This window comes from Girardinichthys multiradiatus, chromosome Y, assembly GCF_021462225.1.
Source record: "Girardinichthys multiradiatus isolate DD_20200921_A chromosome Y, DD_fGirMul_XY1, whole genome shotgun sequence".
Lineage (NCBI taxonomy): Eukaryota > Metazoa > Chordata > Actinopteri > Cyprinodontiformes > Goodeidae > Girardinichthys > Girardinichthys multiradiatus.
Genome location: NC_061818.1, coordinates 19896653 through 19950860, shown reverse-complemented (window position 1 = coordinate 19950860; position 54208 = coordinate 19896653). Strand labels below are relative to the sequence as shown.

General features: G+C 41.6%; 4 protein-coding genes across 14 annotated transcripts in view; 2 read left to right on the top strand and 2 right to left on the bottom strand.

The window, feature by feature from the left end:
- Positions 1–5081: 5081 nt before the first annotated feature.
- On the bottom strand, positions 5082–34019 carry LOC124864979 (MHC class II regulatory factor RFX1-like). 11 transcript variants are annotated; one of them, XM_047359947.1, is made up of 20 exons: positions 33865–34019; positions 20833–20928; positions 20548–20736; positions 19272–19381; positions 19074–19169; positions 18790–18915; positions 18479–18573; positions 17915–18359; positions 17139–17320; positions 13966–14085; positions 13743–13876; positions 13382–13500; positions 13139–13245; positions 12899–13050; positions 12683–12780; positions 12252–12401; positions 11114–11322; positions 7644–7797; positions 7231–7276; positions 5082–7137 (listed from the first exon to the last, which is right to left on the bottom strand). In XM_047359947.1, the coding sequence occupies exons 2-20, from the start codon at positions 20906–20908 to the stop codon at positions 6977–6979; spliced, it is 2769 nt and encodes a 922-aa protein (XP_047215903.1). In that variant the 5' UTR covers positions 20909–20928; positions 33865–34019; the 3' UTR covers positions 5082–6976. The 11 variants fall into 11 exon arrangements, with proteins under 11 accessions (XP_047215903.1, XP_047215904.1, XP_047215897.1 ...); XM_047359948.1 differs by lacking the exon at positions 33865–34019 and adding an exon at positions 33605–33735; XM_047359941.1 differs by having other exon boundaries at positions 20548–20928.
- On the bottom strand, positions 25379–28519 carry LOC124864950. The gene is made up of 2 exons (XM_047359891.1): positions 28093–28519; positions 25379–27932 (listed from the first exon to the last, which is right to left on the bottom strand). The coding sequence occupies exons 1-2, from the start codon at positions 28517–28519 to the stop codon at positions 25489–25491; spliced, it is 2871 nt and encodes a 956-aa protein (XP_047215847.1). The 3' UTR covers positions 25379–25488.
- A 3303-nt stretch (positions 34020–37322) lies between the features above and the next one.
- LOC124864958 (relaxin-3-like) lies at positions 37323–38261 on the top strand. The gene is made up of 2 exons (XM_047359899.1): positions 37323–37488; positions 37862–38261. The coding sequence occupies exons 1-2, from the start codon at positions 37323–37325 to the stop codon at positions 38143–38145; spliced, it is 450 nt and encodes a 149-aa protein (XP_047215855.1). The 3' UTR covers positions 38146–38261.
- A 9663-nt stretch (positions 38262–47924) lies between these two features.
- The window catches only part of LOC124864466 (interleukin-6 receptor subunit beta-like), a 15828-nt gene continuing 9544 nt past the window's right edge, over positions 47925–54208 (top strand). The window contains exons 1-6 of the mRNA XM_047359254.1: positions 47925–48037; positions 48288–48383; positions 52390–52534; positions 52642–52793; positions 52963–53105; positions 53194–53335. Of these exons, the coding sequence (XP_047215210.1) occupies positions 48308–48383; positions 52390–52534; positions 52642–52793; positions 52963–53105; positions 53194–53335 (658 nt within the window). The 5' untranslated portion in view covers positions 47925–48037; positions 48288–48307. The remainder of the gene's footprint in view (positions 48038–48287; positions 48384–52389; positions 52535–52641; positions 52794–52962; positions 53106–53193; positions 53336–54208) is intronic.

Sequence of the window (54208 nt, the reverse complement as noted above, 5' to 3'; positions counted from 1 at the left end):
TGTTTTAGGATTTCATTAGACAGAGCAAATTCTTCAATGAAGTTGATTTTCCTTTTGGATTTGACGCAATGTATAGCGTCAAATGTATTCTATTTTTGTTTTTGGTAAATCGATTTGTTCAGTGATTTGTTCATTACTAGTTTTATTGTGATATTGTTACTTTTAGTTGCCAAAGTAGACATGTAGTTATTGTAGTCATCCAGCAGAAGCGAGCTCTGAATATGTTTGACTTTACAAACCAACCATCATCCCCAACAACCTCTACACTATTTACTTTCCTTTAGGAACAGGTTTTGTTAGAAGTTAGAACAGACAACAAACAGAAAAGTTGACAAAGTCAAGCTAATGAGATGATACTTCCAACTGAGGAAAGAGATCATTTTATAAAACTCTCCCTCAAACTTCATCCCATCTTGGATCATGCTTTTGTAAACTGTTATTTTGCTGGCTGAATATGTTGGTAAAAGAGGTGTTCCAAAAAAATATTGATATGGTAAAACAAAACAAAGGACACTTCGCAACTAAACCCAAACAAAAGACATTTCAGAAATTCCATTGACAAGCAAACAGAGAAATGGAACAGGACGGAGGATGAGCTCATAGATGAAATCTTTAGTAATGGAACCAGAAGAACTAAGACAACATGACATGAAGATCACATTGCAGAAAGTAAATGTAATATGCTAAAGAATTAACTGCTAAGTTTCTACATACTGACGGCTACATGCACTGTTCTTCAGAATAAAAATATTGTTTCATTTTTGAATCATTACTATTCCTACTTCTTGATGCAAATATTTTATTTGGCAATTTGCCATTCGATCTAAATAGAAACAAGCCCTTATATTTGTGATTATTGCCAAACAAGATAATAAAAAATGCTTAAAAAGCTAACTTGAGAATTTTTGAGTTGGACAAAATTAATTCTAGAAGGAAAGCATTTAACATTAATACATTTTTGAAATATAATTATCATGTAGGTGCTGTATTTAACAGTGTGGTCTGATGAATTGAGTTGGGTTCGATCAGACCCCTGTATTAGTCATGCTTCATTTACCAATCATTTAGTGTTTTGGAGGTTTAATGAAAAATATGTAATTTATATGTTTTTATTCAATAATACAGAGATTTTATTACTCATGTCTGTATATGGTCACTTATGAGTTGTTAGCTTCAAAGCTCAAATGTTAAAGCCAGGACATTTCTGTTTTGACTAAGTTTTTTTGTCATCATGGCTACGTTTTAATGGTAAAAAAGGAGTGTAAACAGAATGTTTTCAAATCAACATCTTGGTTTAATTCCCAGTCCCAGTCCGGTATTGAGTTTATGGTTCATAGTTAACTGATCTAGCAAGCCTTCCATTAGATCTTGTTCCTAAACCTTTTGAAACCTGTTTGCTTCCCTTTTCACAGAAAGAGACAATGTTCCAAAATATATAATAAAAATATTACTATCTGTAGCCAGTGGGTTCCCTCAACGTACTTGGGAGATAATTTTACTCCGTAAACAGACCTGTTTTCATGTAGATCGTGCATTTTCACTTTTGATATAATTTATTAATTGGTGATTGAGGCCGCTGTGTTTTCATACAAAATCTTCTGTAAATTATTTTTCTTTTTTCTTTTTTCAATGCATAACTACAAACATTTTAAATTAACCGAATATTTAAAGTTCAACACATGCAACCTGATGCACAAACTTTGTATGCTCCCCTGCATCTGCATTATGTAATATTCTGATTATTCTTTTCTGTAAAATAAATGGAGGTTTGGTGTTAGTCACATAAATGTTATACCAAAGTTCTCTACAATAATTTTAATATGGATAAATAAGTGAACAATATAAAATATGCTGATGAGTCCAAAAAACTTGTAACTTATTTTAAATTGCAAAACCATAGATTTAGTTTTAGTACATTATCAGAAATTTCCAATTAAGATCTTAAATGAAACCTAAAAACTTAACTTCAGATCCTCTTCCTACTGAAACTCCATGTATCGCCATGCTAATTGCATACTACTTTCTCTTGTTACCAAAAATCATAACATTTTGTCTTATTCCAATTTAAAAACAAGAGCATTAAGCCACTTTAACATCTCACCAGTCATGTTTATTTACAACAATGACTTTTAAATTATTCTAAATACTCTAAAATGCTCTTTAATGATGCATCGATCGTTTTGGTTGTAAGAGAGAGCAACACAATCCAACATAGATAATACCGCCACTAGATGTCCCTGTTAGTCTGCAAATCAACCAAAATAATGTCGAATGTGGTCAGCGTGACTCTGCCTATTTAAAGTGTTTCGTTTTCATACCTTACAGATCGTGTTTCATTTTGACATTGTTGTGGTTAATTAAAGTTCTTTTATGCTTCTATGTATCATGTATGGTATAGGCTCTAATGGTTATATGTGATGCTGTGGGCCCATTTTGCTTCTCTGCCTTGTGTTGGAGTGGATGTGTTCATGAACTATTTGAAATACCTGAATTTCAGGTAATAATCTGATAATATGCATTGGGTCTCAGTAGGAAAAAGATCCAAAACATGTACAGGGGTTGGACAATGAAACTGAAACACCTGGTTTTAGACCACAATAATTTATTAGTATGGTGTAGGGCCTCCTTTTGCGGCCAATACAGCGTCAATTCGTCTTGGGAATGACATATACAAGTCCTGCACAGTGGTCAGAGGGATTTTAAGCCATTCTTCTTGCAGGATAGTGGCCAGGTCACTACGTGATACAGGTGGAGGAAAACGTTTCCTGACTCGCTCCTCCAAAACACCCCAAAGTGGCTCAATAATATTTAGATCTGGTGACTGTGCAGGCCATGGGAGATGTTCAACTTCACTTTCATGTTCATCAAACCAATCTTTCACCAGTCTTGCTGTGTGTATTGGTGCATTGTCATCCTGATACACGGCACCGCCTTCAGGATACAATGTTTGAACCATTGGATGCACATGGTCCTCAAGAATGGTTCGGTAGTCCTTGGCAGTGACGCACCCATCTAGCACAAGTATTGGGCCAAGGGAATGTCATGATATGGCAGCCCAAACCATCACTGATCCACCCCCATGCTTCACTCTGGGCATGCAACAGTCTGGGTGGTATGCTTCTTTGGGGCTTCTCCACACCGTAACTCTCCTGGATGTGGGGAAAACAGTAAAGGTGGACTCATCAGAGAACAATACATGTTTCACATTGTCCACAGCCCAAGATTTGCGCTCCTTGAACCATTGAAACCGACGTTTGGCATTGGCATGAGTGACCAAAGGTTTGGCTACAGCAGCCCGGCCGTGTATATTGACCCTGTGGAGCTCCTGACGGACAGTTCTGGTGGAAACAGGAGAGTTGAGGTGCACATTTAATTCTGCCATGATTTGGGCAGCCGTGGTTTTATGTTTTTTGGATACAATCCGGGTTAGCACCTGAACATCCCTTTCAGACAGCTTCCTCTTGCGTCCACAGTTAATCCTGTTGGATGTGGTTCGTCCTTCTTGGTGGTATGCTGACATCACCCTGGATGCCGTGGCTCTTGATACATCACAAAGACTTGCTGTCTTGGTCACAGATGCGCCAGCAAGATGTGCACCAACAATTTGTCCTCTTTTGAACTCTGGTATGTCACCCATAATGTTGTGTGCATTTCAATATTTTGAGCAAAACTATACTCTTACCCTGCTAATTGAACCTTCACACTCTGCTCTTACTAGTGCCAGTTATGTGCACAGATAGACACCAGGTGGTGCTACACCACCTACACCACCTGCCCTTTTCCCTCTGAACCAAAAAAGTGCCCTAATGATGATTTTTTTTTTCAACAGTGCAGCTTTAGTGTGTGGCCCAAGGTAGCAACACAGAAGCAAATGAAGCTGTCCGCATCCTGTGTGACTTCTATGAAGAAGATGAGGACCAGCTGAAGACGGAACTAAAAGTTTTCCACTCCAGCTTTCCTTCAAAAGACCTCAAAGAAATCTTTGCCATACTGAGGGAAAATAGGGGCCAGCTCATATTTTTTATTTCAAGTTTGTTTATAGTTTTGTATATTTGAAATGGTTAATTATTTTATAGACACTAATGTTTAATTATACTGTGTTCTGTTGTTACCAATTTTATTGTGAAACCAACCTGTAGAGTGTTCAACAATATTAAACACATTCATCAGACAGAATATGGCTATTAATTTTAAATAGGTATACATACATGATGTTTAAGCTGTGCCCGTAATAAATCTCACACTGCTAGGACAGCGAGCGGTGTTATGCGCCACACAAAGTGCCCCTTTTTTCTACTTGAGCACCTGCCCCCCAAAATGTCTGTGCACGCCGCTGACTGGTGCAATGTGCAATCAATGAAGACTGGCTACCAGGCTGGTCCAATTTAGCCATGAAACCTCCCACACTAAAATGACAGGTGTTTCAGTTTCATTGTCCAACCCCTGTATATATGGCCAAATAAAATTGCAAACAGTTCACCGGTCATCTCAGGCCCCAGACCTAAATCGTACACAAAACCTGCAGGGTGAGCTGCAGAGAAGAGAGTATAAGACAAGACACAGAACTGGTACTGCATACAATGCTAAAAAAAACTTTGTATTTGAGTCAGTATGTGACTTTTAAACAGGAACTTGCTGGGCTTTTACTCCCAGTGTTTTCTTTTGTTCTTTGCAGCAATAGCAGCTTCCTCAGTGTGTGTGTGTGTGTGTGTGTGTGTGTGTGTGTGTGTGCATATAACACAGGAAGTACCAGTGAGCAGCTGAATAATCTTTTTTAATAAGGTGACTGAATGAAAAAAATCTCACCAGTTCAGGTAATTTCTTTAAGCAGCAGGGAAAGGTTAAACAACTCTGTCCTTGTTTCACACTTATGAAAGGAAAATACAAATGTATTTCAGCTTGTTGTTGCAGCTTGATTATTTTGCATTAATTTGCTAGAGTTTATATAACTGTTGATGTACTAGGAGCATATAACTCAACATCTTGATTTCTCACCCACACTTAATATTTGCCACAAAGATTAGAAATGCCGACACAAAGAGGGACCATTGGGAAAAATAAATCTCCAAAAGAAGCAGGTGTAATTTTAAAAATTCCTTTAATTTTTATCTTTAAAATTAAAAACATCTGATTTGCATTCTACCACCTCCAAAGGCACAGTCATACTTATAGCAGACCAAATTCATAAAACACTGCCACTGAACATTTGTTTTTGTCCTTAAATTTGTTTTGTACACAAGAACCAACGCACTTTAAAAATGACTAAACAGTTTTACTGGTTAAACCACTCTAAATGGTGTAGCTCATTCACAGACTGCAGACTGGAGTGATATGGACTCAGCTGTAGTAGCATTAGACTCCATTTAATAGGCTAATGTGCTGGTTTAAAAGCTGCCAGTCCCTGTGCACTGCAGCCATTTAAACACATAGCACTGAAATATTCCAAAAAAACATGAGATGTTTACACCAACCAATCCTGATAACCAGTGTTTACGAATATGGAGGGTTGAAGCAAAACAAAGCCATTGGCAGGAGGGCTAAAATGCAGAGAGATGACAAACATTGGCGTGGGGCCGTGCAGGAAAAAAACAAAAACCTTTCAGATTTCTCACCTCCAACCAAATTCTCTGAACTGAGTAATATGAAATATTTACATGCAGTCTGACGCCTCCATCTCACCACTAAAAGTACAGTCAACATGTGCAAAGAGAGCCTGTCTGTGGTAAAGTCATCAGATATGATCAAGGGTTGATAACTCAACATACAATCATCACAAATCAATAAAGCACACAAAAAAAATGCTGCTTACAATGTGAGACAACACAGCACCACACACAGCACGAGAGGTTCACTTAGTGACAACAAAATTCAAAAATAGTGGATAAATATACAGTAGGATAACAGCTGTTCTTACTCAGGCACGGTCCTCCTTAAAGAAACGAAACAATAAATGAGAAACAGGGAAAAAAAAGCCACAAAGAAAACCAGGTTTGGCACAAGAATGAGGAAAATATTTAAACAAGGCAAGAAAGTAACATCTCAAAGGAAATGAGGCCAAAGAGGAACTTATTAGGCAGGATTAAAGCACTTTGAACATAAACGTCACGCATACAGTACATTTGCTGTGAAACCATAACAGGAGTCCCTATAAAACAGCTGTTGCTTTTGTCTTTACAAGTGTGTAGCAGGCGGAGGAGGCACCCAAAAAAAAAAAAAAGAATCACCAGTACGTTTTTTTCACAGGCCAGTTAACTCAAATCCTCCCAAATGTGTAAGAAAATACCTACAGAAACACTTTCCGTTACTCACAATCACACACAAGCAGGAAAAAAACACACTCAGTCGGCTTTCAAAAACAACGGCTTACTGGTGCAGAGAGAAAACCCACCCCACGAAACGCAGCCACCCCAAATTTAATCGCCCCACAGCTATCATTTCTTTTTTTTTTTTTTTACAGTTCTTACCATGTAGCGCTTCACAGATTAGTGAACACAACTAGATTTAGCGCCCACTGTTTGAACTCTGCTACGCACCCTCCTCTACAAACAAACATTGCAGCATTTCAAGACCACCTACATATGGCAGTGACGGTTGTGGGTCGGAGGGGAGCAGGGGTTTTTTAGCTAGGCAACAGGTTGTAATGATTAAAATTAAACATGCCTGGTTTTACCGTCTTTTTTTTTTTTACAGATTCATACAAATAAAAGTTACAACGCTCTGTGTTTCTCTGTGTATTAGGACTTTGGTTTATAAAGCCACACATCCTATTGCAACATCAGAGACAGTGTTGTTACTCAATAGGTGGTTTTGCCATCCAGGCAGCAGCAGTTAAAGAGACTTTGGATTGCATTGCACCCAATTAAAACAGTTTGCAGCGACAGTGTTTACACACATCAACAGGATCTGTATACGGCTATCAAATGTATAAATTAGTATTTTATTTGTACATCTTGTGCGTGTGATAAACAGGAGCTGGTTAGTCATCACCCGAGCCCGTGGTGAAGAGGACTCGCTGATCCATTCTGGCTAACTTGGCTGGAGGTTCCAGAGACTCCTCTCCAAGAACGGCCCCGTCAGCGGGAAGGGACAGCTCCTGGCCTTCTTCCTCACTCTCATCATCTTCTTCTTCCTCCTCTTCTGTGGATGACAAATGTTAACGGGACATAGTTATTTTCAATGCTTGGAAGATGATTGTTTTATTGGTGGTGATGAGGCAGATTCAATGCAGACCTTTGTCAGGATCCAGCTGGTTCAGACCACGACCTAGACTGGCAAACTGAGAGCAGGACAGCAATGAGTAAATATGGGATGTGCTGTTGTGTTAATTGTTTTTGTGAGAGTGTGTGTCAGGGTTCCCACACAATTTTATTTTGGCAAAATTACATTCTCTATAGCTGTTACTCCTTTTTAAGCCAAGTTTTACATTATAAATAAAACATTTCACTTTAAATTTATGGTATTTCTACAATGGTCCGGCTTTACATGTGGAACCTACAAAAACGGATGGACGGATGGATGGATGAACAGATTGATAATACTTTTATCACTCTTCTGTCCCATGCTTATCCAGACCTGGACTATTCTCAAATAATTATTCCAGACTTTTCCAGGCTGCATAGGAACCCTGGTGTGTGAATGAATACCTCTCCCATAACAGCAATGGGGGTTTCTCCTTTAGCCTGGGCCACTCTGTGCTCTATAAGGTAGTACATGTACTCATCATACAGCAGACGGATCAAGTGAAACGAACCAAAACTGGCTGCACTTCGCAGGGTCAGGTCTCTGATCACCATGGAACTGGAGAGCAGGAATAGCACACAAAAAAAAACACAATTACACACAATGCAAAACTGTGACCAAAAACAGGATGTAGTGCATCTCTCTCCCACTACTTTCCTAATTCCTTCTTTTCTATATCCTCAATTACTCTTCTCAATATTACTCATCACATTTCAGTCCTTACCTCAAGAACTGGACGAACACAATGAAACAAGTAGTAACAGAAGAGGAACTGGAGTGGCAACACTGTGACATCCTTTATTTGAACTGGTAAAAAAAACCAAAGCTCAATCTAAATGTACTATTATTACTGCCGATTAAGGTCTTTCTAAAAAATGTTTACTTTAAATTCAGTTAATAATTTAGGATATTATGTCCCCTTTAAATAGAACTGACATTGACTGGATAACACCCAAAATTAATCTCTGCATCAACATATTTTGTAAAGATTGACTTCTGGGCCACATCTAGGAGAACTGTATCAAGAAGCTACCAGGTGGCCCAAATTGGACAAAATTTGCTGTGGCAGACAAATTGGACAAATGCACAATCCAATTATATTTATAATAAATCTAGTCTCACATTGCTGGATCTATTGCGAAAAAACACCTTCTAGTGGCAGTAAATTACCTTGTTGCACAGCTTTAGTGCGCTAACAGGGAAAACCTAACATATTTAATAACATATTATTTAATTTCCCTTTGGGATTAATAAAGTATTTTTGAATTGAATTGAATTGAATATTTATGTTTTAATACTGATTAGGCACTTATTTTGGGGATGATAAGCTAACAGAGTAGTGAAAGTATGGTTTAAGCTTGGAGATTATGTAATAAGCAAGCAACCTTGCTTGCTTATTACATACACACAAGTTCAACTAAGAACATAGTCCACTCAGACTACAACTCACCACCAGGTGGTGATCAGTGGACAGCTCAGCCCCTCTCTTCACCCGAGTGTCCAAAACATGCAGCCGAGGATCTGACAACACGACAACAAAATCAATCATCGACCTCCTGCCTAGGGTGTCCTAGTGCACTGATGAACACCCTTATGCTTGAACATGGTGTTCATTATGGACAATCCGTGACTAGCACAGAAGTCCAATAATGAAACACCACTCGGATTCAGATCGGAGAGGCCATTCCTCCTGATCACACCTCTCCATGTGTCACTGTCGTTTCACATGTTGAAGACCCCAGGCAGAATAATGGAGTCCCCGGGAGGGGCACTATGCAGCACACTGACAGGGAGGCCCGGTACTCCGCACTACCACTCGGCCTGTAGGCCAAAACGACAGTCAGAGACCTGTCCCCAACCCGAAGGCGCAGGGATGCACCCTCTCATCCACTGGGATAATACCCAACATGAGATGGCTGAGCTAGGGGGCAACAAGGAAACCCACCCCAGCCCGCCTCCGCCGCTTCTCCCCATGGGCCACTCCAGAGTAGAAGAGAGTCCAGCCCCTCTCGGGAAGATGGGTTCCAGAGCCCACGCTGGGCGTGGAGGTGAGCCCGACTATTTCTAGTCGATATCTCTCGACCTCCCGCACCAGCTCATGCTCCTTCCTCCCCAGCAAGGTGACATTCCACGTCCCTAGAGCCAGCCTAAGCATCCGGAGATCTGGCCGCCGAGGTCTCCACCAGGTACTGTGAGGCCAAGTGTGCCGCGGCCCTGGCGGTGGCAGAGACAAAAACTCGGGCCTGGGAGGAATTTGTGAGGTCATGGAGAAGGACTACCTGTTGGCCTCGAAGCGATTCTGGCAAACCGTTCTGCGCCTCAGGATGGGGAAGCAGTGCTTCGCCAACACTGTTTACACTGTGGGGGTGGGGAGCTGCTGACCTCGACTGAGGACATTATTGGGCGGTGGAAGGAGTACTTTAAGGATCTCCTCAATCCTGCCATCTCGCATTGCCTGGTGGAAGCAGAGGCTGGGGACTCTTTCATCACCCAGGCTGAAAGCACCAAAGTGGTTAAAAAGCTCTGCAGTGGCAAGGCTTCGGGGGTGGATGAGATCCGCCCTGAGTACCTCAAGTCTCTGGATGTTGTAGGGCTGTCATGGTTGACACGACTCTTCAACATTGCGTGGCGTACAGGGACAGTGCCTCTGGACTGGCAGACTGGGGTGGTGGTCCCCCTTCATAAAAAGAGTGACCGGAGGGTGTGCTCCAACTACAGGGGGATCACACTCCTCAGACACCCTGGTAAGGCCTACACCAGGGTATTGGAAAGGAGTGTCCGGCTGATAGTTGAACCCCGGCTTCAGGAGGAGCAGTGTGGTTTTCATCCCGGCCGTGGGACACTGGACCAGCTCTATACCCTCTACCGGGTACTCGAGGGTTCTTGGGAGTTTGCCCAACCTATCCACATGTGTTTTGTGGACCTGGAGAAGACTGTGTCTCTTGTGGTGCCCTGTGGGGGGTGCTCTAGGAGTATGGAGTTGGGGGCCCTTTATTAGGGGCCATCCAGTCTCTGTACAAGCAGAGCAGGAGTTTGGTCCGCATTGCCGGCACTAAGTCGGACCTGTTCCCGGTGCATGTTGGACTCTGGCAGGGCTGCCCTTTGTCATCGGTCCTGTTCATGACATTTATGGACAGGATTTCTAGACGCAGCCAAGGGCCGGAGGGGGTCTGGTTTGGGGACCAGTGGATTTCGTCTCTTCTTTTTGCAGATGACGTGGTCCTGCTGGCCCCCTCTAGCCAAGACCTACAGCATGCACTGTGGCGGTTCACAGCCGAGTGTGAAGCGGCTGGGATGAGGATCAGCTCCTCCAGCTCCTGCCAACTGCCACAAACTGCTCTAATTAAAGCAAAGTTGTTTTAAAACTACACCAGACAAGCTATGAGGAGCCTGTCTGTTCAGCAGAAAAATAACCAGCTCTTACATGTGTTACTCTACAAGAAGCAGAACTGCAAAATGGTTCAATTTAGTGGGTATTTATTCAGTATTTTTGCAGAAGTCTAAGAATGAAAATCAGACTATGTTAGAGATAACATTGTTTTAACTAAAATAATCAATAAATCTAGTTATTTTACCACTAGAAAGAATAATTGTTGCTTTTGAGTTTTAAATACAAATAGTGACATCATGGTATTTGTTTTTTGATTTAAAATTTCTATTTAAACACTGTAAAATCTTCCAATATCATACCAGCGACAGCACCTATGTTGAACATTTATTTAACACAAGAACTCACTTCTTCACTGAAATGTGTCCCTTGTGAGAGCATCGAATGGGCTTTACTGTATTATGAAAGCTTTCAGCTCAAACCTTAAATCCCACATCAAGCGATTATCCAGCCCCACTCTCTGTTGCCTTGTCTTTGCTATCATACCTGTAAAACGACCACTTAAGTAAGAAGAGCTTGGCAGCATTTGGAAAGGCAGGGCTGTGCTGATAAGGTTTCAGGACCTGGGAGACCACCCCATCAAGCCATGCAGCCCACTGCTCTAAGGAGTTCTGCTGCTGCAAGGTCAGCTTGAAGTCCTGCTCCAGCCGCTGTACGACACGGTCTTCACATCTGCACACCCATGAAGCCTGCTCCTGCAGAGCGTTGAAGAGATTTTGAAATAAACTTGTGTTAAAAGGATTTAATATCTTGCTTACAGTTGTTAACTCTCTTTCTTGTGTAGAAATCCAGGCAAATTGGTCCTGGAGGCTAACGTTGATGGCTAGTCTGAATGGTACTGAGACTAAAAAATGGACATTAACTATCTTAAAAGAACTGGCAAAGCATCATAGCAGGTCTCAATTCAATGAACCTTTAAACTGCCCTCATGTTTGGATTGGGTGGATAGACACAAAGAAGCTGATGATTATTTACACAGGAAATGGAGGTAGGAGACGGTACATCACCTATGATCTTCCTGTGTGAAGCAATTACTCAGAACAAAACATGTGTGTTTCCTGACAGACTAATCTCTGATATAAAGGTAAAGCAGTTTAACTTCTTTAAAGTAGCATTTACTTCAAGTAAAGCTGTGTACTTATTTCTTGTACAAAGCTTTACTTTTATTTCAGATAGTTACTTTGATCTCCTACCTCTGTTTACTATGTAAATAATGACTAACTGTTAGGACCAACTAACCCATATTAAACACAAAATGAAGAAGCCAAGCCAGTTAATTACTACATGCAAGACATTAGCTCTTTATGACCTTCTAACACTTCAAAAATTCAGAACTATTCCTTTAGCAAAATAAAGGGAAATGTGAGCAAGAGGCACCTGAAACTGGTATGCAAACCTAAAGGTTGTAAAATCAGCCCCACTTTAGTGTCAACAAGCCACACGAAAGTTTTTGAGAAACAGAGAAGGGGCTTCCTGGGTTCAAATGTGATCAAAAATGGTTGCACATCACATCTAACTGAAACCACAAGCTACAGCAAAAACAAAGACTCAGGCCCTGACACACAAATTCAAGTGGTGCTACTCACATGTTCTCAGGGCACAAAATTTTAGAGCCTAAACCAACCTGGACGTTTGCAAAGTCGACTCGGTTGAGGTCAGAGAGCATCTGGTTTATCTGAGCTGTGTTTTGGAGGACAGCGCGGGCTGCCTGTGCCAGATGGTTCAGACTGGTGTAGCGACGCAGCGTCTGGGCAAAAGCATTGGCTGATGTCACCTGAGAGCAAGGAAGGGCCAGAAAAGACTGATTAGACACCAGTACTACAAGCAACCTCACCAGAACGATTAATCCTGGTCAAGCAGCTTTTTTAGGTGTTTTTCAAGTAAACTAAATAAAAGCTTTTGAACCATTTTCATAAGGAAAATCCAGTTATTTCCAGAACTTTCTGATAACAATTTATTTCAGAAAATGTTTTTTTTAAAACTTATATAGAATAATCCAGGCCTAAAAGTAGGTTGCTCTTTTGTTAAGTGTGAGGCAGTATTGGAGAGCTGTACCTTGATGCGGACCATTTCCTCAGGGATGTTCATCATGGCGTTGGTCAGCCAGTTCTCAAGGCTCTTGGCAAAGTTACGAATGGCTTGTGTTAAGGCACCTGCAGGCAGCAAACATGGGTGAACCAACCAAAGACTTGGTTGGTTATTACTTGGAAAGTAGATCTATTCTTACTGTCAGGAAATGTTAATGTTTTGTTATGTACTGTGGAGTCTTACTGGGGATGGGTCTGAGGACATCAGGGATGAGGATCTCCACCAGGCTCTGGTACAGGCTGTTGTCACAGTCATGGCACCAGCGCAGCACCGGCTCGTACTTGCACAGCAACACCAGGCAGGATTTTGGGAGGCGCTTCTCTGACTCATCGTGCCTGTGAAAATGGAGAGTTTGTATAAAAACAGTACTACTACTATAGCAGAAATGTTCATCTCTGCCAAAAGGAATAGAATAAAACATACACAGCCATTGGGGTATCTCCAGCTTGACTTTGGCTGAACCTCCAGAAGGTTTTCCACAGAGTCTCTACCAGCGTAAACTGCAGATTGACCATCACATCCAGTATGGCCTGAGAGAAAACAGCAGCAACATCACATAGAGCTGATGATGAATGACTATGTTCTGTCAGGACTTTTCATCAAAATTTCAAAAACAACATGGAAAAGCCATTCTCATAAATATTCGGCGTTGAAACTTTCTGCTACCTCACAGTGTTCTCTGTAAAGCAGCTGAAAGCTCTTTATATGGTCGAGCTCAATTCCCTCTGGGAAAGACTTCCCATGGAGGTCGATGTCTGGAAACTCTGGGAGAGCTTGGGAAGCATCTGGAGACAGGAAACAAGCACAGATTACCCAGAAACATATGACTTTAAATGCATTATATATAACATTAAATCAATTATAATGGTTTTGAAACGCTGAGATAATCATATTCATATTTTCTTCAAGTCTCTGGCTTATTTAAGCCTGGTAGTATCAACTCTGTAACCCAATAAAGGAATTTACTCTGGATTTACCTCTGGATCTGTGTTAGATTTACTGTAGCATAAACCATCACCAAACTCACCCAGGAACTGCTGGTACTGCTGGACCTGGGTACTGATGTCCACATGTCCCGATCCCTGTTGCTGTTGTTGCTGCTGGCCTGCTCCTGCTGCTGTCCCATTGGTCATACCTTCAACTTTATGCACAGGCTTCAACCTGCCAGGAACAAGGGCATACACTGGAATAAACCAATCATCGTTACATTAGTGTAATGATAAGCAGAATGTAAATATTTGTGCTCATACCTTTGTTTCTGAGAGAATGGCTGTTGTCTCATGGCCAGATGTTGTTGGTCTTCCATCAGGCGGAGAAGAGATGAGCCTGCCTTGATTCTCAGTCCATAATAGTGGTATTTAGAATTACCCCTAACAGGAGGAAAAATATCTATCACTCTCCTTTTTTATGAAATTCACTCACTAGCACTAATGCCGAGTTGATCTCTACAGAGAGAATGGCACAGTTGAGAGCTGGAAGGAAAATTATGGATAATTTTCAACAATTAAAAAACATTTAAATTTGATTTAAAACAGTGTTGTGGGGATTCGGATTCAGCCACTCTGACTCAATGCTTTGTAAAATCAACATCTAAAGCCTGATAATTTTGCCCGTCACTCTTTGTAAAATAGTTCTCGCCCAATCAGATTGTAAAAATTGATGTTCACAGATTTTCTGTGAACATCAATTTCTTAAGTCTTGTCAAAGATTCTCAATGGGTTCATCTCTGGACTTGACTGGATTATACATAAATATGCTTTGATAGGAACTAAGTCTTTGTATCTCAACACTCTATCTATCTTCTCATCAACTCTGGCCATCCTCTCTGCCCTTGCTGAAGAAAAACATCCCTTTGCATAAAGCTGTGTTTCACTGTGGAGATAATGTGTTGGATGACGTGTAATGTTAGTTTTAGGCCACGCATAGCGTTTTGCATGTAGGCCACAAAGTTGGTTTCATCTGACCAGAATCATGCATGTTTGCCATGTCCTCAACATGGTTGTGGCAGACTCCAAATGGAACATCTAACCGATTTTTTCAACAATAGCTTTCTTCTTGCCACTCTCAAAAAATGGCCGATTTGTGGAGTGCCTGCCTTATGGCTGTTTGTCAAAAGATTCCAGGAGCTGAGCTGTGGATCTCTGCAGCTCCTCCAGAGTGGAACAGAGCTTCAGGAGATGTTTAAAGCTAGGTATATAGTTTTATAACTTTGCTCTGCTTTCAAATTTTTCACAACTTTACCCCTTACATGTCTACTGTATTTGTTGGTCTTTATGATGCTGTTAGTTCATATTTTTTTTCTAATAAACAAGTAAGGCTTTCACAGAAGAGCTCTATTTATACTAAGGTTCATTTAAACAAAGGGGGACACTATTTACTAACTAGGTAGCTTAATGGTTCTGGAGCTCTGGAGTAAAACAGGGGTTTAATATACAGTGGCTTGTAAAAGTATTCATACCCTTTGAGCTTTTCCACATATTGTCACATTACAACCACAAACAGAAATATATTTTATTGGAATTTTATGTGAAAGAACAACACAAAGTGTTATACAACTGTGAAGTGGAATGAAAAATTATACATAAAAAATTGAAAAGGGCATTGTGCAAAAGTATTCAGCCTCCCTGAGTCAATACTTTGTGGAAAGACCTTTTGCTGCAATTACAGCTGCAACTCTTTTAAGGTACAGGTCCTTCTCAAAATATTAGCATATTGTGATAAAGTTCATTATTTTCCATAATGTCATGATGAAAATTTAACATTCATATATTTTAGATTCATTGCACACTAACTGAAATATTTCAGGTCTTTTATTGTCTTAATACGGATGATTTTGGCATACAGCTCATGAAAACCCAAAATTCCTATCTCACAAAATTAGCATATTTCATCCGACCAATAAAAGAAAAGTGTTTTTAATACAAAAAAGGTCAACCTTCAAAATATCATGTACAGTTATGCACTCAATACTTGGTCAGGAATCCTTTTTCAGAAATGACTGCTTCAATGTGGCGTGGCATGGAGGCAATCAGCCTGTGGCACTGCTGAGGTCTTATGGAGGCCCAGGATGCTTCGATAGCGGCCTTTAGCTCATCCAGAGTGTTGGGTCTTGAGTCTCTCAACGTTCTCTTCACAATATCCCACAGATTCTCTATGGGGTTCAGGTCAGGAGAGTTGGCAGGCCAATTGAGCACAGTGATACCATGGTCAGTAAACCATTTACCAGTGGTTTTGGCACTGTGAGCAGGTGCCAGGTCGTGCTGAAAAATGAAATCTTCATCTCCATAAAGCTTTTCAGCAGATGGAAGCATTAAGTGCTCCAAAATCTCCTGATAGCTAGCTGCATTGACCCTGCCCTTGATAAAACACAGTGGACCAACACCAGCAGCTGACACGGCACCCCAGACCATCACTGACTGTGGGTACTTGACACTGGACTTCTGGCATTTTGGCATTTCCTTCTCCCCAGTCTTCCTCCAGACTCTGGCACCTTGATTTCCGAATGACATGCAGAATTTGCTTTCACCCGAAAAAAGTACTTTGGACCACTGAGCAACAGTCCAGTGCTGCTTCTCTGTAGCCCAGGTCAGGCGATTCTGCCGCTGTTTCTGGTTCAAAAGTGGCTTGACCTGGGGAATGCGGCACCTGTAACCCATTGTTCGGCCGTGAGTTTAGGTGGACGGTCTTGTCTCAGTAGGTTTACAGTCGTGCCATTCTCTTTGCATTTCTGGATGATGGATTGAAAAGTGCTCCATGAGATGTTCAAAGCTTGGGAAATCTTTTCATAGCCTAAGTCTGCTTTAAATGTCTCCACACCTTTAACCCTGACCTGTCTGGTGTGTTCCTTGGACTTCATGATGCTGTATTCTCTTAACCAACCTCTGAGGTCGTCACAGAGCAGCTGTATTTGTACTGAGATTACACACAGGTGGACCCTATTTAGTTATTAGCAATCATCCGGCAACTTCTGAAGGCAATTGGATGCACTCAGATCACAGGGGGTGAATACTTTTGCAAACTGCACTTTTCAGTTTTGTATTTGTACAAAAAGTTTGAAATCATGTAACATTTTCTTTCCACTTCACAGTTGTATACCACTTTGTGTTGGTCTTTCACATAAAATTCCAATAAAATATATTTATGTTTGTAGTTGTAATGTGACAATATGTGGAAAAGTTCAAGAGGTACGAATACTTTTACACGCCACTGTAGATGCACAACACTTTTCAGATATTATATTTTTTTTTATGTCCTTCAGCTTCATGATTATGTATTACTTTTGTTGCTCTGTCACTTAAAATCCCAGGAAAGCATATTGAAGTTTGTGAGTGTAACATAACAAAATATGAACAGGTTTAAGGGCATCAGTACTTTTTTCTGTATATCTTCTCCATACCAGAGTTTGTGTTACTAGTTGTCTTACCGAGTGCCCAGTCGTCGTGTGCGTAACCCCATGAACACGGACCGAATGAGTTTCCCAAAGGAAGCAGCATTGACTGGTTCAAGTTTCTGTTCCTGGCAGTGCAGCAGGTAGTGGCAGTACAGGGTGGAACGTGGCAGACTTACTCCTTCAGCCGTCTCATAGTTGTCCAGCAACCACTGTACCTGACACACATGCAATAAAGGAGAAAGAAAGGGAGAACAGCTGGTGCGATTAGAAACACCAGTAAAGGCCACCAAGAAGTACACAGCTATTACACATTTCAAAATTCATAGAAATAGTACATGCAGACAATTTCTTATAACTAAATCCTGCAAACACGAGTCCATTCAGATTCACAGCTTGGTCATCCATTCAGGAATGGAAAGACAAATACGTCTGTTTGCGTGCCGTGGCATACAACTTTGGTATGCAATGAATCAATGACCTGGAATACTGATGAGATGTCAGTTTTAGTTAATATAATTATCATATGGGAATCAATATGATGAATTTGGGATGAACTGTGTTGTTTCAAGCAATTTATAAATGCCGTTCATCGCATGCACTGCAATGACATGAGAATGATGAGGTCATGGTTTAGTTTTTCTTTGAGGAGGAACATTTTGCAATTTTTAGTGGGATCAGAGTCCTCAGATTATCCTCATCCGTTCTGATTGACAAAACTCCACTATGACATCATCAGTGTGCGCCATCGAAGGGTTGTGTGGATGGGAACAAAACGAGAAGAAACTCCTGCGCTTGGCGCCTCTGCATACCTTCTTGTCTGCCGACGGCACGCTACTCTCCTCGCCCTCTGTAATACTCACAGTGGCTGGGGAGGCGCGGGTGCTGTGTGAGTAGGTCTGACTGTTCCCGGCCGCCCCTCCGTTGCTGCTGCTGCTGCTGTTGCTGCCACTGCCCAGCATGTAACCACCCTGGATCACGTAGCTGCCTACAGCGCTACCATTGGTGCCTGCCCCTTCCTCTGACCCGTTGGCAGTACCTCCGGTGGTCACTACAGCGGCCCCACCCTCTGCTGCACTAGTGGGCTGGGCCACAAACATGGACACACTCCCTGTGGTGCCCGCAGTCACAGCAACTGTCAAACTTGTGCTGGGGGATGAGGCTTGTGTGCCCGATGTTGGCTGACCTTCGTAATACTGGGCAGCTGTGCTCTGGGTATACAGGGGCGTTTCAGTGTAAGGGAAGTTGCCGGAGCGACTAGATGAGAGAAAAGTAAAGGTTTCTTGAAACACTTTGAGAAAGCACAGCAGGTAACAAAGAAAAAGAATTCAGTTTTGACATTTTAAGTTGATCATCGGATACAGATTGATTCTAACATGGTGCTGGTGGTGTAGTTATTGTCTCCTTCCACATACTGCACTTGGTTGGTGTAAACATGCTGCACCGGCACTGAAGCAAGCTGCTGCTGGACCTACAGAGTAAGCACACACACAAACATCCAGTAAATCCTTGTTATTGACTCATTCCACCAGGAATCTGAATTCCTTTTGCATACTTTTGCATTTGTAATAAAAACTGCACACATTACTCAGCTGCAATTAGACATAATAATACAAGACACAATACAACACAATAGTTGTTCCTTCAGCTTTAAAGCAGCACTTTCCCTTGTGTTTTCCTAACCTACTTGGTAAAAAACAGTGTCATCTAGCACCCAGGCCAAGCATTCAGGATCTTCTGTCAGATGATGAAGCTGCATCTCGTCTACTGTCCTATCTCTGCCTAACACCACGCTCATCACTGAAACAGGAAGCTAGGAGGTCCACAGAGACAATGAGCTGACTAATCGTGAGCCAAAATGAGAGGAAGTTATAAATTTTTCAGCACATATATATTTTAAGAACCGAAGCTATTAAGACCAGCTTGTTTGTCCTTAACTTTGTCTACCTTTTGTGTGTGTTTTTGACTTACTTCCTGTGTGATATGAACAGGCTGTAGATTGGCGACACTGAGCTGTGTGCCTGGCTCAGTTTTGGCTATCTGAGAAGTGGCTTGCACCACTGACCTCTGTTGAGAAAAAAAAAATCCTCTTAGAAAAAAAAAACATTAAAAGAATACCAGCTTGTAAGAGTATTTAAATGCATGTATGTGTGTGTATCTGAGTATTACCTGCTGGGCTGCCTGTACCTGCTGAACAACCTGTGTGGGAACTCCTGTCTGCACCACAGCTGGAGGTGGGCTAGAATCTGACACGCTGTCGCTTGAGTGAAGGGAACCCTCTGAAAGAAAGGAGCCAGAACAACCAAATTTTTAGAGCATTCCAGTTTAAATTAAAGTATTTTACCTTTATTTCTTAGGATTCTGCTAATAACTCAATTGACAAATGTAACCTTTTAAATTCATTGTCTTGTATTCTTAATAAGAATTAAATGGTCACACTGGATCAGCACTTGTTAAACAAAATAAACACAATCATTTGCATACATACCACACTTTTTCCTTCCATTAAACATCCCATGAAAATCCTAAGATATAGCTGTTTCATTTAGCAGTTACCTTTTATGGCATACCTTCCATATGATTACAATGATCTTCTAATGTATTGAAAAGCATCTGTTTATATTAATGAAAGATAAACTATATGGGTAGCATCAGCCACAATGATCAAAACGAGAAAATATCCAAACAACCTTTCGTCACTCATCACATGTCAAACTGATGGAAATATAATCAATCTATAACAGCTGAAGGGAAATGTTCCTGTCCAAGTTATTTACAACCTTTTTGAATTAGTGTAGAGTGCATTGAGCCCAGTCCGATTCAGCTGTATTCCCCATCTGATTAAAAGCAGAGAAAGGAGCATACTTTATCAACCCCTCTCCTAATTCAGTAATGTTTTGGGATAAAGGAACAGCTGCCTTTTAAACAATGAAATGTTATGTCAAAATATTTAAAAAGAAGCACAAAGATTAAATCCGTGACTTTTTGTGGTGTCTCTGGATATTAACATACCGTTAACTCCTCTCATTCAAAGGGTTTCAACAGCTCAGAAAGCCACAACAGCTTCCAGAACCGATAGAGGAATTCCTACTGTCTTGTGTTTTAGCAATTCTGATTACCCGACAGGCGTGACTGAGAATCAGCACCAACATAGAGAATCAGATGAGTGAAAAGCATCAGCAATTTTACAAGTATAGTACTATAGAAAACAGAAGCATGCACGTTTAAATGATCAAGGCTGTACATAATATATAAATACCGAACACGGTAAGTATTTTGCTTAATCTAAACTAAAACTGCTAAAGTAAAACTATTTTTAGAGACTCCACTAAAGCTGAACAACTAAACTACAGGAGTTCTTGTGCACAGATGCGTAACTGCATAAATCCTGATCCCATGGTGGTGAGGAGATTTCAGCAAACGATGTGCTAAATTCAGTATTTACCTGTGACTGTGACAACAATGTACTGAGGAGTGCTTTGAGCATTTCCGGACTGCGTGGGGGAACCCTGGATCTCTGCCGTCACGTACTGTGTTTGAGCCGGCTGCACCTGTGATGCGGTTTGTGGTTGACTCCCAGCTGCTGGCTTCTGAGAGGCGACGGAGGAGGCCTGTTCAGTGGGAGTAGTTTGGCCTGTGGGTGTGACGACAGTGGGGGTAACAACAGTTGTTTGAATTTCTGCTGGAAACTGAGGAGTGGTTGCAGAGGTGGAGGCAGTGTCAGGCTGACCCGGTGTGACGGTCACAGCTGCCCCCTGAAGTTGGGCTGCTGGTTGCATCTCCCCTACATAGGCTGAGGTGGCCATTGCAAGAGCTGGCAATCACCCTAAAACATCAAAATAAGCAAATGAAAATAAATCAATTTCTAGTTAATACAAGGGATGGTTGTATTTTGAAAAATTCTTCTTGATGACTTTATTTTTTTTTTTTTAATATATTGTTTTACATTTAAAAGATTAACTGTGTAGCTGAGCATAATATACAGGTCCTTATCAAAATATTAGCATATTGTGATAAAGTTGATTATTTTCCATACTGTCATGATAAAAATTTAACATTAATATATTTTAGATTCATTGCACACTAACTGAAATATTTCAGGTCTTTTATTGTCTTAATACGGATGATTTTGGCATACAGCTCATGAAAACCCAAAATTCCTATCTCACAAAATTAGCATATTTCATCCGACCAATAAAAGAAAAGTGTTTTTAATACAAAAAACATCAACCTTCAAATAATCATGTACAGTTATGCACTCAATACTTGGTCGGGAATCCTTTTGCAGAAATGACTGCTTCAATGCGGCGTGGCATGGAGGCAATCAGCCTGTGGCACTGCTGAGGTCTTATGGAGGCCCAGGATGCTTCGATAGCGGCCTTTAGCTCATCCAGAGTGTTGGGTCTTGAGTCTCTCAACGTTCTCTTCACAATATCCCACAGATTCTCTATGGGGTTCAGGTCAGGAGAGTTGGCAGGCCAATTGAGCACAGTGATACCATGGTCAGTAAACCATTTACCAGTGGTTTTGGCACTGTGAGCAGGTGCCAGGTCGTGCTGAAAAATGAAATCTTCATCTCCATAAAGCTTTTCAGCAGATGGAAGCATGAAGTGCTCCAAAATCTCCTGATAGCTAGCTGCATTGACCCTGCCCTTGATAAAACACAGTGGACCAACACCAGCAGCTGACACGGCACCCCAGACCATCACTGACTGTGGGTACTTGACACTGGACTTCTGGCATTTTGGCATTTCCTTCTCCCCAGTCTTCCTCGACTCTGGCACCTTGATTTCCGAATAACATGCAGAATTTGCTTTCATCCGAAAAAAGTACTTTGGAACACTGAGCAACAGTCCAGTGCTGCTTCTCTGTAGCCCAGGTCAGGCGCTTCTGCCGCTGTTTCTGGTTCAAAAGTGGCTTGACCTGGGGAATGCGGCACCTGTAGCCCATTTCCTGCACACGCCTGTGCACGGTGGCTCTGGATGTTTCTACTCCAGACTCAGTCCACTGCTTCCGCAGGTCCCCCAAGGTCTGGAATCGGTCCTTCTCCACAATCTTCCTCAGGGTCTGGTCACCTCTTCTCGTTGTGCAGCGTTTTCTGCCACACTTTTTCCTTCCCACAGACTTCCCACTGAGGTGCCTTGATACAGCACTCTGGGAACAGCCTATTCGTTCAGAAATTTCTTTCTGTGTCTTACCCTCTTGCTTGAGGGTGTCAATAGTGGCCTTCTGGACAGCAGTCAGGTTGGCAGTCTTACCCATGATTGGGGTTTTGAGTGATGAACCAGGCTGGGAGTTTTAAAGGCCTCAGGAATCTTTTTCAGGTGTTTAGAGTTAACTCGTTGATTCAGATGATTAGGTTCATAGCTCGTTTAGAGAGCCTTTTAATGATATGCTAATTTTGTGAGATAGGAATTTTGGGTTTTCATGAGCTGTATGCCAAAATCAACCGTATTGAGACAATAAAAGACCTGAAATATTTCAGTTAGTGTGCAATGAATCTAAAATATATGAATGTTAAATTTTCATCATGACATTATGGAAAATAATTAACTTTATCACAATATGCTAATATTTTGAGAAGAACCTGTACAGTATAACCCAAAAACATGCACCTAATTCCTCAGAATAACTTATTTATATTTCAAGGAACCACGATAAAAAGTTATAATTGGTCTAAAAGTGTAAGATAGTGTTAAAAAATAAAAATAATTTGGGGACAACTTTACATACTCAGTCAACTCTACATTCTCATTTGTATAGAAAATGCAAATTAATGAATGAGGCTGGTCTAAAAGCACCGCAGAGGCTGAGCTGTTGGTGGAACGGCTACTGAAGAGATGTGGGGGAGGAACAATTATGGGTATAAGCAGTCTGGTGTATCATTACCTGTAACGTGATCTCCCTACCTAGAGCCTTTCATTTAGTTTTGCCTTTTACGTGAGCTGGGAAAATACCTTACTACATTGTCTTATTGTTGCAGATCATCCTGTTTTTATGCTTTATGTTACCACATTGCATCAAGTGTAACCCCTTTTATTGCATTTACTAAATATTAAAAAATTATGTTGGTGCCTCAATAGTGAGAAATGTTTGCAAATCTGATTTCAGTACAAACACAAACACAAAGAAAACATAACAATAAAATAAAAACTTTTTTTTTTCCACAGACATGATCATATTGCAATCCATTCCACTTCTTTCGGTTTATACAGCCAATTGCATCCATTTTTTGAGAGACTTACCAAGACTTTAAAATAATATTACTGACACTCAATTCAATTCAATTCAGTTTATTTGCAGTATATAGCGCCAATTCACAACACATGTCGTCTCAAGGCACTTCACAACAGTCAGGTACATACATTCCAATTAATCCTAACCATTGAAAAGTGCAGTCAGATTCAGTTATTTAATCAAATTGACTTTGCAGCAATCCCTCATACTGAGCATGCATGTAGCGACAGTGGAGAGGAAAAACTCCCTTTTAACAGAAATAAACCTCCAGCAGAACCAGGCTCAGTGTGAGCGGCCATCTGCATCGACCGACTGGGGGTTTGAGAGAACAGAGCAGAGACACAAAGAGAACAAAGAAGCACTGATCCAGGAGTCACTGTATTTTGATTTTTTTCCCCCTGTTTATTCTTATTGGGTTCTTTATGTCTTAAGTTCTAAATCAAAAGATTAAAACAAACTCTTCGTGAGCTTGAATGTCATTTTAATTTTGATCTTGAATAAAATACAACCCTATTATTATATGAATAAGTCTCCTTTAACAAGTTGCACTGAAAAGTTTCTACTGTGCTTTTTGTAACCATATAAATATGTCCGCTTATTTTAATTGCTTGATTTCCCTTCCCACACATCTGATTTTTAAGCATAGGCCATACATTTTCAATATAATTGAGGTAAGGACCATTCCAGTGGATTAATGTTAGCCTGTCTTGTCGTTCCAAAACTTTAGGTTAAGGATTTAACCCCGGTTCTCTGAAACATGAGTGAGGTATCTCACTATGGGACACGCCTCCAGCGCCTGTCCCCCAGAAGCTCTATTACATTACGCCAGTCTTGACTGGCAGGCAGAAGTGACGTCCGCTCCCATGGGAGGACTTCCTCCCAGTATAAAAGTCGACGTCACGTAGGTGATCTTCAGTTTAATAAGCCCACCTCTTCCTCGCTCCCTGCAAGGAGGGTGATCTGGTGAGATACCTCACTCATGTTTCAGAGAACCGGGGTTAAATCCTTAACCTAAAGTTCTCTTTCAACATTCGTTTCGGTATCTCACTATGGGATATTTCTGCTCCCGTATTGCCAGATAAGCTCACTCGAAGACCAACAGATTGCATCTTGCATTCATGGCAATGTGGAACCCACACCCAGAACCGTGTGAGCCAGTGTGGGCCTGGTGACATCCAGTTTATAGAACCTAGTGAAGGTGTGAGGGGTCGCCCAGTTGGCAGCCTCACATATTTCCTCCACAGGTATACCCTGGAACAGTGCCCAGGATGATGCCACACTACGAGAGGAATGAGCCCGCAGACCTGCAGGGGGTGCAAGGCCTCTGCTCTCATAAGCCATAATAATAGCCCCCACTACCCAATGCGAAAGACGTTGCTTTGTGAGAGGCTTTCCTTTATGTGATGAAGCCCATGACACAAACAGCTGCTCTGATTTACGAAAATCTGCTGGGTTTTTTTCACATATAACCGCAGAGCTCGTACTGGGCAGAGCATATGCAGTCGTTCATGCTCCTGAGAGGAGAATGGTGGTGGGTAGAAAGCCATTAATTCAAGGGCACGGCATGGCAGAGCCGTAGCAACCTTAGGTATAAAGGCAGGATTAGGTTTCAGTAAAACCCTTGACTCACCCAGAAACTGCATGCAGGACGGGTTAACTGAGAGCGCTTGAATGTCACTCACACACTTAGCAGAGACCAGAGCAATCAATAAGACCGTTTTAAAGGAAAGCACTTTGAGCTCAACCTGCTGCAACGGTTCGAACGATGCACGTGACAACGCATCGAGTACCATAGGTAAATCCCATGAAGGAGTGAGGCTCCTCGACACTGGACGGAGCCGTCGTGCACCTTTCATGAATTGACACACCAGGGGGTGCTGCCCCACTGTTTTGTCACCAAAGCCAATGTGACAGGCTGAAATAGCAGCCAGGTACACCTTCACAATGGAAAAAGCCAAGCCTTTATCCAACAGTGCCTTCAGAAAAGTTAAAATGTCCGACACAGGGCTTTGCATTACGCTCACCATAGGTTTTGCGCACCAACCCACGAATGCCTGCCATTTACCCTCATACACGTTACGCGTGGAAATGGCCCTTGCATTTTGAATTGTGTCAATAACGCTCTGGGGAAGCCCACTGGCAGCCAGATTTAACCCCTCACAGGCCAGGCCCATAGGGCCATGCGCTCTGGATGCGGATGAAATATTTCTCCGCGTGCCTGCGTCAGGAGATCTCTGCGGAGGGGAAGCCGCCATGGCTCGCCGTGTAGCATCTGAAAAATCTCCGCTAGCCAATGTTTCCCTGGCCAGCGGGGAGCTATCAGAATGAGTGAGTGTTTTCCCTCTCGCACCCTGGCGAGAGTAGGAATGATCAGTTCCAGTGGGGGAAAGGCGTACAGTAGGGCCGGCGGCCATTTGTGCGCTAGAGCATCCAGCCCAAGCGGAGCTTGTTGCTCTGTCAGTGAGAAAAACATCGGACACTGAGCATTTTCCCCTGATGCGAAGAGGTCGACTTCCGCTCGGCCGTACCTCTTCCATATTTGGGTCATCACCTCGCTGTGGAGTTTCCACTCTTTGTAGCGGGGATTGCCCCTTGACAGCAGATCCGCGCCTCTGTTCATTACCCCTGGCACGTGAGTCGCTCTTAGCGACAGCAAGTGTGAGCTGGTCCAGATTATCAGTCTGTATGCCAGCTCGTGTAAATGACGTGAGCGCAGACCCCCCTGTCTGTTGATGTAAGCAACCACTGTTGTGTTGTCCGTTCTGACCAAAACATGGTGCCCTTTGATAAAGGGCAGAAAGTGTCTCAGTGCCAGCATCACGGCCAGGAGTTCCAGACAATTTATGTGAGCTGTCTGTGTTTGTGGACTCCAAACGCCGTTTACCATCATCCCCTCGTGAGTGGCTCCCCAGCCTGTCAGCGAGGCATCTGTGGTAATTACCTTCCTCGTCGGGATGGTTCCCATGGTAACGCCGGTGTTGAGAAAACCGGGACGCTTCCACGGGCTCAGCGCGCGTGCACATATGAGAGAAACCAGGACGCTGCGGTGAGCATGGCGTGTGGGGCTCAAGCTGAGTGACGCCACCCACCTTTGAAACGGGCGCATGTGTAGACGGCCGAGTGTGATGACCGCCAGCGCAGACGCCATCAGACCCAGCAGTCTGAGGCATAACCTGAATTTCACCTGTGTGCCTCTGCGAAAGAGTGCCAGACAAGCCTGAAAGGCTTTTACTCGTTCCGCTGAGAGGCGCGCTCTGAACTCGACTGAATTCAGGGACAGGCCAATGAAGGTGATTGTTTGTACTGGGGTTAAAATGCTCTTTTCCCAGTTTATTGTGAATCCCAGGGCTGTCAGATGTAAAGTAAGCATCTCGGCATGCGTCCTGAGCTCCTCTAAAGACTGAGCTGCAATCAGCCAATCGTCTATATACGTCGCCAGACGCATCCCCCTTTCCCTCAGAGGCGCGATGGCTGCCTCGGTGCATTTCACGAACACACGTGGGCTCAGTGAGAGGCCAAAAGGAAGTACCAGGTACTCGTATATCTCTCCCTGAAACGCAAATCTGAGGTATTTTCTGTGAGGGGGGTATATAGGGATATGGAAATATGCGTCTTTCAAGTCTATGGAGACAAACCAGTCTCCTTGATGCGCAAACTTTATCAGAGCTGCGTGTGTTAGCATCCTGAACGAATACCGTCTCAGATATGTGTTCAGAGCCCACAGATCCAATATCGGTCGCAGACCCCCGCCCCTTTTCGGCACGAGAAAGTATCTGGAGTAAAACCCGTCTCTGCTTTTCTCCTGCGGTACCAGCCGGACAGCTCTTTTGTGCTGCAGGGAAATTATTTCCTCCTGCAGGACGCGAGCGGACTCTCCCCGGGCGTATGACTGTACTATGCCCTTGAAACGGGGTGGGGCTGTCACAAATTGGAGCCTGTATCCCTTGGATACAGTCTTTATCACCCAATCTGACGCTCCACACGCTCGCCACAGCTGAGTGTTGTTTGCCAGTGGACCTAAAGGTGCTTCCGTGTAAACACTGCGCAACACCGGCTGAGGGATCTGCTGTTCCGCTACAACTGCCAGCTGCGCTCGTCCCAGGTCTGCTTCTTCCACAGAAAAAACAGCCTGCTGTGTTAGAGGTAGGGTGAGAGCTCCCCCTTGTGGCCTCATGTGCAGCTGTGGCAAGGGTGGAGCGGGAGCTCCAGCCTGCCGCTGTGCCAAAGCTGGAGCGAGAGCTCCCCCTTGTGGCCTCATGTGCAGCTGCACGTCCTGTCCTTGTGTTATTTTTAACATATTTTTCATGTTTTTTTGTTGTGGCTGCGCCCTCGGCTCCAGGCCTGGATGCGTGCCAGAAAACAACTTTATTGAACATGTTGTGAAGGGGGAAGGTCGTGTTTTTAGACACTGGCATGTGTTTGTGCACTGGTGTGTGCTTTCTGGCCACAGCTGCGGCTCCACTGAGCTCTCGGTGGCTTTGATCCTCCTCCGCTTCGGTCGGCTCTGAACGATGAGCTCCAACGTCGGCTCTGCAGGCCGTTTGAGTTGCCTTGAACGTGGCGTTCTGAACTCGAACTGGGACAGGACGTGTCCTGGTAGGGGGGGTGCAGGTGTCTGGCAGATCCTGCTCTCCCACCCCGAAGACGGCTCCCTAAGTAGTGCGCCTCTTTTTCTTTGCGCTCACAGTAGCGGAAGGGGTCGCTTGGTTCCCCGGCGTCGTCGGGGGAGCGAATGGCTTCCTTCCCCAAGCACCTTTGAGCTCGGTTTGTTTCCCACGGTCCGCTGACTGCGGCTGAGGCTGGCGTTTGGGGATGCGGTAGGCTGGTCGAGCTGCCGCTTGAGCGAACGGCACACGGGGTGCTGGAGGGGGAGGAGGCTGCGCTTTCCTGGGCAGACACAGCTTTAGCGCTTCACCTTCCCTCTTCTTTTCCTCACAGCGTTTTTGCATGGCTGCCACAGTGGGTCCGAATAAGCTCTTTGGGTCCACGGGGGTGTCGAGGAGCTGGTTCTTTTCCCTCTGAGACAGGCTAGACAGGTTCAGCCATCTAGCTCTCTCCTGAGTGACCATCAGGGCCATGGCTCTCCCGGATGCTTGGACAGCGCTTCTGTGGAGACGCAGGCATAGGTCTGTCACCACGCACAACTCGTCCCACAAATCGGCCATTGGTGTGCCAGTCATCTGCTCCTGTAATTCCGCTTGGTAAGCGAGGAGAAGAGATTAAGCGTTTAAGGCTTTAACAGATGCAGCCACCGCCTTGTAGCTTTTCTCATTCAGAGTGGACTGAAAAGAGTCAGCTTTGAAGGGAAGGGTGGGTCCTGCCGCTGTCATGGCTGACTTTTGCGATGGGTGCAGGTGAGATGCCAGCAGAGGTTCTACGGGAGGCAGATGTGAAAACCCGCCGGCCTCCATGCCCGTCCAGTCCAGCGCCGACCCTCCCAGGGCGGGGTTCTTGGCGGTGAGAGGATTGCTCCAGGACCGGGTCGCTTCCTCGAGGCACTCGGGAAAGACCGGCAACAGTTGTCTGCCGGAAGATTTGGCTCTCGGAAGCCGCTTCCCCTCATATCGAGATGTGGTAGTTTCGGTGAGGGTTTCCGGCCACTCGATGCCCAGCTTCTTTGCTGCCCTTCTGCAGACATCATGCAGGTCCGTTGCAGTTGGGTTTGGGGAACCGCAGCGGCTGGTGTCATCCGTCACCGAGGGCTTTGCAACCGACTGGATGGCATAAGGCCCGCAGTCCAGCTCGTCGTCGTCAGACCCGAGACTGATGGACTCCATTTCAGATTCGTACTCGGCATTAGCAAGAGTGCTGAAAACTGGAAGTGCAGCCTCGTCTTCCTCTGGGTCAGTCAGTGGCGCGACAGCGTCGAGCTGATCACCCCAACTGGCTCCAGCCAAAGTGGGCTCTCTCTCATCAGTACCAGGAAGCTCCGGTGGCGGGGGATTGGCTACCCCCATCATAGGATCAACCTCCGACAGGCTAGCTTGCGTGCTAGCCTGCGCCGACGAGACTTAAGGGAGAGCCGTGCACAGTGCTCGCAGCTCGCCGGTGACGCCAACGCGTCCTGGGCATGTTGCAGCCCCAGACACGAAGCGCAGACAGAGTGGGTATCTGCCCCAGCTATGAGATTGCCACATGTGCAGGTTCTAGATGGTGGCTTGACTCTGTTCATGGTGAGAACGAGTGCAAGTTACACAACTTCTTAAGCTCCGTTAAGGTTGCAGCTAGTTTGGTGACCAGTTGCAGCGCTGCTGTTTGGCGACAGACCAGCGTTGAAAGGGACTCAGAACAGTTGAGCACAGTTATTGAGAAGTGCTCGGCGACCGAGGTGTTAGCTCGCTCTCTGAACAGTTAAGCTAGCTCAAGTTACTGTAATGACCGTCTGAGAGGTGCTTCTGGGAGCGAGAAGAGGTGTTAGACTGAAGATCACCTACGTGACGTCGACTTTAATACTGGGAGGAAGTCCTCCCATGGGAGCGGACGTCACTTCCGCCTGCCAGTCAAGACTGGCGTAATGTAATAGAGCTTCTGGGGGACAGGCGCTGGAGGCGTGTCCCATAGTGAGATACCGAAACGAATGTTGAAAGAGAACCAGTAATGATGTGTACTTGGAGCAACCAGTTGTGGCCAAGTTTCAAAGTGTTGACTTCAAGTGCAGTTGAAAAATTTGGGGCTAACTGACCGTCTTCATTGCTCCACATACTTTGTGCAATTGATCAGTGCCAAGGACAGAATAACAGAACCAGTCAGAACGTACGAGGAATTTGCTTTGGTGGTAAGGTGCTACACATAAACAAACATATAGTTGACATAAATAAATTTGTAATTAAGAAAAAGTTTGCAACTTTTTGTAGAGAAAGAGCACCATAAGCAATATTAAAAATATACAGTAACAACAATATAAAATTAAATTAAATAGTATTTACATGGTGAGATATTTGTATTATTTGCAAGGGAAAACTGTCAGTGGGGGACCAGGGCCTTGTTAATGAGGCTGGCTGTTTCAACTTTGAGCCTATATTTCTAATATTGATCCTGTTTGAAAAGAGACCACCTACAATAAATCCGAACTAGTAAACCTTATTCCTGTTGTACGTCATGAATTTTCTCCACACTGGAAAAAGTACAATCCAAATAAATCCCTAACAGCCCAAAATTAACCAGACATTTATGCTCAAGTTTGATAGATGTAAATTTCTGCCTGGAGCTGTTTGTCTGTGAAAAGAGATTTAAAAATAAATCATTCATTCATGAGTACATACAATCAGCACATATTGACAGAAACAAAACTTAGAAAATGATCCTGATTACATTTTTAACTGCTGGAGATAGGCACCAGCTTCCCCGCGACCCACTATGGAATAAGCGGTAGAAAATGACTGACTGACTGACATTTTTAACATCAGTCAGTCATTTTCTACCGCTTATTCCATAGTGGGTCGCGGGGGAGCTGGTGCCTATCTCCAGCAGTCTATGGGCGAGAGGCAGGGTACACCCTGGACAGGTCGCCAGTCCATCGCAGGGCAACACACAAACAACCATGCACACACTCATTCATACACCTAAGGGTAATTTAGAATGACCAATTAACCTAACAGGCATGTCTTTGGACTGTGGGAGGAAGCCGGCGTACCCGGTGAGAACCCACGCATGCACGGGGAGAACATGCAAACTCCCACATTTTTAACATATGTGAACAAAAACATCAACATGTTAGGAACAATCAAGATCAAGAAGATATTTCACCAAGGTGTTGTGTAATATGTTGTTTTGGCTCAATACAAGTCCTTCTCAAAACATTAGCATATTGTGATAAAGTTCATTATTTTCTATAATGTAATGATGAAAATTTAACATTCATATATTTTAGATTCATTGCACACTAACTGAAATATTTCAGGTCTTTTATTGTCTTAATACGGATGATTTTGGCATACAGCTCATGAAAACCCAAAATTCCTATCTCACAAAATTAGCATATTTCATCCGACCAATAAAAGAAAAGTGTTTTTAATACAAAAAACGTCAACCTTCAAATAATCATGTACAGTTATACACTCAATACTTGGTCGGGAATCCTTTTGCAGAAATGACTGCTTCAATGCGGCGTGGCATGGAGGCAATCAGCCTGTGGCACTGCTGAGGTCTTATGGAGGCCCAGGATGCTTCGATAGCGGCCTTTAGCTCATCCAGAGTGTTGGGTCTTGAGTCTCTCAACGTTCTCTTCACAATATCCCACAGATTCTCTATGGGGTTCAGGTCAGGAGAGTTGGCAGGCCAATTGAGCACAGTGATACCATGGTCAGTAAACCATTTACCAGTGGTTTTGGCACTGTGAGCAGATGCCAGGTCGTGCTGAAAAACGAAATCTTCATCTCCATAAAGCTTTTCAGCAGATGGAAGCATGAAGTGCTCCAAAATCTCCTGATAGCTAGCTGCATTGACCCTGCCCTTGATAAAACACAGTGGACCAACACCAGCAGCTGACACGGCACCCCAGACCATCACTGACTGTGGGTACTTGACACTGGACTTCTGGCATTTTGGCATTTCCTTCTCCCCAGTCTTCCTCCAGACTCTGGCACCTTGATTTCCGAATGACATGCAGAATTTGCTTTCATCCGAAAAAAGTACTTTGGACCACTGAGCAACAGTCCAGTGCTGCTTCTCTGTAGCCCAGGTCTGGGGAATGCAGCACCTGTAGCCCATTTCCTGCACACGCCTGTGCACGGTGGCTCTGGATGTTTCTACTCCAGACTCAGTCCACTGCTTCCGCAGGTCCCCCAAGGTCTGGAATCGGCCCTTCTCCACAATCTTCCTCAGGGTCCGGTTACCTCTTCTCGTTGTGCAGCGTTTTCTGCCACACTTTTTCCTTCCCACAGACTTCCCACTGAGGTGCCTTGATACAGCACTCTGGGAACAGCCTATTTGTTCAGAAATTTCTTTCTGTGTCTTACCCTCTTGCTTGAGGGTGTCAATAGTGGCCTTCTGGACAGCAGTCAGGTTGGCAGTCTTACCCATGATTGGGGTTTTGAGTGATGAACCAGGCTGGGAGTTTTAAAGGCCTCAGGAATCTTTTGCAGGTGTTTAGAGTTAACTCGTTGATTCAGATGATTAGGTTCATAGCTCGTTTAGAGACCCTTTTAATAATATGCTAATTTTGTGAGATAGGAATTTTGGGTTTTCATGAGCTGTATGCCAAAATCATCTGTATTAAGACAATAAAAGACCTGAAATATTTCAGTTAGTGTGCAATGAATCTAAAATATATGAATATTAAAATTTCATCATGACATTATGGAAAATAATGAACTTTATCACAATATGCTAATTTTTTGAGAAGGACCTGTACTCTAAGAGCCTTCAAAAGGCCTTTGATGAAGACAGCAGAAACATTCACACGGATAGCCCGCATGCTGCAGCACACACACATTAAAATTGTTGCTTTTGTTAGAGAGAGAAAAAAGTCCCACCTGCTAAAGAATATAAATAATGCATTTATAACAGTTGTTGTTACTGGAATTTGACATGAGAAATATTACAGTTTTACACAGTATTTATAACTAGGGGTTATATGCATATTTGGTGAGTGACTGTACATTTTAAACAATATTTGCTATTTAATGTAATAAATCAAAGCTACCATGATGTCAGTAGTCAGTAGCCACAGAAGTCAGTGGTGACCACAATAATGTACGTTTTTGGCTTGCTGGAGAACATGGAAGGGGGTGTTATTACACCATAATAAACACACATCTTGAAGTTAAAGGTTCAGAACCGAGACGCAACCCTGTTCGACCTTTGCACGGTCATTAACTGTTAATACAGAGGATACTCCGCACTCAGACCAGCCAAACACCTGCGTATCACCCTCCATCGCCACGCCCCTTCCACGTTAAATGTCTGCCACCTGCCACAGCTGTCTCAAATTTCACATATATTTCCGTCTTGCCCCTGCCAAGCCTAGACACCAGCCCAAACCGTATTCAGCCGTTAGACTTATATACCAGTCTCATTTTATATCTCCATTGAAAAGTACACGTTATAAAACATGAGTGGCGAGTGAGCTGATCGGAGCAACATGACGATTTAACACACCACCTTATGCACATCATATGCCGAAATAAACACGGACATCATTCATTTCTGGTCATTTTATACGAAAGCTCCACGCAGTAAGGAGCACAAGCTTGTCGTGACAGCTTTCTAGCAATGTAACACGAGCAGCACGCTAACTGGTCCCTACAACAACCGCCATTTTGTACCTTTTGCATTTGACATCGCCATAACAACGGCCTGCTTGACTATGCATTTGTGGCGGCGCCGTCATGGCAGGCAAGACTCCGTGTCGTTGGAAAGAGATGTATACACTAACCGTCGCAGTTAACTCGTTATCCGACCAACGGCTATCTTTAGGCTTACCTCGCTAAGAAGTTGTCTCCCGTTATGGCTACTGTAACAACAAGGAACAAGCAAAACGCACAGTTCAGGTTGAACCACTAGAGAGGAAAATGTTTCGATTTACCTAGCACTTGACCTCTGGTTCCACGTGTGTTACTCCCAAATTAAAATATCTTCTTTTATTTTTTATGGTGGATTCAGTTGTTGTTGTTGATTCTCGTTGCTGGGTTCTTGTCGCCAGGGCTACCGTGGCTATGGCGCTTCGTCCTCACCAGGGCAACTGTTGCTACCCACCGGCTGCCTTTCCTCTCCCTTCCTTACTCTGATTGGCTGACGCCAACCAAATTTAGTTAAAGTCATAGTGACGGTTAAAAAAACCTACTACAAAGCACTACACGCCCATTTGAGTATTATCACAGTATATACACAGCATATACACGTTTGAATAAAATGGCTAAATTACTGTATATATGTAAGTTAATTAAAAGTGACAGTCCTACAGAATCATTACACAGTGATATTTTTAAAGCATTTATTTCTGCTAGTTTCAATAATTATGGCTTACTTTTGATGAAAAGCTCATTTTTAGTTTCTTGTGAACCTCAAATTTCAGAGTAATAAAATAAAGCATTTTTAATTCTGAAATGTTATGTTATGGCCATGTTATAGCCTACACAATAATGGTGATGACTGCTGACTTTACAGTTGTCCAGCAGAGAGTCATTGGCAGCCACAAAAGGTCATTGCGAAGGAAGCCAACGGTTCACAGCGTTGTGTCCAAGAATTTAAATGGAAAGTAGAGTGGAAGGGGTGGCAGAAAAAGATGCATAAGTAACAGGAATAACCACAACCTAGAGAATTTAGTTCACTTCAGTTCAATTAAAAAATATTTTATTAATTCCAAAGAGAAGTTGAATGTTGTTGTAACTCATATTATGCAGGTTTCTTCAAAGAGGTGTTTTAGACACTGATGGATCTCTTACAGTGGATCTGAAGAAGTTTCTGACTGAAGATTCTGTTGATGACAGTCTGATGAAGAGGATGCCCAGGGTTGTCCGTAATGTTCCTCATTTTATGAAGAATCCTTCACATGAAGATTGTAAAGCGAAACCCAAAGTTTGGGGGAGATGCAAAGAACATGGACTGAAGCTGAAGTCAGTGCTCCTGTCCATGCCAACAGTACCGATACCTGAATTCATGGCCAATCGCTGTGCTTGATTGGCTTGGTCTCCTGGCCAAAACCACACAGAGAATCTATGGGACATTGTCAGTAGGAAGATGAGACACAAGACCCAACATTTGAGACAACCTGAGGTTGCTATTAAAGAAATCTGTGCTTTCTTAACACCTCAGAGCCACAGACCAATCAACTTCATGAGAGGCTTCACTGATGCAGTAATTCATGCAAAAAGGGTTCCAAACAAGTACTGAGTGGATATACTAGATGGTTCATGGATAAAATGGGATGACATTTCTGCATTAAAAAACACAGAAAAAATTGTCTGGCTTCACGGTAGAGCAGTTGGAAGCACTGTTGCCTTGCAGCAAGAAGGTCCTGGGATCGACTCCTGGCCGGGGGTCTTACTGCATGGATTTTGCATGTTCTCCCGGTGCATGCGTGGGTTCTCTTCGGGTACTCTGGCTTCCTCCCACAGTCCAAAACCTAACGGTTAATTGGTCTCTCTAAATTGCCCTTAAGTATGAATGGGTGTAGGCATAGTTGTTTGTCCTGTGTGTCAAAGATGCCCTGCAATGGATTTGCGACCTGTCCAGGGCGTACCCTGCCTTTCGCTCATAGACTGCCGGAGATATGCACCAGCTCCCCTGCAACCCTGCACGGAAGAAGCTGGTATAGAAAAACAGTCTAAAGAAATTATCTAATTTTCTGAGAAACAGAATTTTTTGTTTTTATTAGCTGTGAACTGTAATCATCATAATTACCTGAAATAAACGTTTAAAAATATTTTATTCCCAGTATAGAAGTTTCACTTTTGAAATAAATCAACTTTTATATGATACCCTGAATCTTGATAAATACACTTGTTGCCCTAGTTTCAGCTGTCCTGTTGACAACTAGGAGTGATTTGACAACTCCCTGAAATTATGTATCATATCAATTATGAATCATTTATCTTTGCACATTATAGATATTTGTCATTCAGTGGTTATGTTTAGCATAAACAGGTTTAACTTATCTAACACTGGATAGTTGCATTAGTCTAGTTGTTTTTCAGTTCTTCACTTCCTGTATTCCGTCACTGTGTTCCAAATATTTTGTGAACACACTCTTACTTTAGCAACTAAATGAATCTAACTTTACTACCAGCACTGCAAAATTAATTTATTTGTGTAACATTTTATATTTTAAGATCATATAATTTTTTATTTACAATTATATACACCCAAGATAGAATAACTAATTTGTAAGCTTGTTCAAAATACCCATATCTCTTGATTTAACTATGGTTTGCATTTTAATAGTCCTGCAATGACCTCCATGGGGACACATTAATGAGTGTCAGGGTGGATGCCCTGCCAAAATGGCTTTAGCTTGCTTTTATTCCTCCATTAATTACAGATTCACCATTTCTATTGTTCTTTCCTAAACGGGTGACCTTTGACTGTGCAGGAACAGAGGAAAAATGTACTTTATAGTTTTCTGACTCAGGGTAAGACTTCAATGTTATCTGCTTTTGAAAATGTCACTGGTCCTTGCTGTTCACCTTTTGGCAAAGGGCTAACAGAAAAGTTAAATTTCAATTTGAAAAAAAATATCCAAAAATTATATGGGGTGTATAAAAAATCTGAAAATGCCAAATTAGTATAATATCACATATTATCATGATGATTAAAGGCAACAGATGTTCATCTTGGGGGTTGGGGGGTTATCAACCTCTGATATTAATTTGCAGGACAGTCTGGTATGGATAGTGATTCATTATTTCCTATAGGAGAGGAGAAGACCACCACTATAGATGTCATGATTATTATCATATAAAACTCCTGATAAACTCAAATGTGATCAGTTTTGGTGTGTGCCACAAAAAGGTCTGGCCATTACTTTAAAAGCTTTCTAAAGGCATCCCTGCTCTGAAATGTGGTATTTCTGTGTTCTCTTTTTGAATGCATACTCAAATATATGCCAAAAAGATTTGAAATGATTGCATATTAATATACCATCTGGTTAGTTAGTCATTGGGTGTATTGATAATTACATTGACTTGCAATTTAGTCAAATCTGATGAAGCATTACATTTAGGGACAGTGAAGGTGATGAATATACATCACAAGCTGAAACACAATTGGATCACAAAGGCCTCTAACACATTTGTTGATTATACCACCTTTGGTCTGTCTTTTGTTTCCATAATGGTCTTCCTCTATATTACTCTTCCAGATCTCTTCCTCTCTTGGAGAAGGCCTGCATGCGTAATGTGACGCCCTCTCCAAAACATGGCGACAAACTCCTTTATAAACCACACCTGGATCACCTGCAGAGGCACAGCTCAAGCAAACCAAGACACAGACAGCAAAAAAAAAAACTGATTTTTTTTCTATCTCGCTTTACTTGTTTGAGATACAATGTGGAAAGCATTGGTAATTGCTGTGTGTCTGCTTGTGGCTAGGGTTGGGGCTCAGCCTATGGAGGATCCAACGTATAGGGTGAAGCTCTGTGGCCGAGAGTTTATTCGAGCAGTCATCTTCACTTGCGGAGGTTCACGTTGGAAACGGTTGCTTAGAAGTCAAGGTAGGACTGCAGAAGCTGGTTAATCTTCACTTTCCCTGTTATCATGATGTCAGGATCTTCTTTCATAATTTCTATGTAACTTTATCTCATAGATGGTTTGAACTACAATTTTTGTAATCTATTTGCATGATTTCCAGACCATTGCCGAGATAAATCAATATCCATGATAAACTTCCTATTTAAATTGTTCGAGAAAGAATTTCAAGAATTTTATTTGCAGAAGAACAGCGTCGGGAATACAAGTTGTCAGATGTATTATACCAAATTATGTCCCAGCAACAGGTGCATTTGACAGTCCGGGAACCCTGTGATCTCTGGAGCTTCTTTTATGACAGTAAACATAATGAGTAAGCTATATTGTTCTCTCCACCAGATGTTTCAGAAGACCCATTCACTTCCCATCAGGATAAGTCTTCTGAGGGCTTGGCCTCCAACTTTGCAATTGAAAGCCTCCTTCAAAGAAGTCAAGACCTTAGCTTTACACCCAAAAACAACCCTGAAGGAGCGTTCAGCAGGTCCACCCGGTCGTTCATCACCGATGAAATTCTGGAAGCTCTGCGGAAAGCCGACCGCAAAGGCCGGGACGTCGTGGTGGGTCTGTCCAATGCCTGCTGCAAGTGGGGCTGCAGCAAAAGCGAGATCAGCTCCCTTTGCTGAGGGTTGATGAATGCCATGTGAATGCATGTGGTGGCAAATGTTGTTTTTACACCATCCCACAAATATGCATGCATACACACAGAAATATGTTCATTTAATTTAACGTGTTTGTCAAGAAGTTGAATCTGTTTGGTGTGTTTTATATTTTAATAATAAGCAAATAAAATGTCTTCTGTTTAATGATAAATCACAGGAAAACATGTATTTTCTTATCATTCCTGGCTAAATTATTGTTGCTGCAACTTTTGAGAACTTTATGTTGTTTTGTTAAACCTCATAAACAGTCTGAAATAAGGTTTTACTTAACTTGTACTAATTATTTTGCATACATTTCATTAAACAGAATCTGATGTATGAATCTCAGATCCACAACAACATTGTGTCATGAAACTATAAAATGCCTTACTCAAAAACATGTTGACGTGTCTTTTTTCACAGTTACTAAAAACAGGAAACACATTTCTCTCCTCCGCTTTCTTAACAAAACACAAGAGAAAGCTGTACATTGTGGAGGAAATGATTAATCTTACACACTGATAGTTCATAGCAAATGTAGGTTATTTCTAATATGCAGCTTGAGTTAAAGTAAAGAATTATGGTGAACAATTTATTCTATAATGAGCATATACAAGGCTTTTATCTATAGTACTTTTATTGTAAAACCAGTGTTATTTAGTTCAAATTTTTTAATGAACATTTTACCTGCTAATAGCACATCTAGATATGCTGAAACTAGTTTTTCCATTCAGACATGCAAAATAAAACAACAGACTTAATAAGCTTAATAAGGCGAAAAAAGAAAGTAACAAAAAGTGGAATAAACATTTAGTATTGTAATTAGCATAGGTTATAATGTTCCCATATTTTCCATAGTATTTAGAGAGCTAGGGAAACCTTTACATCCTCTCATAATGGTGATGAGTGCTACATTAATCTGGAACTTTCATTGTTTAATTTGAACTGTTCTTTCAGGGTGGACTGATAATACATCATACAGTTTCAACGATTTTCAAAATGAAGACTTTTCTGCACAAGTTTCAAAATTCACTGTGAACTTTCCCAACTCTGGCATCAAAATTATACAAACAAGCTCAAATATATTCACAAACCCCATTCTATGTGGTCACATGTCTCCTAACAGGTTGCAGAGAAATTACATGCTTTTCTAGGGATCTACAAGGTCCTGGCCTAATTCCAGGTGGAAATTTGACCATTTGGTTAGATTCCCATTACAGATACCGCTTTAAACATAATCCACAAATTCCCTGCAGAGTTGAAGTCGAGGTTATTGCAGAAGCTTAATGTTATCCTTCTTCTTCCATTTCAAAACCAGTTTTAATGTGTGTTTGGGATCTATATATTTTGGAAACTCATAAATGTGTCCAGAGTTTAACTGTCTTGTCCTTGATTTCAGATGAAGTTAATACAATTTGAGGTAGTCCTCAATCTTCAGATTGAGGTAGTCCTCAACCTACATTGTTTAATCCACAATGTACCAATATCAGCAGAATGATCTCCCAGCATGATTCTCCCACCACCGTGCTTAACCGCTGGTTCTGTGTTCTTGGCTTTAAAAGCATCACTTTGACCCCTTCAGGCACTATTCACGGTGGTTTGTCTCATCTAACCATAAACCTTACTACAGAAAAAGTTGGTTGTTCATGTAGGCAACTGCAAATTTAATTTGAGCTTAAAGGTGCTCGTTTTGTAGCAAGGGCTTCCTTCTTCATGGTACCATTTTAGTGTATGTTTATGTTCAACTCATTTCACTGTGGACTGGTGTTTCAGTATATTCCACTTTACGACAGGGTTAATGGTTCCTGGGTTGAGCTGGGACTAAATTTGGTATTCCAAGAGGACAGAAAAACTGGTTTGGAATCAGGGGCGAAAATCCCATTTTATTTTTGGGGGGGACACTAAACAGAAAATATTCAGAGTAATTCTTGGGGCGGACATGGAAAAAAAAGTTAATTCTCCCTCTCTTTCCTGCTCCTTGGCAATTTTTCAGCATGTTAAAATTATGTTATTGAAAGTAATATTTGTAGTTATAGCATTGCTCTTTATTAGTCCATATTTTACCCTTATACAGGTTTTTCTATGTTCAACCTGCAATGTCAACAATGGTATTACGTGGAAGGTAGCAATGGTCCATCTTTATGATTACATCTGACATAATTTATTTGCATCCTGTTCTAATTTACACTTTAAGTAGTTTTAGAAGAAATAAAACAAGATAAAAAATAAACCAAATCTCAACAAACTGACCTGAGACTCAACGCCTCTTTCTGATTGCCCCTGGCTCTCTGTGCACTGCTGACTTGACATAGCCTAATGAAGCCATTATAAAACATATTCATAAGCATTTAATTACTTTCTTATAGACATCTTTATCAAAACGCCTTCATATCACTGTTGTTTTTGTACTTATTTGGCATTTTGGAGAACTAAAACATTTCTGTAATTTTTCCTTTTCTCTGCCATTTCAGCTGACCTGGTTGACTGACATTTGGACACACTCACCCAAATACAACACACACGGGAGATATTTTCATTAACACACACCCACTACAAAACAAAACTTATTGCATAATAAATAAAAATATTTTTATTTTTTAAATATTTCTTTATATTTTTTGTCGATCAAAACTTAAAATGTCAGTAAAATATGAATTAGGTTTATATCTCACAATAACATCCTGACAGAAGTTTTTACAAATCTGTCCTCTTCAGTCCTAAGTGATCTCTTTTCCCTCCTCACTCTCTTCTCACCTGTCCCATCAGTGCTGCTACCTACTAGCAAGCTGATAGGAGAGGCTTGTTTTGGAGAAAGCGGGAGAAATATCACTTTTTATGTTATAATCTTGCACTCATTGAACAAATGATATGATAAATGACATACTGACACATTGATGCAGTTTCCTCATTAAGTGTGTCTGATCCGCTCTGAAAACGGAGCTGCCGAGAGCACTAGCCGGTAGCCCCTCCCTTTGGAAACAGCGTGTGCATGTGGACCAAAACACTTTGTGGGATAGGGGTGTCATGATCTTTTAATAATTAGAAAACTTTTTTTTACGTATTATCTAACTTGGATCACTTTAGCTGTGCGTTTATTAATAATTACTATATTATTATTAAAAAATGCTTTTGCATTTACAATTATTATCCGTCGTTATATCCTTCCCCCCCAGGATTTCCGCCTATGTTTGGAATGAATAAAGCAGGCTAATGTTGTCACTTATCTTATTGTCCACCTCCCCAACTTTTAAAAAAAATTGATGGACCGTGTATAAATCATCTTTATTCCACAAACACAAATAACTGAAATGAACTCTAATATTTCTGACTCCATATCCATAATTGAGGATATCCAAATATTAACAGCTGAACATGTATGCATAGTTGTAATCCTGTGTGGCTTAAGGGAAATTTACGACAAATTACATTTTTTTCCAGATATCCTGTTTAAAAAAGTAATTTCTTGTAAACCTCAAACTGGTAGTCTACAATATACAGGGGTTGGACAATGAAACTGATTTTAACCAAGTACACCTGACAGAAAATTTCATTATAGTAGATCATTATCAGACGATGCTGTAACAACTTTTAAAGAATCTGTTCCACTTTTAATTTCCTCATTATCACTGAAAAGCACAGTGGAGGGCAATAATTTTGTTTCTTCCCCTTCACAAATTGATTCTCTTGTTCATAGTGTTACTTCCTCATTGCGTGATGCATTAGACAATGCAGCCCCGTTGAAAAAGAAGGTAATTATTTATAGGAGGCTAGCTCCTTGGTTTTAAATTAAGATCTGCGTACTTTAAAGCACAATGTTAGAAAATTGGAGAGAAAATGGTGCTCTACACACCTAGAGGATTCTTACTTAAACTGGAAAAAAAATAGCCTACTGTTGTATAAAAAGACATTTCGCCAGAACAGCTTATTTCTCATCATTAATAGAAGAGAACAAGAATAATCCTAGGTTTCTCTTTAGTACAGTTGCTAAACTTACACAGAGTCATAGCTCTGTTGAGCCATCCATTCCCTTAGCTCTTAGCAGTCATGACTTTATGGGATTCTTCTTAAATAAAATTGATTCTATTAAAAATAAAACATACTCCCGAAGATGATTATTTCATCCTCAGCAAGTGAGACAACATTGGACGTAATTGTAGAACCTGATCTGTGTTTGGACTGTTTTGATCCTGTGGAGCTTCCTGAGTTATCAGAAATATTAGCTTCATCTAAACCTTTAACTTGTATGTTAGACCCAATCCCAACCAAATTATTTAGGGAAGTGTTCCCTCTGATTACCAGCCCCATTTTAGATATGATTAATTTACCCTTAGTAAATGGATATGTACCACAGGCTTTTAAGGTAGCTGTAATTAAACCTTTACTTAAGAAACCTTCGCTTGATCGAGATGACTTAATAAATTACAGACCTATATCCAATCTTCCATTCTTATCTAAAATTCTTGGGAAAATAGTTGCTAATCAAATGTGTGAGCATTTACACAGCAATGACCTGTTTGAAGAGTTTCAGTCAGGTTTCAGAGCTCATCATAGCACTGAACAGCTCTGCTGAAAGTCACTAATGATATTCTTATGGCCTCAGATAATGGACTTGTGTCTGTACTGGTTCTGTTAGATCTCAGTGCTGCATTTGATACAGTCGATCACAATATTCTCTTAGAAAGGCTGGAATATGCTGTAGGGATCAGGGGAAAAGCGCTAGGCTGGTTTAAATCTTATCTGTGTGACAGATTCCAGTTTGTTCATGTAAATGATAAATCATCTTTAAACTCCAGGGTTAATTGTGGAGTACCACAGGGTTCAGTACTTGGGCCAATTCTCTTTACTATATATATGTTTCCGATAGGTCAAATTATCAGGCAGCATAGGATAGATTTTCACTGTTACGCTGATGATACTCAGCTTTGCTTATCCATAAATCCTGATGAGCCCAACCAGTTAGATAGACTACAAACATGTCTTGAAGATATAAAAACTTGGATGACTTTAAATTTTTTGCTTCTAAATTCAGACAAGACAGAAGTTGTCGTCTTTGGACCGGAGTCTTTAAAAAAGAAACTGCTTAGTCAATCACTTAACCTGGATCGCATTAAATTGACCACCAGTAATAAAGTAAAAAACCTTGGTGTTATTTTTGACCAGGACATGTCATTTAAACCCCATATTAAACAGGTTTCTAGGATTTCCTTCTTTCACCTCCGGAACATTGCCAAAATTAGAAATATCCTATCCAGGAGTGACGCTGAAAAACTAGTCCATGCATTTGTTACTTCAAGGCTGGACTATTGTAATTCTTTACTATCAGGATGTCCACAAAATGCAGTTAAAAGCCTTCAGCTGATTCAAAATGCTGCAGCAAGAGTTCTGATAAAAATTAAAAAGAGAGATCATATTTCTCCTATTTTAGCTTCCCTTCATTGGCTCCCTGTTAAATCCAGACTAGAATTTAAAATTCTCCTCCTCACATATAAAGCCCTTAATGATCTAGCTCCATCATACATCAGAGATCTGATTGGTCCATATGTTCCTAACAGAGCACTTCGTTCTCAGACTGCAGGTTTACTGGTGGTTCCTAGAGTCTCTAGAAGTAGAATGGGAGGCAGACCTTCAGTTATCAGGCTCCTCTCCTGTGGAACCAGCTCCCAGTTTTAGTTCGTGAGGCAGACACCCAGGCTACTTTTAAGGCTAGGCTTAAAACTTTCCTTTTTGATAAAGCTTATAGTTAGAGTGGCTTAGTTTATCAGGGAGGGAGCCTTCCTCCCTCTCTGTTGGTTGGAGTAAGGGGGAGTCAGGTTTAGCCTAAACCGGCTCAGTTATGGTTGAGGTGCAAACACACCCTCCATTTCTGCTACCTGTATGACCCCTTCCCTTTCCCAATGGTTATAATCAGTCTGACAGAGAGAGGTATCCCAATCCTCGTGGTTTTTAGTATAACAATGACCATCAGTGGGACCCTTTGTGGGGTGCCTTGAGACGACATTGTTGTAAATAAGCGCCGTTTAACTAAATAATCTGAACTCAAACTATCTGTGTAGTTATGCTGCTATAGGCTTAGGCTGCTGGAGGACATAATGACCACTTTCACCCTCTTCGCTACATTCTCACACTACTCTCCAATTTTGCATTATTTGCTTTTATTTCAGCTTTTAACTTTGTTCTCTCTTTTATCTTCCTAGAAGCTACACCTGGCCTGGCTCTGTGTCTACCTGTGACACCTTTCTGGAGAGAGGCATTGTCCGAGCTTTTGCTGGCAACAACTTAATGCTCACCCTCTACCGATGATCCACATGGCCCTGTCTTTTAGTGTTTCACCCTTTCTCTCTCCTAGACATGGCGATTGACTGAGCTTTACTGTAACTAATTACAGGGGTTGGACAATGAAACTGAAACACCTGGTTTTAGACCACAATAATTTATTAGTATGGTGTAGGGCCTCCTTTTGCGGCCAATACAGCGTCAATTCATCTTGACAATGACATATACAAGTCCTGCACAGTGGTCAGAGGGATTTTAAGCCATTCTTCTTGCAGGATAGTGGCCAGGTCACTACGTGATACTGGTGGAGGAAAACGTTTCCTGACTCGCTCCTCCAAAACACCCCAAAGTGGCTCAATAATATTTAGATCTGGTGACTGTGCAGGCCATGGGAGATGTTCAACTTCACTTTCATGTTTATCAAACCAATCTTTCACCAGTCTTGCTGTGTGTATTGGTGCATTGTCATCCTGATACACGGCACCGCCTTCAGGATACAATGTTTGAACCATTGGATGCACATGGTACTCAAGAATGGTTCGGTAGTCCTTGGCAGTGACGCGCCCATCTAGCACAAGTATTGGGCCAAGGGAATACCATGATATGGCAGCCCAAACCATCACTGATCCACCCCCATGCTTCACTCTGGGCATGCAACAGTCTGGGTGGTATGCTTCTTTGGGGCTTCTCCACACCGTAACTCTCCCGGATGTGGGGAAAACAGTAAAAGGTGGACTTATCAGAGAACAATACATGTTTCACATTGTCCACAGCCCAAGATTTGCGCTCCTTGCACCATTGAAACCGACGTTTGGCATTGGCATGAGTGACCAAAGGTTTGGCTATAGCAGCCCGGCCGTGTATATTGACCCTGTGGAGCTCCCGACGGACAGTTCTGGTGGAAACAGGAGAGTTGAGGTGCACATTTTATTCTGCCGAGATTTGGACAGCCGTGGTTTTATGTTTTTTGGATACAATCCGGGTTGGCACTCGAACATCCCTTTCAGACAGCTTCCTCTTGCGTCCACAGTTAATCCTGTTGGATGTGGTTCGTCCTTGGTGGTATGCTGACATTACCCTGGATACCGTGGCTCTTGATACATCACAAAGACTTGCTGTCTTGGTCACAGATGCGCCAGCAAGACGTGCAACAACAATTTGTCCTCTTTTGAACTCTGGTATGTCACCCATAATGTTGTGTGCATTTCAATATTTTGAGCAAAACTGTGCTCTTACCCTGCTAATTGAACCTTCGCACTCTGCTCTTACTGGTACAATGTGCAATCAATGAAGACTGGCTACCAGGCTGGTCCAATTTAGTCATGAAACCTCCCACACTAAAATGACAGGTATTTCAGTTTCATTGTCCAACACCTGTACAGGTCCTTCTCAAAAAATTAGCATATTGTGATGAAGTTCATTATTTTCCATAATGTCATGATGAAAATTTAACATTCATATATTTTAGATTCATTGCACACTAACTGAAATATTTCAGGTCTTCCATTGTCTTAATATGGATGATTTTGGCATACAGCTCATGAAAACCAAAAATTCCTATCTCACAAAATTAGCATATCATTAAAAGGGTCTCTAAATGAGCTATGAACCTAATCATCTGAATCAACGAGTTAACTCTAAACACCTGCAAAAGATTCCTGAGGCCTTTAAAACTCCCAGCCTGGTTCATCACTCAAAACCCCAATCATGGGTAAGACCGCCGACCTGACTGCTGTCCAGAAGGCCACTATTGACACCCTCAAGCAAGAGGGTAAGACACAGAAAGAAATTTCTGAACGAATAGGCTGTTCCCAGAGTGCTGTGCTGTATCAAGGCACCTCAGTGGGAAGTCTGTGGGAAGGAAAAAGTGTGGCAGAAAACGCTGCACAACGAGAAGAGGTGACCGGACCCTGAGGAAGATTGTGGAGAAGGGCCGATTCCAGACCTTGGGGGACCTGCGGAAGCAGTGGACTGAGTCTGAAGTAGAAACATCCAGAGCCACCGTGTGCAGGAAATGGGCTACAGGAGGCGCATTCCACAGACCTGGGCTACAGAGAAGCAGCACTGGACTGTTGCTCAGTGGTCCAAAGTACTTTTTTCGGATGAAAGCAAATTCTGCATGTCATTTGGAAATCGAGGTGCCAGAGTCTGGAGGAAGACTGGGGAGAAGGAAATGCCAAAATGCCAGAAGTCCAGTGTCAAGTACCCACTGTCAGTGATGGTCTGGGGTGCCGTGTCAGCTGCTGGTGTTGGTCCACTGTGTTTTATCAAGGGCAGGGTCAATGCAGCTAGCTATCAGGAGATTTTGGAGCACTTCATGCTTCCATCTGCTGAAAAGCTTTATGGAGATGAACATTTCATTTTTCAGCACGACCTGGCATCTGCTCACAGTGCCAAAACCACTGGTAAATGGTTTATTGACCATGGTATCACTGTGCTCAATTGGCCTGCCAACTCTCCTGACCTGAACCCCATAGAGAATCTGTGGGATATTGTGAAAAGAACGTTGAGAGACTCAAGACCCAACACTCTGGATGAGCTAAAGGCCGCTATCGAAGCATCCTGGGCCTCCATAAGACCTCAGCAGTGCCACAGGCTGATTGCCTCCATGCCACGCCGCATTGAAGCAGTCATTTCTGCAAAAGGATTCCTGACCAAGTATTGAGTGCATAACTGTACATGATTATTTGAAGGTTGACGTTTTTTGTATTAAAAACACTTTTCTTTTATTGGTCTGATGAAATATGCTAATTTTGTGAAATAGGAATTTTGGGTTTTCATGAGCTGTATGCCAAAATCATCCCTATTAAGACAATAAAGGACCTGAAATATTTCAGTTAGTGTGCAATGAATCTAAAATATATGAATATTACATTTTCATCATTACATTATAGAAAATAATTAACTTTATCACAATATGCTAATTATTTTAGAAGGACCTGTATGTCTCTGACCCCAGGAATATATTAGAACTAGGATGTTTTTTTTTTGTCTTTTTACATGACAACATTGACATACCTTGGTTAGCAGGATGATTTAGGATTTATTTAATAAACATCCATTGCATAAAAACGAATAAATAAATGAATAAATAATAAAATAATAAAGTTAAAGAAAATATAAAACAATGAGGTACATAGTAAATTTGCTCATTGTCAAGTAGCATGACATGAAAACAAACATGACTCAAAGTGAATTTAATGTTGGAATAACTACTATCAGTTTCATTATGCGCTTCAAGCTTTTCCAGTTTGGTAGAAGCTGGATTGTAATAAAAAATGTTTTTTTAAAGATATTTGCTAATTTATATCTGGAATAAAGGTGATATATATATATTTTTTTTTTTCTATATATAGAGATATAACTATATATAAATGCTACAGAAAACCCCCCCAAAAAGAAGCACGCTTGGACAGAAGCATAAAAAACAAAGCCCGAGGAGACGTCAACTTACCCTCGCTTCTACGTCATCGGCAATTCCTGAAATGGGAGGAGCTTCAAGCGGCAAACTTTTCAACTCCGCAACAACTTTCCTCAGTCTCTAAAACTGGTTCGCTACAGTCGCAACATGCGCTTCATACGTCCTTGTGTGTGTAGCAATGAGGTAAATAGTCTTCTGTTATAATTAATTTATCAGTTGATGTACAGCCTTGCTAAAGAGCAAATATTGTTGCGTCTTATTTATACCGCTAAGTCGTGGAAGTGAACGCGGCACATTTTAACCTGGTGTGAAAGTCTTGCGACGTCCAGCGTGTTCGCTTGTTGTCACCATGCTTCTGGTCCCGTATGTGAATTTAGGCCACCCAAAGCAGAGATGAAATTCCTGAATGTAAATATGTTCGTGTGTTTTACAGAAACCTGAGGTCCAAATGTGATGGCCACACCCACGACGTGGCGGCTTCTGCCCGTCTTGCTGGTCACCTTCTCGTACCGTTGTTGTTCTGCCTCAGGTAGGCTTATTAAAACTGTATATGAAGCACATTTTAATTACTGGGGGCACATAATGTCGAAGCTCCGTGTTTTCCTTACTTGTGCAGATGTTGCATGCAGATGTTCTCCTAGAAATTTGTTTTATTCTAATAATATAAAATGAATTGTAGTGTGTGCGTCATGTTTTTTACTTGAGTTATTTCATGTATCAATATTGTGTAAAAAATTTCAATTATAAAGAGGTAGTCATCTTGTGATAATATTGATAAACCCCCCAAACTGACTGTATGTTCGTGAGTGTTTAATTTTACTCTCTGAACCCTTGTCCCATTGCTTCCATGAGATCAATAATTGAAAAAGGTTGTTGAGGACTGTTTTGGTGTATAGTTGCTCTACCTGAATGCTGTTTTTAAAAGCATCCTTTTTAATTTGTGGTAAATATAATTTTTAGATCAGTATTTGTTTTTGTATTCTTCTGACTGTATGCAGACTGGATGCAGTGATAGCCTTCAAAGATGTGGTGAATTTTATAATATATTTTTTAAATGCCACGTTTATCGTCTTCACAGTAAAAGCCAGGAAACATGTGGTGATGGTATTTTAAGTCCGCATCGACCGTCCCTAGCTTTATTCACCCATCAAGTTATGTATACTCTGACCCTATTTTTCTCATTTACACTCTGAATATGATTTGATTTGCAGTCTGTATTGAAGGGGAAGTGGTCTTAAAGGAAAAAGCACTCATTCAGACTGTAGCTGCCTGCTTCCTGTTAGCGTTGCAGCTACCCTGCTTTCTTGTAATGTCTAGTGTGCAAGTGTTGAACTGATTACGGCAAAACGTGCGTAGGGTTATGAGAAATGGGTAAAGGTAACAGGCATGCGTTGAATGTAAAAAAAAAATCCAAACAAAAATAAGGTGTGCGCTTGAGAGACAGGCGGATGGGCGTGTGAATGACTCGAATAACTTTGTATTGTTTTAATTTTTTTAATTTTTGTTTGTTCTTTAGGGGCCTACTTCTATTTTGTTTTTGCTTTTATTTTGACTCAATCTTACCTATCAGATCAAATATCGACACTCACGGGCAGTAAAATTGCCTAGGGGTCTAATTTTCTTTTTGTGTGTGTGTAATAACAATGAAAAAGTGTTGCACTTTACCATGTTAGTGACATAGGAAATGTCACAGGTACTTGGAGTTTTTTTTCTGACTCATCATACCCCGGCAGCTTCTCACAGTGGTCATTGCATTTGTGTGCTGTGACTCACAAGTATAGTACCTCCTGTACCTTCATTTTTTTTAGTTCTGTAACATTTTTGCCTGTTTTTTCTTTTTATAAATCATACAAATATATCTGCATATATATACCTCCTAGGGTGTTCTGAGTTCTCCTGGTTACAAATGTGAAGTAGTAAAACTGAAACCTAGAGCATTAACACCTCGTTTAAATGAGTATATAAGTAGGACTTTCTCATTAGAAAAGGACATAAGTTTTAACTGATGACAAGTGGCTTAACCCAGAGTGTCTCATTCAGTCATATCCTGTGTGCATGGAAAATATATTGCTTTGTGGTGTTGCTAAAATAAGGCACGTTTTCTTAAACAAAAAGACATTACAAAATCAATTGGGGCCTGTTACTTCTGATCTGTTTTTATCTATTAGAAAGCAAAAGGACTAACAATGCATTATGGAATGTTTTTTTTTATCAGTGACGCTTTCTAGAAGTGTGAAAGTATTGACAAAAAATTGGTTTAGAGACCTCAAAGCTTTGAAGTCATTTTCTATATTCTACTCATAGTATAATGAAGAAAATGTGCCTCCAGTAAATACTACATGCCAGCAGAAGGATGCTCAGAGTCCTATTTTGTTGGAATGAACTGGCCCAAATAAAGACCAGAACAACAATACATGACAATATGGTGTGATGAAAAACCCTTTGAAAGTACAATACAATTATATTAAATTATAAGGGAGATTTAAGCATTTTTATAGGTCTGCATTCCTGTAATCCTTAAAAATACTTTACTACTCAGGGAAATAAACAGACAGCAATTGTTGTAAGTACATAGGCAAAAAATAGTTTGTTTTAGTTTTTGAAATGGAAGAAAGAAGGGAGGAAATGGCACATATTAGCTTGTGGGTAGGAAATGGGAGTACAAATTGGCGAATTGACCCTGAGCCAGTTGTACCCTTTAGCAATGGATTATTTTCTGTGGTCATGTTGATCCATGTTTTATTCCAGTTCTAGAGCAATGAATGCTTAAGAGAAGTGATCTCACACCCAATCCTCGGGAGTCGGTGTCCTGCAACCTTTAGGTGTGTTCCTGCTTAAACACACATGAATCAAATAATTAGGTAATGAGTAGGACTCTGTAGAGCCTAATTGCAAGCTGAGGAGGTAATTCAGCTATTTGATTCAGGAGATTCTGCAGTAGCAGCAGACACAAGGGATGATTTAAGATCTGAAGACACTACCTGGTGTGTCTTTTTTTTAATTTTACTTCAGAATCTGGCTATAGCATCTGCTTCAACATTCTCCTTCGTCTGTAAGATATCCTGACCTCTGACATAATTTCTCTTGTGAATTCAGAGGTTTCTTGTTTGAGGCAGTTTGCCAAAAAGTTATCCGATCACAACTGACTGTGCTTGGTGGGACCAGCCCATCTGTCCCTCCTCAGTTTTCCAGTTCTGATCCAGGCAGGTCTGGTCCTCAGGGAAATAGTGCAGACTAACGCCTGTTGTCGTAGTATTGCTGCCACCACCAGCAAGGCAACGTTTCACCATATTAACGCTGTTTTTAATGCAACTTTGCTTCTGCCTGAACCGTTTATTATTGACGCTCACACAATAAATGACCTGAGACTTCCCCTTTGTCGTCATTTCAAGGCGACTTTGGACTGGCAAAATTTAACATCAAAATATGCTCATTTTGTGTCACAATTGTCTTTTATCAAATCTTTAATCCTGTTATGTCAACTACTGCCTAATTCCTTTGATATTAAGATGTTTTCTTTCAATTTCTGCATTTGTGGGAAAAGTGTGTCACAGGCACTTTAATACCTTCATTGCCCTTCACAGAAAAGCCATTTTACATTATTGGTGGGAAAAGTCTGGGCTCTAATCATATTAATGTCTCCCTCAGGCAGAAATATCCCTACTATGTTAGGTCACAAAAAAGATGAGGCTTTTACCTTCAGGTCAGCGCTACAGAGCGCTGTCTGCTAAAACCAGCCGCCACAGAGACGGTTTCTTCCCCCAGGCTGTTTCTCTGATGAACACTTGACAGTCTGAGTTCTAGAACAACACCATGCGTACTTGGACTGATCTCACGTTATATTCCATTGTAAAGTCAATAGTGTATATATGTACATTTAAAAATATAATCTTTATAATCCACAGCATCGATTCCCAACGCATGTCTATGCACTCCATTTGATTGAGGGGCCAGTTAATACCAGATTATATCTATTCCAGTTGAGATTCAATTCAAGTCAATATAATTTATTCCAAAGTCTGATTCAAATTCAAAAATACGATCCAGTTCAGTAAAAAATATAATACAACACAGTGAGATTCATTTGAAGTTATAAAGGCAGTTGGTAAAGAAATAATTTATTCAAGGAAGTGACAATGGAGAGGAACCTACATCAGAACCAGCCTCAATCTGAGCGGCCATCTTCCTCGACTGGTTGAGGGATTGAGAGGACAGGAAGATTCCCGGAAAGCACTGAGCTGTTTTAAGGGAAGGGAAACTATCTTTTGAAATAAGACTCCTTGTTGGTGATATATACTGGTATGGTAGGAGGAAATCTGCTCTGCTGAGGTGGAGGACCCATGCAACAGGTTTCTGACATGGAAACTATTTTAAGTTGAGGCAGAGGAAAACATTTAGAAGTGCCCACTTTCATAGCTGTTATGGCAACATGGCTGATGAATGAAACATCTTTTTGTTCATATGTGCAACAAAGAAAATGATCTACAATCTCATGTGTCTGATTAGGGACATCTTTCATCTTCGTGTTTCCACAGGCCCCCCTGCTCCTCCCTCCATCCTTGAGTGTTATAGACCATGTGATCAGAAGGACTGTTCAGTTATAAAATGCATTTGGGATCCAAAGCCACACCCTGGTGCCCCAACTAATTATAACCTTCACTGGAAAGCAGAAAATGCAGAGTAAGGACAACTTGGCCAAGTTTTGCCCTTAATCTCCCAAGTCTGCTTTTTTTTTTTTTTGCCTCATCTTGTCCTGTCATGTCTTCTCTTGCATTATTCTCTTCTAGGGATGAGCATGTGACCAATGGGAATAGTTCAGATGGATTAATTCATCGTGAAAACTTTGTGAGCCATGGAAACCTCAGGGTTTGGGTTCAGGCTCGGAACGAGTTTGGTTCTGTCAATTCTCAGGAAATTGTTATCCATACACAAGACATCAGTAAGTAAACTCTCAAATGTACTCAGACAGCGCAATCCTCTTTATCAAAATAAATTGATGTTTCTGATACTGTTAGGATATCGTCAACATATTAACTGTGTGAACTGTGTGTCTGATTGAACATTTTAATCTAATCTGTGTCCCTTTGTCTCTTTCCCAATGTCACCAGTCAAGCCACCACCTCCTACATTTGTATCAAGCCATCAAGATCCATTAGAGATTTATTGGAGCAGCATTTGCGGTGAGCTGCAGCTTAGTGTTGGACTCTGTGACGTCAGATATCGTACTAAGGATCACCAAAACTGGATTCAAGTCTGTTTGGCAAACTCATTGCACATGTTTTTTTGTCTTTTTTTTCAATGAATTCATTAAAGTTGAAATTGTACCCATTTCTTCACAGTATGTATATAATCTCAGTAGCAGCTTTGCAGTCATGGAGCCCCAGCCCAACATCGTTTATGAATTTCAGGTCCGTTGTCAGTGTGACTCAAGCCTGATTAGTGACTGGAGTCCAAGCTATACAATAAAAAGCACAGAGTCGGGTAAGTATTTATTTATTGGCATTTGCCAAGAAATATAAATGTGACTTATTGCCTTGTGCATGCCTGCTTAGATCAGATGCCATGATTAAAACCGTTTAGAAACTGTGTTTTGTTGGTTATTTCTTTGTTGTAACAGTGCTTCCTGGTAATACATTCTATACAACTGGAAAATCTGTTTATTAATCGTTAAATGGTCCCACATATATTTGTGGGTTGAGCATCAGGGTTAGTTATTTGAGAAGCACCCATGAAAAAGTTGCCAAAATGTCTCTGCTGGTGACAAATGCTATCTGCTGCTATCTAGTTTTCTTTGGTGTTTATTGGATTGAGTGAATTAGGGAAAAAAGGAGGACCCGTACACTGTTACAATAGCCGGTTTCCTCCTAACACTGGTCACCATGTCTGTGTGGGTTGAAGTGAGGACAGGCAAGGCATCCATCCTCCCTTCTTCCAAATTCTGGAGGTAGTCTTTGTTAAACACTGCTACGTAAGGCAGAGTGTCGTCATTTTGGAGGATAGTTTGGTCCCTAAGAATGGGGACATGGGACTAACACTGGTTGCTGAATCTCATCAAAATTAATCTCTGCTTTGAGATTTCCTCTAATGGTTAAAAGGGTTATTTTTCTAGTTAGGGAGGTTCTGCAAAATTGGGAAATTTTTTGATGAGTGCAACCCTCTGCTGCTCAACCCATAAATGAATTTTTCTTACAAAAGTAACCATTTAAAGGTAAAGTTTTTAAAGATAAACAATGTCAGATCTGACCCAATAATATATAAACTGTGGAGTACCCCAAGGGTCAGTTATTTGACCAAAACCTTTTATTTTATATATCAATGACCTGGTTCACATACCTAGGCATCTTCAAAATATTC

Bases quoted from the DNA above. Each gene is read 5' to 3' on its own strand.
- LOC124864958 (XM_047359899.1), top strand. From the start codon at position 37,323: ATGTGGAAAGCATTGGTAATTGCTGTGTGTCTGCTTGTGGCTAGGGTT. The intron at 37,489-37,861 runs GTAGGACTGCAG...TCTCTCCACCAG, and splicing joins ACGGTTGCTTAGAAGTCAAG to ATGTTTCAGAAGACCCATTC.
- LOC124864979 (XM_047359941.1), bottom strand. From the start codon at position 20,908: ATGGCCACCTCAGCCTATGTAGGGGAGATGCAACCAGCAGCCCAACTT. The intron at 19,382-20,547 runs GTAAATACTGAA...CCTTTCTTTCAG, and splicing joins CATTGTTGTCACAGTCACAG to AGGGTTCCCTTCACTCAAGC. The intron at 18,574-18,789 runs GTAGGTTAGGAA...CTTACTCTGTAG, and splicing joins ATGACACTGTTTTTTACCAA to GTCCAGCAGCAGCTTGCTTC.
- LOC124864950 (XM_047359891.1), bottom strand. From the start codon at position 28,519: ATGACTGGCACACCAATGGCCGATTTGTGGGACGAGTTGTGCGTGGTG. The intron at 27,933-28,092 runs GTGCTTGGGGAA...CCCCCCTACCAG, and splicing joins GAAACAAACCGAGCTCAAAG to GACACGTCCTGTCCCAGTTC.